At 54.5% G+C, this 69398-nt stretch overlaps 1 protein-coding gene across 5 annotated transcripts; it reads left to right on the forward strand.

Annotated features, from left to right (window-relative positions):
* The first annotated feature begins 4536 nt into the window (after positions 1–4536).
* On the forward strand, positions 4537–53388 carry CTNNBIP1 (catenin beta interacting protein 1). 5 transcript variants are annotated; one of them, XM_039235015.1, is made up of 7 exons: positions 4537–4722; positions 24466–24514; positions 25060–25140; positions 28166–28250; positions 33062–33180; positions 33753–33843; positions 52721–53388. In XM_039235015.1, the coding sequence occupies exons 5-7, from the start codon at positions 33085–33087 to the stop codon at positions 52777–52779; spliced, it is 246 nt and encodes an 81-aa protein (XP_039090946.1). In that variant the 5' UTR covers positions 4537–4722; positions 24466–24514; positions 25060–25140; positions 28166–28250; positions 33062–33084; the 3' UTR covers positions 52780–53388. The 5 variants fall into 5 exon arrangements, with proteins under 5 accessions (XP_039090946.1, XP_039090949.1, XP_039090947.1 ...); XM_039235018.1 differs by lacking the exon at positions 25060–25140; XM_039235016.1 differs by lacking the exons at positions 24466–24514; positions 25060–25140.
* The last annotated feature ends 16010 nt before the right edge of the window (positions 53389–69398 follow it).

A 69398-nucleotide genomic window follows, 5' to 3' on the forward strand; every position in this document is an offset into this window, starting at 1 on the left:
GTGCTGTTTTATTGTTTATTCCCAGACAGAGAAGCCAGTTGCTTTTAGGAATGGTAATTTTTTATACTTAATTGGAGGATAAACAGCAGGAAAAAAATAAAAGGTGATCAACAGATCACCTTTAAGTTAGATGCTTAAAGGCTAACACGCTGAGTATTTGGATCCAAACTGAAGTTTATTTGTTGGTTTGACTTGACTAGGTGATTAGAATGTTTCTGCACAGACAAAATACACTTGCGAGACAGGTCGGCCCACCAAAGCGCTCAGCCAAAGAAATGAATAATGATTTCTTTCTGTTGTTCCCAAGTGAGGTACAAACAGGGTTGAGTGACCAGAGGATCTATTCAAGCCGAAGCCAGCACCCTGGGGACAGGTTAGCAGCCAGCCAGGTGTTCACAGCTGCACAGAGCCCACTCGTGACCCAAAGTATGTATAGTCACTGATCTACAAAATGCTTTCATCATTGTGTTTAATAATTCCTTATTATCTCCAAAGTAAAATCAGATGACAGGTTATCTGGCAACGTGAAACACAGGAGGAACGGTGCGTGACTGGGACCCTCTTTGTCTGCTGTGGGCTTAGCGTCCCTGTCACTCCCGGTGCCCAGAAAAGTCTGAGCTGCACCAGATGTAAACGGGATGAAAAATGTTGGGACCAAAGCAAAAGACGAATGATTTTACCTTCCATCTTGGAATTTATGACCGTGCCGTAATGTATGGTCCCATAACCGGGGCCAGTGTAGGTCAAGCAAAGCCTCTTTAAGGAAGACCAAAGTCAGGTGAAGAAGGGGGAAGTGGAGAAGGGCCACTGAGGCAAGGAAGAACTGCACACTCAGAAGTACCCTATGATCAAGGAACAGGGAGAAGGCCTAGGGGTGGCAGGAGCCCCTTTAGCAAAAGGGGTTCAAGATCAGGCTGGAGCCAGATCATGCAGGGCCTTGTCGCCATGCTAAAGATTCTGAACTTCATCATGAAGATAAAGAGAAATTCTAGAGTGGCAGAGAACTGACTGGCAAGAACGGTACATTTGAAGAAGGACAATGGATTGGGGATGGTAGGGAAAGCCTGAATGTGAGAGTACTTGGAAGTTATTGTTGGAGTCACGTTGAGAGCTGATGGTGGGTTAAACTGGGCTGAAGAAATAGAGATGGTGGCAGGTAGGGAGATTCAAGACATGGTTTGGGGGTGGAAACAACATGGACTGGATACGAGGGACAAAGGGGAAAGTGTGTCAAGGATACTTGGGAGCTTCTGGTGCAAGCAACTGGGTGAAATGGTGCCAGTTACTCAAGGGGGGCGCTCTGGAGGACAGGCTGATTGGGGGACCGACTGAGTGTGAGATGGTGTGCGTAGAGCTGGTCAAGTGCAGTGAAATCGTGGAACACTGTGTTACAGATCTCTCTTCTCTCACCCCTTCCTCTTCCCTCCTTCCAAATATTGGTCCCTTTCTCTCTTGTAACATTGCCTCATTCTTTCAGAATTTTCTACATGGTGCGTGGAAGGTGATACTAACATTGTTGAGGTCATATCCTTATAGCTCTTGATCCAATAGGAAAGAGAGCTTCCCTTCATTACCAATTTGGAAGGTTTTGGGGAAGGACTCCAACTGGCTCGGCTTGGGACACATCCTGCTTCATGGCCAGTAGTCAAGAGAATGTAGTACTTGACTATTCCAGCTTGGATTCCCCTGGTTTTTTGTTATTGTTGTTTTTTGTTTTTTGTGGGGTTTTTTTTGTTTGTTTGTTTGTTTTTGTTTTTGGAGGAGAGGGTAGAATACTGTAATTGATAGCCTCATCAACACCTCTGGGGGTATAGGGTAGGGAAGGGAGGCTCCCCAAGGGCAAGAGATAGTGCTGGGCTGTCAGAACCAATAGATGTTCCCCTACATCCTAAACCTTCAGTGTTTCATTCTAAGACCCTACAGATGGGTGAAGCCTGAGTTAACCCTGAAGTAATATAATACTCTTATCTAGAAAGGCAGAATTTTCTAACTCTGAGCTGATAGAGTAATTGAGGGACTGTGCTGATGACCTTATTGTAATTTTGAACTATGAAGACAATGGGTTTGGGGGGCCTGGGTGGCTCAGTCGGTTAGGAGTCGGACTCTCGATCTCAGCTTAGATCTTGATCGCAGAGTCGTGGGTTCAAGCCCTGCATTGGGCTCAGCACTGGGCATGAAGCCTACTTAAAAACGAATAAACAAACAAAAAACAAAAACCACAATAGATTTATGAAAAATTTGAAAAAAGGAAAAAGCGTCCATTATTTCGCAGGGACACATTTTCATTTTATGCATTCCTTTCCTCCTTCAGTCTTAAGCATGTCTCTTTGTTTTTTGGGATTTTTTTAAAGTTTTTTTAATTTGGGGCGCCTGGGTGGCTTAGTCGGTTAAGCGTCTGACTTTCGCTTAGGTCATGATCTCGCGGTTCGTGGGTTCGAGCCCCGCGTCGGGCTCTGTGCTGACTGCCAGCTCAGAGCCTGGAGCCTGTTTCAGAGTCTGTGACTCCCTCTCTCTCTGACCCTCCCCTGCTCACGCTGTCTCTCTCTCTCTCTCCTAGAAATAAATAAAACATTTAAAAAAAAAAAGGTTTAAAGTTTTTTTAATTTATCTGGTGGGGAGGGGCAGAGAGAGGGAGAGAGAAGCCCACACGCTCTGCTCTGTCAGCTCGAAGCCTGATGCAGGGCTCGAACTCATGAGCTGTGAGATCATGACCTGAGTCAGATGCTTAACCAACAGAGCCACCCAGGTGCCCCCTTAAGCATGTCTCTTAAAGAAAAAAAAAAAGTAACATTTATACATTGTGTCTTGAATACCAAGCAATTTGTTCAGTTTTAATTCATTTGTTGAAACATCAATATTTATGATAAAAATAAGTTGAGTGTGCACTTCCCCCCCATTGGTGTGCTCTGGGAAACTTGAAGGATCAGGTGGTACACTGTATTGGCAAATATTGGTTGAACCCTTGCCACGGGCATGGTGGCTGGGACACTAAAGGGGACACAGACATGACTAAGACCTATTTCTGGCTTTTGAGTTCATAATCTCATGACTTTTGATAAAATTAAAATATTCCTCAACTGTAACTAAAATAGTTATTAAGTCAAAAGAGTAATATGGACATTACAGAATATAGATACACTAGAGAAAACAAAATATTATCGCATATCCCTCTCGCATAGGGCCGGGAAAGAAATGTGTGGGGCACAGCAGAAGATGGGAATTCTCTTTTCTAAAAGGCGAAAGGAAAAGCTGGGAAAGCAAGGCTTCTAAAGTGGGGTTAGTGCCACACTATGTAACTGTTAAAAATGTTGAAAATCAGGGGCGCCTGGGTGTCTCAGTCGGTTAAGCACCTGACAGGCTCAGGTCGTGATCTCAGGGTTTTGGAATCAGAGTCCTGCTGACAGCACAGCTCAGAGCCTGGAGCCTGCTTCCGATTCTGTGTCCTCCTCTCTCTCTGCCCCCTTCCCCAAATAAAATAAGCCTTAAAAAAAAAGTGAAAATGTTCAAAACGAGAACACTCTTAAAGACACGCGCCCCTTTAAAAGGAAAGTGGGCGTTCAAAGCAATTTGCATTTTGCCTAAAAATGGGCTGTTGTTCCCTGTACTCTTCTCCAGGCTGAGCCATCTAGCAGCTAGAGTCAGACTTTCTAATAGAAACATTTTCATCACGGACCCTTTCTCCCCAGAAAAATGTACTCCCTGCCAAGACACATGATATTTTAAGTTTAACGGACTCACGGAGGCCCATTCCTGGGCCTTCCGGGCTCCGTAGATCCCAGGTTAGACAGGCCTCCAATTCAAGAGCGGGCCTAGCTTCCTCCAAGGTAGCAAGCAATGTTCCCAGTTCCACAGCGCAGGAAGACCACGCCTCTGAATGTTTTGCAACCTCGTCCGTTTCAGATTTTTCAGGGGTCCTGAAGAAACCAGCCTCCCCGAGGATTCAGCCCCGTCCGACCGCTCCCATTTTTAAACACAGACTCGTGTGTGGGAGAGGCCATTATTTTTACGGGATCACTGTGCTCCCGGAGCGGCCAGGGACAGACACAGCGGCTTTACCGCAGAGCCAGCTCCATCCTTAACCCGGGCTCCGCCCCTCAGGCCACCTCCTCCTCCGAGTCCCCGCCCCCCACCCTTGCCCAGCCTCCCCGCCCCCGCTCGGCTCCACCCCTTTGCTCTGAGAGGAGCTCGGCCACTACCCTAGACCCAGTTCCACCCGCCCACCCCGTGGCCCCGCCCCAGAATCCCTGGCCCCACCCTCCTCCCGAGAAGCCCAATGAGCGTCCCCGCGCGCGCCCCCCCTCGTCCCCGTACGCGGGAGGTCCCGCCCCACGGGCCGATTTAACCACTGAGCGTGTTCGCACACCCCGGAGCCCCGCCCCGCCTCCGGCCCCGCCCCCGGCGCCCGGCCCTGCCCCCTCCCCCCCCCCGGGGCGTTGCGGTGGCCGCGCCTCTGCTGCCCGTGAGGAGCCAGATGCCGCCCCCTCCGCCGGTCCCTCCCCCGGCGGCCTGGCGCCTCCCTCCCTCCCCGCCGCGGTGACTCACGGAGCGGGAGGCGGAGGCTCAGGCGGCCGCTCCCGCTGCTGCTGCTGCCGCTGCCGCTGCTCCTGCTGCTGCTGCTGCTGCCGCCGCGGCTGCTCCGGCTGAGCGCGCCCCGGAACAGGCCGCCGCGCGCCGTGCACGGACCCGCAGCCCCCGCCGGCCCGGCCGGGTCGGGCGGCCCAGGTAAGCGCCGAGGCCGGCCCGCGCCCGCAGCGCCCGGGCCCGCGCCGCGCCGGGGCTCGGGGGAGTCGCCGGCCCTTTGTCTCCCGGGGAGGGGCCGCGGAGGGCGCCCCCGACCCCTCTCGGACCCCACCGGCTGGCCCCCGGCGCGGCGCCCTGGTCTGGGCCCGGCCTCCTCGCCCCGCCGGGTCGCCGCTGCCTCCCCGCCGCTCGCCGCCCGCGACCCCGCCGCAGACCACCCTCCAGCCGTCGTCACCTCCGCCCAGGGGTCGCCTCCACAGGTGTCCGAGCCACCCACTCTGTCGTTCACCCCACCGCGACGGCGTGGTTTCTCACCGGCTGTCAGCACTCGGGTCCCGCGCCCTCCCGACCCTCCCCTTCTCTGCTCCCCACGCTCAGCATCCCGATCCCCTGTATAGAGAGCCCCTCCATATTTCCCCAAACTAAATGCTGCCGAGGTCTGGCCCCTGGGCCGCCCTTCCTGTCTCCCTCTCGTGTGACTGAGCCGGTTCCCGATTCCCCCTCTCCCGGGCAGTGTTTCTGGAAGGCGCACAGTGTAGGCGCACGCTTCACCTGTCTGGCGGGTGCCTGTACTTGAGCCCGCAAAATGAACCACTGGGAGCCCCAGACTGCACTTGTCACCTCCTTTTCATCACCCCCACCCAACCACCTTCCTTATTCTTGGACCCGGGTAACCGAGGCACCTAGGTAGATCTGGACACCCGACCTCTGTTAGGCCCCACACGCCTCCCTCTCTCTTGTGTGCTGAACTTGTCTGAGCAGTGCCCGCTGCGGGCTTAGCCCCTGGGAAGGCCGAGGAGGCTTGTGTTGGCAGCAAATCAAGTTGTATGAATAATGAGATCTGTGGCTTGCAGCACCTCCTATCTGAGAATCTAAGCATGCTCTGGCTGTTAATTATTTTGCCTCCTGTCACTCACAGAACTTAGGGAAGTGTGCCTGGCCGACGGCTGGGTAAATTGAGGCACAGGGTGTGTCAGGAAGGGACCTGGAGGCAAGTCAGAGTTTGTCCTGAGGTTTTGTTCCCAACTGCCTCGCCTCTTAGCTCCCTGCTACAACTACTGGGCTCTGGTTCCTGACTTTAGACCCTAAGCGATACTCATCTTTTGGGCCATTGAAGTGTCCAGAGATACCAGTTTTCTCTGACTTAAAGCAGGACTTTGAATCATTTAAAAAAAAAAAAAAGGTGCAAGCTGTTGAATGCCAGTGTGTCTTTCGTGGTTTCCCGATGGAGTTAGTGGGCCTTGTAAACACAAGTTGCCTCTGTAGGATGTGGATTCATCCGTTCAGTAGTGAGTGTTCCTATATAACAGGCATCATGACAATACATGGGGCTACAGGGGTGGAAATAGACATAGTCCCTGCCCTCCCATCGCCGACGTTCTAAAGAGGAGGGGGTAAACAAATCAACAGACAAAATAATTTCAGTGGTGTTAAGTGTAGAAGAACCAGTTTGGATTTTATTCCACGTGCAGTTAGAAGCTATTAGAGGATTCTAAGCAGAGAGGTGATACGATCTAAGTTTTCCAAGATCATTCTGGCTGCTATATGGCGATCGGATTGTGAGCTGCAGAGGTAGAAGCAGGCATACTGATTGGGAGGTAGGCTGCTGCAGCTTCCGGGCAGGAGATAATGGTGGCTGGGGGCGCCAGGATCGTAGCAGTAAAGGTGAAGGGTGGAACCAGTCTCCTCCCCGCCCCCTCCCCAGGAGAGCTGAGAGCTGTAAAGCAAAACTTCAGGGAACACCGATTCAGAATTACACATCTAGCAGATAATTTTTGGATTATACTCAGGTTTGGCTCGGCAAACCTTACTCAGCACCTGTTGTGAGCCAGCTACTGTGCTAGACTCCAGGGATACGGATGTGAACGAGGTGAGGAGGGAGCATTCTCCACATTATAACGGCATGCTCACAGAGGGATCGCCGCCTTCTTGACAGAAGAGGGTTTGTGGGTTTAAAACCCAGTTAGAGGTGGAGGAGGCTGTACCACCGGGCTTCGTTCCCAATTCGGCTGCATTATTTAAATGGGAGCATTATCATTACCTTGCCGATGCTCTAAGAGGTCGCTCAGGGAGATTGGGACTGTTCTCGTGGTAGATGAGAGCAACTCAGTGGCCATGCACTTGAACTATTAACCAGAATAAAACCTGATCTCTCTGCTGCTCCAAATCTGTGCTGTCAGAACATGTCCGAGCCAGAGGACCGTGGGAGCTGTGTAAGCCAGCCCCGCTCCTTTCCTGCTTGGGTACCTATAGCCCCTAGAGGCTAGGTAACTCTTGAAATCCCATAGCAGTTTGTACATTTTTTAATGGCGACCGTCACTGTCCACCTCTATTTCAGTCCCAAGTGTCCTGCAGGACTCTAAGCTTTCTGAGGCTAGGATCGCTGCTGGATTCGTCTTTGCATCCCTCACAACGTCAAAATCAGTGCCCCACACGAAAAGTAAACTCATCCAAGATTGGTTGACTTGCCTGGGTGTCTCAGCACCTAAAACCAGGACCCGGAAATCCGGTCCCTGTCTTGACATCAGACCGCACTTCCCTGCAGATCCCTCCTCATCCAGGGTGCAGGAAAGGGGCAGCCAGCAGTGCCCGTCTCACTGAGCTCACAGAACAGGGCAGCCCTTAACTGATGAATCTGCTCTCTCTCCAGCCCTGCCTACAGGGAACAGCTGTGGAGGGTGCTGACCAAGTAGTTATTCGACACTCAGCAAATATGAAGTGTAGCTCTTAATTAGAGCATGGACTTCGTACCGAGACCATCTGGGTTTGGATCCTGGCTTCTTTCGCTATGAACTGCGCGATCTGCAGCAAGCCATGTAACCGCTCTGTGCCTCAGTTTCCCCATCTGTAAAATAACAATACTTCAGGGAGTTGTTGGGAGGATTAAATCAGGTGATATCTATTGTGTTTTTTTAAATTTTTTTATTATATTTTATTAACAACTTTTTTTAATGTTTATTTTTTAGAGAGACAGTGTGTGAGCGGGGAGGGGCAGAGAGAGAGAGGGAGACACCTAATCAGAAGCAGGCTCCAGGCTCTGAGCTGTCAGCACAGAGGCCAGCGCAGGGTTTGAACTCACAAACCGTGAGATCATGACCTGTGCCAAACTCAGCTCAAATGACTGAGCCACCCAGGTGCCCCCCCCATGTTTTTTTTTTTTAAGAGTTTATTTATTTATTTTTTGAGAGAGAGGGAGAGCACGAGTGGGGGAGAGGCACGGAGAGAAGGAGAGAGAGGATCCCAAACAGGCTTCGCACCGCTAATGTAGGACTTGAACGCGGGACACGGGACTTGAATGCGGGACACGGGACTTGAACCCCTGAACCGTGAGATCATGACCTGAGCTGAAATCAAGAGTCAAACGCTTAACCAAGTAAGTCACCCAGCTGCCCCAGGGCACGATACCTATAGAACAGCACTGAGCACTTCGTATGTGCTTGATTGAAGTAGTGGTTACCATTTCACTGTTACTGATTTATCTGTTTCTTCTCTGCCACCAGAATTTAAGCTCTTTGAGGGCAGAGATTTTGTCCCTTTTTTTTTTTTTTTTGGTCTACTATTGTAGTCCAGTACATAAACTTGCCAGGCACTCAGTAAATATCTGTTAAATTGAATGACTTATTGAACAGCTGTTATGTCCGGGCACCATTGCAGGTGCTGGGGATATAGCCAAGAACAAGATGGCCAAGGTGCATGGTCCAGTGGAGTGTGTATTCTGGCGGGAGAGACAGTACGAGGTGGACAAGATAGTGCACGATGGTGAAAAGAGATACAGGGAGAATGAAACAGGACACTAAGATGGAGATGACCGGGAGCAGGGTCAGGACCAGAACTCGAGCTGGCTCTCCGGAAGTGACTTTGAATGGCGACCCAGATGACAGGCAGCAAGGACAGCAGGAGTGATAAACCCAGTGGGACCAGAGCGTGGTGAGCGAGGAGTTGACGGGGTCGCATCTGTGACCACGGTGAGGAGTTTGGATTTTACTCATCAGTTCTGAACAGTGGGAAGTCACTGCCTGAGAGCCCTTCCATGTCAGGAGAAAGCACAGGATGCTAGGAGAGCAGTGAATGGGCTCTCCTTGTCCTGGGAAGGCTTTTAGAAACCAGCAGGCTCGCAGTGTTGAACTTATTCCCATTAAGTTCCTCATTTCTCTGGCCTAGACGCCCAGGGGACGTGGGAGCCATCAGCGAGGTTAACAGAGGGCCCGGCGTGCGTGTCTGTGGGTCTTGCAGATTCCCTCTGAGAATGAGGGTGCTCAGTTCCTTGAATTGAATGAATGAGCATTGCCAGCCATTAGCATCTCGCCCTGCACAGTGGCATGGCCCATGTCCTCTGCTCCTCTCTGCATGAGTTAAAGCTTCTTATCTTGGGGGCGCCTGGGTGGCTTAATCGGTTAAGCGTCTGACTTTCGCTTGGGTCGTGATCTCACGGTTCGTGGGTTCGAGCCCCGCGTCGGGCTCTGTGCTGACTGCCAGCTCAGAGCCTGGAGCCTATTTCAGAGTCTGTGTCTCCCTCTCTCTCTGACCCTCCCCTGCTCGCTCTGTCTCTCTCTCCTAGAAATAAATAAAAATATTAAAAAAAAAAAAAACTTCTTATCTTGGCAGTGTCCCTGAAGTAACACTGGAGTGTTGCCACACGCATATCTGTCACAGTGTCTTTGTTGGGGGTGTCCTGAGATTGACCGGGTAGCTTTCCTCCCCCCCTCCATCTCCACCCCTTCTCTTCCAGTCCCTACTGAGTATCACCAGGCCCCCTAGAGAGGCTCAGGCCACACTGTCACCTCTAAACACCTCCTGTTTGATCGCTTGATCAGGAAGGCGGTGGTACCTAGAAAGCATTGGCTGTCTTTGGTCTGGGCCGAGCGGAGTTGGGAAGCTTAGAGGAGCACTCAGAAATGGCATTTAAAACCCAGGGCCTCAGCTCGCCAGGAATCCGGAGTTGGCCTCTGCAGCCTGGGTGCTGTGGCAGCTTTTCAGAGCCTCGCGCGGGCATCCCCCTGGCCGGTTGGCGTTCGCAATGCCGCTTGCCCTGCTAACCTTGGGAGGCCACCACGAGGTGGTATGGGAATCCAAACTTGGGGTTGCAAGTCACTTTCAGGCTCCTGGGACATTTTATTGGCAGAATCCAAAATGCCTGTCGGTCACACGTCATCTGTAGCCTTGTAAAAACTAAACCCAGCGTGAGTACAACCGTCTTCTCAAGTAACTTTTTTTTTTCAACAAGAGTGACGTGTGCTTATTTAGAAAATGGACAGAAATGTCACCTTACGTGCATTGTCTCACCCTCAGCCTGCTTTCTGAGATAGCACCCTTAGTACCATTTTACATACTCAGGAGGGGAGGCCCGGAAAGGTTAAGTAACTTGCTGGAGATCAAGCTAGTCCAGAACAGAGTCGGGATTCAAACCCAGGCAGTGCGTCTGTCTCCTGAGCACAAGCTCAGAGCCCCGTGTTGGATCCTGCTTCTCAGCAGAAACAACAGAGAAGAAGGAAAAAAAAAAAATCTCTCTTCAGCCCAGCGTGGGTGACTGTTAGTTAGGGTGACCAGAGTTAGCTCACTGGCTGCTGCAAAGGGTTTGAATCCTATGCCCCTTCTGTCTCATCTGACCTTGGGCAAGGTAATTAACCTCCCTTTGCCTTACTTTCCCCAACTGTAAATGGGGATAATGATACTTATACCTTCATAGCTCCCAGGGGCATTGTGATGTTTGAGCCAAAGTGCTTTTGAACTTCTTTTATGAAAGGGCACCGAGCACCAATTGCTGTTACACTTGGTTATTAAAGACCTATTATGTCCCGGTCCTCCATGAAGCCTCGTTAAAAGGTGGATGGCAACAGTCCACAGAGGGAAAGGGGCCCTTCCGTGGTGGGCACAGCGGGGCCAAAGCCTTGGTGCTGAAGTATCTTAAGGATTGAGGGTCATGAACATTTCTCCGTTTTTCCTGGTTGTGCTGTACTGCAGGAGCTTCTGTAAGCAGGTCTGTACACAGCGCCTCATGGCACAATCGAGGACACTGGTGGCACCGCAGAGAAGGGGGTTAAAGGGCGTGGTTTCTAATCCTGGCTATGCTATCTTTATAAGATGAGCCAAGAACACAGAGATACCAAGAAATGATGGCTGTCTTTCATTCGTCCTTCCTTCCTTCCCTCCTTCCTTCTAATGATTCACTGATTCAATTAATAAATATTTATTGAGCTTTTTTTATGATCTTGGCCCCATGGTAGATACTGGGAATATTGTGGAAGGCAGGGTAGAAATCGCTGTCTTCCCCATCAAAGCTTAGAGTCTAGGGCCAAGAGGCTTATTATCTAGTTGGAGTCTTGTGAATCAAGAAAGAACATGTTGGGGGCGCCTGGGTGGCTCAGTCGGTGAAGCGTCTGACTTCAGCTCAGGTCGAGATCCCACAGCTCGTGGGCTCGAGCCCCGCATCGGGCTTCATGCTGACAGCTCAGGGCGTGGGGCCTGCTTCAGATTCTGTGTCTCCCTCGCTCTCTGCCCCTCCCCCACTCCTGCTCTGTCTTTCTTTCTCAAATATAAATAAACCCTTAAAAGTTTTTATTTTTATTTTTTAATGTTTTATTTATTTCTGAGAGAGAGAAACAGTGTGAGTAGGGGAGGGTCAGAGAGAGAGGGAGACACAGAATCTGAAACAGGCTCCAGGCTCTGAGCTGGCAGTCAGCACAGAGCCCGATGCGGGGCTCGAACCCACGAACCGTGAGATCATGACCTGAGCCAAAGCCAGACACTTAACGGGCTGAGCCACCCAGGCGCCCCTAAACACTTAAAATCTAAAAAAAAAAGAAAGAAAGAAAAGAAAGAACGTGTTGGTGAGTGTTTTGAACTCTCAAGGGAGAGTCAGGATGTAATTTCCGGGTGTACACATTGGCTCCCCTGGGTACCTGCCCTGGTGGGCATTTGGGTAGAGGACTGCGTTTGGCTTCCCAGAAGAGCCAGAGAAGAGTTGGTAGAACAGAGCCCTTCTATGTCGTACTTCACAAAAGGTCAGTAAGAACCCACTTCCACGTAAAGCCATAACCCTTTGTTACTTGAGTTCAAGTCAGGGAGGAAGGATCATGGGTTCTTCCCAAACGTTTTGAATTCATGCCACCTTTCTTGAGAAAGACCAGCAGACCTTGTGTCTCCTCCAGAATTCTCCCCCTGCCTGTCAGGTCTCCTCCTGCCGCCTTCGGAGAGCAGGCGTGCGACAGCAGGTGGGCTCTGGGGCTGCTTGGCGGTTTCCAGCATGCCCGCGGGGCTCCCGAGGGAACTGAAGCCTGTGGACCCCTGCGTGGGGCCAGTATATGCAGAGCGGAGCCAGAGGCTTATTTCTTCCCTAAGTCTTCCCAGCTTCGGGCCTCAGGATCCCTTCAAAGCGCGAGGTCAGGGAGGCCCCGCAGGTCATGGGAAAGCACACAGTGTTCTTCCCCTGTCCCTCCAGCAGGGCTGGGGTGGAGAGGGCAAAGGGCTGACAGAGGCATCTGCCCACATGCAGAGTGGGACGAAGACCCAGGACGGCCTGCTCCGGGGTGATGGGACCTGCCCCCGGCCCCTGGCCTGCCCCTGCCTTCCTGGAGCTAATCAGCCGCCACTTCGGTCCAGGGCTCCTAATCACGCCCTGTCGGATCAGGCCAGGCCACTCGACCCCCTCCCTGGACCTCTTTAAGTGTGCTTGGAGCCCGCGGTGACACCGGTCCAGCTGGGAGAATGTGACCCATTTCCTTGTCCCCTCCCACGTGGAGAGCTGGGTGGGAGGCTTTTGGAGACCAGCTCCAATTAAGGTTTTTCAGGCCCGAGGGTCTCCTGAGTAGCCCACCCACATGCTTCCTGCTGCCGGAATCCTGTGGTCCACGGCCCTGAGCTGAGTAACGGCTCCGAGACAGACGAAGTTGCTGCCTCATCAGCCCGCGGTCCTGGGTCTGCAAGCAGGGCTTCCTGTGGGGATCAGGATCCTCACGGCTTCAAACACCTTTCATGACGGGGACCCCGCTCTGCTTCTTCCTGCTAAATCATCAGGCAGCCCAGAGACCCCGTTTCCAAGGACATGGGTTAGCCCGGACACCGCCCACCCCCAGCCCCTGCCCAGGCCACCGCCTCACGGCGCCCTGCCCCAGGCTGCCCTGGCTTCCCACAGACCCCTCCCGACCCTCGTCCCGCACAGAATGTTCTTCTGCTGCAGGAATAGGAACTGAAACGTGTTTTGGACCTTCCAGGTCTCTTCTCTTCTCTTCAGGTAGAAAACCTTTGAATGATTTTCACTTTGTAATTTTGTTTCTCAGGTGGGGGTAGGGATGGGGGGGCAGAAGAAGGCAGATGTATAGCCATGAAGATGTGAATACTGCCACGGTGAGTGGGGGATTTTAAGTTGGTAATGTGGTAGTTCCGAACCCCTGAACGAGCCAATCTTTTTTTTTTTAAGTTTATTTATTTATTTTGAGAGAGAGAGAGAGTGAGCACGAGCAGGGGAGGGGCAGAGAGAGAGGGACAGAGGATCCAAAGCAGGCTCTTCACTGACAGCAGAGAGCCCGATGTGAGGATTGAACTCACAAACCACGAGATCATGACCTGAGCCAAAGCTGGACGCTTAACTGACTGAGCCCCCCAGGCGCCCCTCCAATCTTATTTACAAAGGTGGGAGCAAAAGGTAGAAGGGAATCTGGCCTGTGTAGCAACGTGGATGGAGCGTGAGGGTGTTATGCTGAGCGAAATCAGTCAGGCAGAGAAGGACAGATACCGTATGTTTGCACATATAGAAGGATTAGGAGACCGCTGTCAGCTAGTGTCCTGTGCGTCTTCCCCAGAGACCTTCTACACGTGTACAAACGTATTATGCACACGCATGATCACACATCTGCCTGACGGGCACTGGATTTCCCCCACTGTGACACACAGTATTCTGCACCTTACTCTTCCCTTCACGATCAATACTGCAACTGGAGCACCTGGCCAGCTCAGTCGGAAGAGCGTGCAACCTTTGATCTCTGGATCGTGAGTTCGAGCCCCACATTGGGTGTAGAGATTACTTAAATGAATAAATAAATAAAAACTTCAAAAAAAATACTGGAACTTATTCTATACCAACACCATCATCATTATCATCATTAAGCATCTCAAGCACTTTCTGTGTGCTGAATATTGATTTATCTATCTATCTATCTATCTGCCCAACCCTGAGATCAAGAGTTGCATGCTCTACCAGCTGAGCCAGCCAGGCGCCCCATGTGTGCTGCATATGGTTAAAAGGGCTTTACTTATATTACTCATTTACTCCTTACAGAAATCCTGTGAACTAAGTACTGTTATTGTCCACAGTTTTGCAGATGAGTAAACTGAGGCACAGAGGGATTATATTACTTGTCTAAGGTCATTGAGAACTATCTCACCCATTTTAATGGTTCCATGGCATTCTTCTGAATGGTTGTATTTTATCATTTTTTTAATTAAGTTTTTTTACTTATTTTAGAGAGAGAGAGAGACAGCGTGAGCAGGGGAGGGTCAGAGAGAGGGGGACACAGAATCTGAAGACAGGCTCCAGGCTCTGAGCTAGCTGTCAGCACAGAGCCTGACACGGGGCTCGAACACATGAACTGCGAGATCATGACTTGAGCCGAAGTCAGACACTCAACCGACTGAGCCACCCAGACGCCCCTGATGGGCTATATATATTTTTTTAATGTTTTATTCATTTCTGAGAGAGAGACACATGAGCAGGGGAGGGTCAGAGAGAGAAGACACAGAATCTGAAACAGGCCCCAAGCTCTGAGCTGACTGTCAGCAAAGAGCCCGACGCAGGGCTCGAACCCACGAACCATGAGATCATGACCTGAGCCGAAGTCAGATGCCTAACCGACTGAGCCATCTAGGCGCCCCTGTATTTTAATTTCTTAAAACCAGTCTCCTATTGGTGAGCATTTAAGTTTTCTGTCTTTTATTACTATTAACAAGGAATATCTTTTTTTTTTTTTTTAATATTTACTTACTCCTGGGAGAGTGCAAGTGCAGGGAGGGGCAAAGAGAGGGGGCAGAGGCTCCAAAGCAGGCTCTGTACTGACAGACTGACGGCAAGAACCTGATGTGGGGCTCAAACTCACGAACCGCGAGATCATGACCTGAGCCAAAGTCAGATGTTCAACCGACTGAGCCACCCAGGTGCCCCAACAAGGAATATTCTTTAAAAAAAAAAAAAAAAGTTTGTTTTTAATCTTTTTTTATTTCTGAGAGAGAGAGCGAGAGAGCGAGACAGAGTGCAAGTGGGGGGAGGAACAGAGAGAGGAGGAGACCAGGAATCCGAAGCAGGCTCCAGGCTCTGAGCCGTCAGCACAGCGCCCGACACGGGGCTCGAACCCAGGAACTGCGAGTTCGTGACCTGAGCTGAAGTTGGATGCTTAACCGACTGAACCACCCAGGCGACCTAAGGAATCTCTTATACACACATTTTTATGCGTTTGTTTAAGGGTATCTGTAGGACAAATTCTAGCTGAGCTCCTTGACCAAACAGTGCATCTGTTCAGATTTTCAGTATTGCCAAATGCCCTCCATGGAGATGGTAACATTCTATATGCCTGTTAAAATTGTACAAGGATCCCTGTTTCCCCCATCGCTTGGCAGAAGCTGTCAAACTTTTTGACTGTTGCTAACCTGATAGCTTAGAGGTGGAATATCATCATCATTTCCATTTGCATTTTCCTCATGAGGAAAGAAGGGAATTTTTCATTTCATAGCTTTAAGAGCCATTTATGAACAATGTGTTATATTGTTTGCCCATTTCTTTCTTGGCTTAGCAGTCTTTTATTATTGATCTACAGGTGTTCTTTATATATTAAAAGAGCTTGTCCTGTGGCTGGGCTAAACATTACACCGATTTCAACAATTTGTCATTCTTTTGATTATATCTTTCTTTCTATGCCGAGAGTTTTGATTTTTATATGATTGAATTGTTTAATCTTTTAGAATATTTAGGTTTCATTTAATATTATTTTCATCTCCCACCGTTTTCTTTTCTAGTGTTTTCACGCAATATGCCTACTCTCTATTTTAGATATTTAAAGCTTTGTTCCGTAACCAGTGGCTCAATCCCAGAGACACCAGAAACGGGACAAACCGGCCTGTGTGCTTCCAGTCAGGCACTGGCAACGTCAGCTATGATAGTGTCTTGCCAAACGGTTAGCTTTATTCTGATTCTAGGGAACAGTTGGGCAAATCCAGATTGTGGGACGTCCTACAGACATTTCCTGGACTCTAAAAAACGTTCATGTCATGATAGACAGAGAAAAGCTGGTGAGCCATTCCAGGCTAAGCGAGGTGAAGAGCAGGGGATTGAATGCACTTGTGATTCCTCCTTTGGATCCTGGATGGAAAACCAGTGCCAGCCAGGGCACCTGGCCAGCTCAGTTGGTGGGGCATGTGTCTCTTGGTCTTGAAATTGTGGGTTCGATCCCCACATTGGGTGTAGAGATTAGTTAAAATAAAGTCTTGAGGGGTGCTTGGGTAGCTCAGTCAGTTGAGCATCCAACTTTGATTTCAGCTCAGCTCATGATCTCGCGGCAGTTCGTGAGTTCAAGCCCCACAATGGGTTCTGCACTGGCAGTGAGGAGCCTGCTTTGTATTCTCTCTCTCTTTCTCTCTCTCTCCCTCTCTGCCCCTCCCATGCTCTCTCTCTCAAAATAAATAAACTTTAAAAATAAGTGAGTAAATAATAAAATAAAATCTTGGAAGGAAGGAAGGAAGGAAGAAAGAAAATGAGCAATGGCCAAAGTGAGGGTCAGGGGGGCTGAGGAAACTGGGACATGGGTGTCCATGAGAGAATATTGGGTCATTATTATATTCCTTGGGGGGTGCAAATAATGTCCTGGTTATATGCAGGGGGATGGCCTTAGGAGACAGCGATGAGACATTTAGCCAAGTATCGCAGTATCTGCAGCTGGCTTTCGGAGGGCTCTGGAAGAGCAGCGTCCACATCCCTATACGCCCTCAACACGGAGAAGCATGAGGCAGACGTGACAAATGTTAACGAGCAGCGCCTCTAGGGACAGGGTATTGGGACAACTCCCCTGTACTATTCTTTCAGCTTTTCCGTGACTTTGAAATGTTTCACCAAAAAAAGGTGAGGAGAAAATAAACCCCAGCTTTGTTCCATCTGGAATCTATTTTAGTTTGGTCCCTTGGCTTTGCCCGGCTCACCCGAGTTACCGTCCTGGATTTCTGCTTCTTCCCCCTTCTTTTCCAGCATGCACACTTGTCTATTTCCTTTTCTCTTAGGAACCTCTTTTTTAGGTGCGTTATTCTTTTCTGGACTTGGAAATTTTTATGACCTAGTATCTTTCTGGCAGGCTTACGGGACTTTTCTAGAAGCAGGTAAGAACCAGTGTGCACTGGTGCCCATATTCTTGTTTCATCTCTGCATTGCGCTCTGTGCTCTAAGGAAGATTGCAAGGAAGTTTCGTTCTCTGAGACTGAAGGCCTTGATCCTTGGAAATACAGTCAACCGAGTGCATAGCATCATTAACCTCTCTCTCAGCGAAACTTCATAGAAGCTTTTTCTTCTCAGCTGAGAATTTTTGCAAGAGGTCAGCTTCTGCTTGCGTTATGTGGCTACGGGCTTGTAAAAGAGTCCTGCATTTCATTTTATGAAACGTGACAGTCTTGGGTGAGTAAGCCGGCTGGTAAAACCAGGAGCCTTTTTGCCAGGGGAGTGGTAACAAGCCAGTTTTGCTGGGAGCTTCTGCTTCTCCTCCATGGCCTGGTGACTAATGGTTTTGTGGCTTTGGGAATGAAGGATGTCATTACAGATGGATGATGGGGATTTGGCTGCTAAACCGGATTATCTGGGTGTGCCCAGTCTGGCTTTTATGCATACACCCATTGGGAATGGTGACGGTTTCTTTTTCAGAGCCCTCACATGGACCCTAGTAGCCTCCAATCCATTTCGGTCCACTCTTCCGAGCTTCTCCGTGGTGGCCTTGGCCCTGAGCAAACCCTCTAGGTGACTGTGGGCGGATCCCTGTTGCGCTAGGTGGTATGTCTTCCTGCCTCCTAGGGAGCGCGTGTGTTTTCCCTGGAAATCCCTCGCCTCCCCATGGTTGCACTCAGGCTGGAGTTTTGTGGCGCATTGGGAGTTCTTCATATTCTCCCCCCTCCCCAAACACACTCCCCCAGCAGGCTAATGGAATAAACGCATGTGGATTCTGGAGTTGTCTTTGTTTCAAATGGTTTTGCTTTTTTGAGTATCAGCTTGTCAAACATTTCGAGAGGGAGGAAACAGAGTGTACAGCAGCCTCTCATGGGGAGGCTTCCTCCTTCCTTAGATTATTTTATTGTCCTGAGGTAGCCGGAGGGAAAGGAGAGGGAAGGCCTCCGCCTGTGGAATAGAGCAGCAGTTATCCAAACAAACAGTGTGGCTCATGGGACGTGTGGGCATCATGAACCCTGGCATTTGTAGCAATGGTATGTGTATGGTTTTGAGGCAAACAAACATACCTATATTTTATGCAGATGAGCACACACCTGTATGTTGAAGGCTGACAGGAAAGAGGAGGCACTGAGCCTCAACCTTATTTTCTGGAGAGTTTATAGGAAGAATGTCCACCCAGGAGCCCATGCCTAGAGCCTCCCAGCTAGACCCTGAGGATTGTCCTCTCCAGAGCTGGGTGGTGAGGAGGGGGGCGGCTCTGGGAGGCCAGAAGGCTGCCAGCCTGCTGCCTCTGGGGGCACAACTAGGGGACTGAGCCCTCGCCCCGTAGGCAACCCCATTCATTTAATGACCTAAGTCTCCCAACAGGAAGTTGGAGGCCTTCCTGGCCCTGGGATTCTGAGGGGATGCAGTGAACTCATTCAGGAAGCTGATTTATTTGAACCAATTATAAGAGACTTTAATGGAGGGAAGGGATTGAGAGAGAGCACGGAGGCAAAGGGAGCATAGTGGGAGAGGGTGGCCGGGGCCATGCTCAGGCCTGCCTCTGAGAACAAGGTTTGTCCCTGCCCTGACGAGGATGGCATAAACGTGCCCATATGTTTCCGGGCAAAGGGACCCTGTGCAGCTCCTGATAAGTAAGTAGCACTGTCAGTTTTTCCCTTCCTATTCAAAACAAACAAACAAAACACTTTACAATTTAAAAGTTTAAAATTTATCAACTTGGGGTAGCTCAGTCGGTTAAGTGTCCGACTTCGGCTCAGGTCATGTTCTCGCAGTTTGTGGGTTTGAGACCCGTGTCGGGCTCTGTGCTGACAGCTCAGAGCCTGGAGCCTGCTTCGGACTCTGTGTCTAGGGAGACAGACAGGCTCTCTCTGCCCCTCCTCTGATCATGCTCTGTCTGTCTAAGATAAATAAATGTAAAAAAAATTTTTTTTAATAACTAAAATAAAATTTCCCAACTTAATTAAACATTTAAAATGGCAGCTCTGCAAGAACTGACCTAGCTGCGAGTGGTGAGGTTGACGGGGCTTCCGTGGGTCAAAACCCTGGACTCTTCTCTGGTGGTGACACACGGGCCCTGAAACCTCCCGGCCAGGTCCCAGCTCTGTCCCTCAGGAGACTGACCGGCCAGGCAAAGTGAGCTTTCCCCAGGTGAAGGGGGTCAGTGTTGTCAGCAAGCGGGGGGCGCCTCCGATGTTGATCAGGGTCACAGGAGAGAACAACGGTCCTGTCTTCCATCAGCGGCTTGCAGGGGGGCAGCCTCGGACACTGCTGGGTGCTGGGCCCGCGGTGAGGGTCCCCCTCGCCCCGTGCGAGGAGTGGGGCGAAGACCGAAGCTTCCAGCTCCTACGTTCGCTTATAAATAGCCATTACCCACCCCCTGGAACCTGCCAGAGGCCGAGGGTCACGTATCTGACTGAATTAGAGGAAGATCCGGAGCCGGGGTTTGTAGGCGCACTGGTTCCTGACTTCAGGTCTCCGGCTCTGGCTTGGCCACGTTTCAGGGCTCCCGCTGTCCTCTGGGGAAGAAAAAAGAATCTTTTAAAATTAGGTCAAAAGATGCCTTTTTCCTTCTGTCCTCATTCCCCTATTGTGTGGAGAGAAAACCACCGCCACCTGCATATCCCTGGGTCGGAACCACAGCCCAGTGACTGAAGAGCGTCCCCCCTGCAGCTGCAGAAACTTCCTCCGCGCTGGGCCCGCATTCCCTTCCTGTTCGCATTGTTCTCAGCGGAGCCTCCGGCTGTCAGGGCAGGCCTGCCAGGTACTCGCTCTTAGCCGTAAAAAGGGGGGGTTTCACCCAGTGATGGACTTGAAGAGACAGCAATATCTGGGTAACTTCTTTTTCTATTCTTTTTTTTTTTTTAATAAATCAGGCCAAAATATAGGAGACATTTCTTTTTTAAAACTTTTTTAAGCTTATTTATTTTTGAGAGAGAGAGACACAGTGAGAGAAGGGGAGGGGCAGAGAGAGAGAGGGAGACCCAGAATCAGAAGCAGGCTCCAGGCTCCAAGCTGTCAGCACAGAGCCCGACGCGGGGCTTGAACCCACAAACCGTGAGATCATGACCTGAGCCGCAGTCGGAGGCCTAACCTACTGAGTCCCCCAGGCGCCCTTATAGGAGACATTTCTTAAGCCAGGAATTCTAAACAGATGCCTCATATCAGTGCAGTCACACCAGCACTCTATAGCATTTACATAGAGGCCCTTCCATTCCTCCATGTCTCGGGTTCTCTGCGGGGAGGGCCCGGAGGCTGGTGGGGGGGGGGCCCTTTGTGGTTCCCAAGTGAATCCCAAGCCACACTGTTTCATCAGTCCGGATTCTTCAGCACACAGCCTACAGCCTGCAGGCTCTTCGAGGGTCCCCAGAAATATTGGAGACCGAAGAAAATGTATCAGCTCCCTCCGTGAGTTAGAGAAGATTTCTATTTAATGCGAGGTGTGGGTTCATTTTAATGTCTCAGAATAAGGCGGCCTGGGGTCCGCCTGCAGACAGCTCCTAGTTTGGAGGTGGGAAGAGAGGCTCAGACGCCCCGGGGGTGGCGACAGGTGGCGCTGTGAGCGGGAAGCCTGGGCAGGTGTGCAAACACGGCCTCGGGGCAGCCCAGAGCAGAGACCAGCATACTTCCTGGAAGGGCGTTCTAGGCCAAGGGCCCTGCGGCTGCTGAGGCCCAGAGGGTGAAGGAGCCTGGTGCGGCTGCGAACTCCGCGGTGGCGGCCGAGTGGACGTGGGGCTCCTGTGGGGGGGCTGCCACCGGCACCCCAGGGTGTTCGGCGTCACCCCTGGCCCCCACCCACTAGTAGGGCCCGTCACCAGTGGTCACAATCAGAACCATCTCCAGACGTTGCCAGATGGCTCCCGACTAAGGACCCCCCGCTGCACAGGGATGTGGTCCACCGCCTGCCCCGGCCCAAGGGCGGAGTGGAGGGGGCCGTTTCTTCTCACCTCCTGTCCAGCGTGCAGGTCCCCCGGGGGGTGGGGGCTCTCTCTGGGCAGGTCTGGGCCAGGCCCAAAGTCCTTCGGTTTATACGGACATGTGTGAGTAGGCTGCGGGCCGAGCTCTGAGGGGGCGTCATATCATGGAAGGGAGGACGTCCCCCCCCCCGCCTCCCCCCCAGGCCCTCCTGGTGCCTCCAGGTGCTGCCTTCCCAGCCTAACAGTGCTTTTCTGTGTTTGGTGCCTTCAGCGGGTCCTCAGGACAGCTGGGCGGGGCGGCTGCGCTCTGTTTGTTGTTGGATCAGGTCACATGGATTTGATTTTAATCCCTCAGGAACCTTCACCGAAGGGCCTTCATCAGAGTGGGTGCGCCTGGGACGGAATGAGACAGCCGCATTGGCTGAGGGATGGGTTACAGCTCTAAGGTGGGAGGTGTTTGGAGGGTGAACTTCAAGAGTTCAGAATCACTCCAGCGCCCAGAGGAGCCGGCCATGTGTACTGGGGCCTCAGAGCCGCTCCCCACAGCTGGGGGGGGGGGCACACAGCTCCCCGCACACCAGGGGGCCTTCGGAGGGCACTGCGGGGCGGGGGGCTCCTACCACCTTGCCCTACCATTTCCTCCTGGCTTTCCAGTGCTTTCCCCAACTTGTAATTTTGATTTCCAATGTGGAGAGAAATTGAAAGAGTAGTGAACTATGCCCTTTACCTAGTTTAACCAGTGTTAGCCTTTTGCCATATTTGCTCACGCACTGTCTCTGGGCACACGCACTCACACTCACACCTCTTTTTTCTGACCGATTTCGGAGTAAGCCGCGAGCACGGAGACATTTCACCCTTAAACACCAGCCCGTATCGCTTAAGGACCAGAATATTTTCCAGCGTAACCAAGAGACATTGATGCAATACCATTATCTAATCAATACCCCTTAGTAAATTTTCCCTAATTGCCCAATAATGGCCTTGATGACTCCATCCCCTCCTCTCTCCTGGATCCCATCAAGGACCATTCACCACTGCCTTTAGTTGTTAGGCTGCATTATCTTCTTTCCTGATCGGCAGGAATTGGGGGTGGGGAGGGGCGGCTGCCTTTCTTTTTTTCTGTAAAGTGGATTTTCATTTTCATTTCAGTTAAAATGGCTGATGCTTCTCTCAACTCCTGAGCCAGAAGGGGCCGAGAGGATGCAAGGGACTCATGCATGCACTCAAATCCAGGTCCTTAATTAGCTCGGTGGCCTTGGGCAGGTTACTTAACCATCCCTGAGTCACAGTTGTCTTTATCTATAAAATGGGAATAATTCTTACCTCGCAGGCTTGTTGCAAGGACTAAAACAAGACAGTGTAATGAATGTGACTGACCTTATGCCTGGCTCTTAGAGAATGTTCCAGCAATAGCAATAGTTACCATCATTGTTCTGTCACATACCCTGGCTGCACAGAGCAGGAAGGAGCTTTGGATCAGGTGTGAACTTGGGGTGGCGACCTCAGGACGAATTCCTTATCCCAAGATCATCCCCTAAGAATGATGCCGCGTCCTACAAACTCCCTGACTCGCCAGAGCTGCCATTAGACCTCTGTTGCTCAGGCTGGCGGAACAGGGTTCGGGAATGCCGAGCCCAGCTCTGGATGGAGGAGGCCGAAACGTGGAATTTATTAATTAAGGCCATTGCTAATGAGGCCCCAGAGCCCGGGAGGTTGCAGTTTAATTACTGAGAGCAGAGCTTGTGGAAATCATCTCTGGTGCCCCAGTTTTGATGTCGCTGAGGGTCTGAGCCGCTGCCCTGTGTGCAGCTACAGGCCAGGCTCAGCCCTGCCTCCCTCTCCTGGGCCCTGTGTGCTTTTTACCCACTTACTCAGATCCTGCACAGCAGTGGAGTGGAGTGGTTCAGAGCTCGGGTGATCCAGGTTCGAATCCCGTCCCAGCACGGAGTAGGCCCAGCTGAGAGAGCACTGGGCAATCCCTGCATCCCCACGGCCTCATTTGTGAAAACTTACAGGGATGTGTGTTGTGAAGGCTGAATGTTTCATGCACAGGATGGGGTGAGCACCGTGCTTGGCCAATACGTGGAGTGTGTGTTAACTATTTCTTTAAAGGAATTCTCAGCCAGGGGTGTTTTGCCTCCCAGGGAACTCGTAGCAGCGTCTGGAGACACCTTTGTTTGTCACAACCGAGGAGGAAGTGCGGCTGGCATCTGGCGGATAGAGCCCAGAGAGGCTGCTAGGTGCCCCACGATGCACAGCACAGGCCTCACAGCAAAGAATCCCAGAATCTTGATAGGCCAAGGTTGGGAAACTCTGCTCTAAAGCATCCGCAGTGATTCAAGGCAGCATGTGGGACGTGGAGGTGGGGTCTTGCACCCCAGCCCTTCATACCTTATCGTTCCTTTGAGCCAGCTGGGGGCCGATGGGTGAACTGGGAGGGAAGGGAGAGGAAAGGAAGCCAGGTATTTGAAGCTTTTGAATTCTTACTGTTTAGTCTTGTTCCCACCCCACCCCCATCCTGTAACAAAAATATCACTTGCTAGGATGCCTGGTGGCTCAGTTGGTTGAGTGTCTGACTCTGGGTTTTTGGCTTAGGTCATGATCTCACAGTTCATGGGGTCGAGCCCCGAGTCGGGTTCTACATTGACGGTGCCCAGCCTGCTTGGGGCTCTCTCTCTCTCCCTCTCTGCCGCTCCCATGCTCACTCTCTTTTTCTCTTTCTCTCAAAATAAATAAATTTAAGAAAATCACTTACTTACATTGTGTATGTCACCTTAACGTGTTTATTGAGTATCTGCCGTGCACTAGGTATTATGCCTCGCGCTCTATACGTTCTCTCATTTTCACAGCCAGCCTTTGAGGCAGGTACCATTGTCATCCCCGTTCTACAGATGAGGAAACAGTCGTATTGATAGGAAGGCTCTAAGCTATCTGAAATTCAGCCCCTGGTCCTTTCCCAAAACCGCTCCACTTGTGCTCCCCCCCTTCCCCTGACTGGACAGGATCGCCATCTTCAGCTGCTCAGCCCCCAGGCCTGGGAGTCCCCCCCCCCGTCCCTGCCCCCACTGCATGCCTGGCCCCCTGGCCCTCCCGATGTCCTGCCCATGTCTATTGCCTCCATCCCCACCACGGCCTCCCCCTGCTTCCGCTCTCACCCCTCAGCCTCTCCTCCGTGTCTGAGTTGGACCCAAGTCAGACGGGGCCACCCCACGCTCCTGGTCCCCTCACCCAGCTCCGTTTTTTAAAATCCATTTTAGCACCTGTCAGTCATCTTCCATCCGCACTATATTATTTCCCACTGATTGATTTCTATTTTTGTTTTGTCTGCTCTCTTTTCTCACCAGACTACGTAGGGATTTTTTACAATTTTTGTCCTTCCCACTGATCTATCCCTACTAGGTGCTCAGTGCATTGTGGATTGAATGACTTCCCCGGAGGCCATCGGCAGGTGAGTGCAGTCAGCGGGACACTAATTCTTCCCCTTCAGGCACGATGCACATCCGTCTGGTGCGCAGTGTCCCCCAGACCTAGTCGGTCACCACCGTGCTGTGACTGTCTGTGCAGAACACTCTGCAGATGGCCACTGCGGGAACGGCTTTCTCTGAAGGACGGCCTGCTCTCCTTGGCAGCGCCCGAGGGCTTCTCCGCGGCCCCTGGGCTCCGGGGCCAGCTGCCCGGCCGGCCCCCGGCGCCTTCCTGCGCTCTCACCCCAGCTCCCATCCTGCAGCCCCGCCAGCCAGCGTGCCCAAGCCGTCCCGTCCTCACTGTCCCTTCTCCGTCACCCCCCCAGCCCAGCGCCGGCTGCCTCCGGGTCCGGCGCCGGCTTCCCCTCCAGCGCGGCCCGGCATCTCTCCCAGCAGCCGCACGGTCCCGTGACGCTCAGACTTGACCCGGGGCCCCCCTGCTCGGACGCCTCTCCTCCCCCTCATGGGACCCACGTGGTCCAGTCCCAGCCCACTTGACACCTCTCACCCTGACACCTTCTTTCTCCAGGTTTTTCGAAGACCAAAGCCTTTCCTGCTTCAGGACCTTTACCTGTGTGTGCCCCCCACCCAGCTGCTCCTCACGCTTCAGGTGACAGCTTGGCAGTCACTTCCTGTGGTTGCCTCCCCTCAGGCCTAGGCCAGGCTCCCAGCTGCGGGTCCTCAGGGCGCCTTGCACTGACCCTTTGTGTCATTTGCCTGGGTGTGACTTGATTAAGGGCTGTCTCGCTCGCTCACTCCGAGCCCCTCGTCACAAGCAGATCATAGCTCTTTTGCTCACCTGTGTCTCCTCAGGCCTAGCCCAGGGCCTGGCATATAACAGATGGTCGAGAACATCCTGTGCCTTCAGTGCCCTTCTCCTTCCTCTCTAGCAGCAAACTCCTACTCATCCATCAAGACCCAGCTCCAGTGTCCTCTCCCTGGAGACTTGGCAGCCGGCCCCCCCTCCTCTGTGTCATCACAGAGCTTTGCACCTCCCTTATTCTGCACTTAGTCCACTGGGTCAGAGCCCTGGGTCTTTCCTGCTGCTTCCGAGCTGCTCGGGGGCGGTGCTGGGCACAGCGCCTTACAGGCAGTTGGCACTCTGGAAGTGTTTGTGTCTTACCTGATGTACCTCTTGGGCTCATTGTTACTTACCATTTATGTTGTTTTCTGTCTGCTTTGTGTAGTGTGATTTCCTCAGCTGCTTGGTCACTTCCTGGAAGGCGGGCTCAGTGTCACAGCCCCACTTTTGCACCCCTATTCCAGAAGCCTGACACGGGGCTGTGTACGCCTAGAAGGACTTCAGTAAAGCCTCCTTTTAATTTAATTTAATTAATTATTTTTCTTTTATTAAAAAAATTTTTAATGTTTATTTTTGTGAGGGAGAGAGAGAGAGAGAGAGCGAGAGCGCGCACGCGCAAGTGGGGGAGGGGCAGAGAGAGAGAGAGGGAGACACAGAAGCCGAAACAGGCTCCAGGTTCTGAGCTCTCTCAGCAGAGCCTGACACAGGGCTTGAACCTGAGCTGAAGTCTGACACTTTACCGACTGAGCCACCCAGGCGCCCTTTATTTTTTATTTTAGAGGGAAAAAGCAGGGGAGGGGGCAGAGGGAGACAGAGAGAGAATCTGAAGCAGAGCATGGAGCCCATCACGGGGCTCCATCCCACGACCCTGGGATCGTGACCTGAGCCAAAATCAGGAGTTGGACACTCGATGGACTGAGCTACCCAGGTGCCCCAGTAAATCCTTCTTGAGTCTATGTCATATCTACATTTATTTTATTATTTTATGATGTCATACCTACTTAAGGTTACAGGGGCCGTGGCAATTTTGAGAGACACTTTGACATCTTTTTTCTCATTCTGGACCAGCTTTATAATTTGTGGGACCCAGTGCAGGGCCTCGTGTTCAAAAAGTAGTGAGCATTTCAGGACTGTGATAGCAGAGCTTTAACCCAAGGGTGAGGCTTCTAGGCTTCAGCCCATGAAGCCAGCCCTGATCTCCCTGTACCCAGCAAGGGACAATACGGTAGAGACCATGATTTCTTTTTTACCGATGGCAAAATGAAGGGCCCAAAGGGCAGTGACCAACCTCAGCCGCACCAGTGACCGGCAGCAGCAGGGAGCCGGAAACAGTCCCGCTCCTGGAGCACGCTACTGTCTTATACTGGCTGAGCGGCCCCCACAACTTTGAGCCTCAGTTTCCTCCTCTGTAAAATGGGGACATTGGCCTGATCATAAAATGGCAAATAGAACAGCTGGCAGTGAACCCCTGAACGGTCCCATCAGGAACACCACCCGAGCCTTTGGATGCCTTCCCCTTAAAGTCACAAAGTTCTTCTCTGCTTCTGGGAAGGGCCTGAGTCCTATAGACGGTAGGAGGCTAATTGGCTTTTGTGGCAGTTGAAGAAATTAAAGCCCCTCGGAAGTGAGAGAAGGCTATCTCTTCTCATCTCTTTTTGAAGGAATGTGAGGACTGGGGTGGAAGGTTCCCCGGGAAGCCTTGGTATTTCGGTATTTTGATATCTAGGGGAATGAAAGAGCAATTAATCACTATAGATGCCCGTTCCCGTAGGGGTAGTCTGAGGGTGAGGGAGTGGCAGGGGTGGGCCATGGCTCCTCATCCGAGGGCCATTGCTGGTTGAAGAGAGACCCAGACCAGAGACTGGAGGTTCGAGTTAGTAGCTACCTGTAGGGGAGGCTTTTGAAATCTCTCTTTCTCTGGAAAACACGTTTTCTTCAGCCCCTTGGGTTAGTGAGCGTCTTTCTTGGCTGATAGACAGTGGAAGAGGGCTCTGAGTGCTCCCCGACATCCTGCACCTCCCGGTTTCTCCAAGTGTTAGTCTCGGATCTCTGTCCTCACGGCAGGCCTGAGAGCTGGGAGTCTGCCCGTAACCAAGGACTCCAAGGTGAGTGCGCACAGCACAGGAGGTGACCGGGCTGGAGCGGCCGGGCGCCACTCCTCCGTGCTCCCACCTGCCTCTGGCTGTGCTCCTGCCCGAGGAACCTGCGAAGGACCTGAACGATGAAGTTGTGTGTCAAGGGGCAGAAGAGGAGAAGGCAGTGCTGATTCCTGCCTGAGGCGTGTTTGGGGCCAGTGGACCTGTGGCCAGGCCCGTAGGTTGTCAGTGACCCGCAACTGTGTTTTACGTGTGTGGGGGGTGAGTTTATGTTTACGCATGCAGCCACAGGTGTGCGCCAAGCACAGGACAGACGTGAACGCGAGTCTGAGCACAGAGCGGGCGGAGCCTGGCCCGGGCTATGTTTGGTGGGTGGGACACCTTCCCGTGCAGGTGCGGGACTTGCTCATCAGCTGCCCTGGGGTGACTCACTTCGGTGACAACGTCTCTGAGCGCAGCTCTCAGTTGGACTTGGTGCCTAATGCAAGGCAGGAGGGTGTGTGGTGACCTGCTTCAGCCGGAAATGACAGGCAGGCATTAGCTGCACTCAGCACCTTATCCCAGAGCTGCCGGTGCGGGTTCCCTGGGCTGGCCAGACACACAGGTATTTCTGGACCGCGCCAGAGCCCGTTGCCATGTGCTGCCCGCCGGTGCTGGGTGGCCATCAGCGTGGGGCGTGGGCGCGGGCTCCAGGCCCGCCCGGCTCCGCCCATGACCTGGGTTCTGTGTTTCCACAGGGCCGCACCTTCCTATTTCTGCCCAGCCACAGCCCTCCCAGCACAGTTGAGCAGCTGTTCGCCTGAAGTTAATTTCCAGAAGCAGGTAAGGACCCCCGGGGGAAGGGCTTTGGGTAACGGGCCTCAGAGCAGTGCTGGGAGTGGGCCTCGGGTCCGGGCTGTGGGGCCCAGCGCCCAGGGAGCGCGCCTCGCTTCCCTCCCCATCGTGCCTGATCCTGGCCCATTTCTGCAGCCCGTCTGGGTTCTCCCAGCCAGGGCTGCACTGCCACCGCTCTGTGGCTTCGGCTAAGATGTGTCCGGTCTCCGAATTACCGTTGTGTGTAAGTTCTGCGAATCACACAATGATACGTTGTCGTTTCATGCAATATAAATGTTGTACAAATGTAAATGTACATTATTGTAAGCACTCAAAATGTATCACAACTCTTTCTTTAAGTTTATTTGTTTTGAGACAGAGAGAGCAAGTGGGGGGGAAGGGGCAGAGAGAGAGAGAGACAGAGACAGAGAATCTCAAGCAGGTTCCGCCCTGTCCGTGCAGAGCCCGCTGTGGGGCTCGAACTCATGAAACCGTGAGATCGTGACCTGGGCTGAAACCAAGAGTTAACCCACCGAGCCACCTGGGCACCCCAAATATATCATGACTTTAAAAAAAAGTGGGGTAGAACAAAAGGCAAGTGCTGGGGCCCGTGGAACAGAGGCGGCCCGTGTGTGTCGGGGATGCTCCAGCTGTGCGGCCCAGCCTCAGGTTGCTCCCTCTTCTCCAAGCAGGTGTCACACCACCCGGGTATATGTGTCTATTCCAGTTTTATAAATGTGGGTATTCAAACAGCACGAGCTTCAAGTTTATACATAAAAAAGAGTGCAGGTGGCCGTGTTTGTATTGAGGGCCACTGACACTTGTCAAAGGGAGGCCCGCTCTCGAAGCCGCATCTCAGAACGGGTCTGACTGCACGGAACTCCCCCTGCACCGCGACTCTTCTCAATGCTGGCGACCGCTGCACGGCTGGGGACCGTGCGCCGCTAGAAGTTAGGTCCCTGCAGAACAGGGCCGGGGGCTGCTGTCTTATGTGTGACCTCCATGTCTCCCACGGAATGCGGTGTGGCCCCTTGGGCCACGGGCCACATTTGTCACTTGGTATGGATCCTTCCCAGTGGTTGGGAGCCCCTGCCCCACTGTCTCTTCCCTGTCAGCCTCCTTTCAACAGAGATGCGGGCTGGGAACCTGCAGGAGCGTGCGGGCTGTGGTGGGAATACGTCTGTGTGTCTGCACTGAACGCACGTCCCTCTGTGTCTCTGAATTGCATTTGTCCCCATCAGATGTGATTTCTGCATCTGTACCTGCTTTTTTGCATACCCGTGGATACCTGCAGCATGACCTACGGCCACGGGCCTCTGCCCTCACCATTCATTTGGGGGAGTTGATGGTTTCCTGTCTCCATTTTCCACTTTCTGGCTCCTTTATGCTTTTCCCTAGTTAGCTTCCATAACAGCAACATCTTAGGAGAGGGAGCAGGTCTGTCTCTGACTTGGGCGGTTGACACTGAGACGTTTTCTCAGGATCTAGAATGGAAGTACCGGCATGATAGACGATGGATGGGATGCTTACAGAGCTAGCGGGAAGACCGTGAAGGAGAAGCATCAGTACTTCCGCCTTTCACCGCGGAGGACTGAGTAACTACTGTGTCTAAATTAGTTGCAGTTTGGACTCATGTAATTCAAACACATTTTAATGGAGCTCTTTAATGGAGTCCTTCATCCCTACAGGGGAGCATCAGAAGTTTCAAAGGAAGTTAATCTGATATTTGTGAGATTTGTGATGAAAATTTAATAGCATGTTTGCTTGGACAGGCACCAAACCCAAACATACTCTGATATACTTGTCACATATCAGCGACTGAAATGGATGTGTCATTTGGACTGATTACAATTTACTGTCTTCAGTGATTAATTTTCTTTACATCAACACCCCTGATGCAGATTCTGTTTAGGACGGAACCACATAAACCAGTCATGATGTTCCAGTCTGTTAGGATTGCAGTGTGCTCGTGGCCACGTTCTGCCCCAGATCCGGCCCTGGGTGTGTTCCCCTTGTCCAGGGGCCTGGCAGAATCAGCTCAAAGTAGAGCTCAAAGAATACTAGAAAACCAGAATTAGGGGAAACGACAAGGGCCTTCCTCAAAGCAAGAAGAGGCAGTTTAAGAAACTGTCTCTGCCAGGGAATCATGCGGAATTGGGAGTAGCCTGGCCCCAAAGACCCCTTCAGGCCCCCTGACGCTCCAGGCCCATAACTGGAGTTATGGTGTAACCCCACCACCACCAGTAATCACAGTATGAGTGGGGGAGGTGCCCCGGAAAGCAGGGCTACAATGGCGGAAGACCATGGCATGACATCGATCTGTACAAGATGCCGGAGGTGGTAGGATTGTTGGACACGGCAAAACTCTGTAAAAACTGTGTAAATTGACTCACACACACACTCAGGCTCATGGTCACACTCACACTCACACACTCCTGTTGGTTCTGAGCCCACGTCTCTGTTGGGAAGCTTGGCCCCGTCCGGAAAGGACATTGAAAAAGGGGTTCCCAGTCGCTGGGAAGCCAGGACCCCTAGGTCCTGGGATGGTCAGCAAAACCAGATCCATATCCTTCCTTGCCTGAGCAGAGCCGCCCCCGAGTCATGACTACGCCTTGCTCTGGGACCTGGGACAGGGGTGTGGTTTGTGACCTAGGATCGGAATAAGGGCTCGAACCAGATGGGCCTGTTGGGGAGTTGGGGAGGGGGGAGGCACGGAACCGCAATGGAATTCTGCTTCTTTTGTGTGTGGGGACACCTAGTGGCTGCTCCCTGGTCTTCAAAGCTGTCTTTGACAAGGGGAGAGCACACTGACCACTAGCCCTTGGACACAGGATGGAGGTGGAAGACTTTTACTCCCCAAAGCCCTGACTCCCAGTTTGAAAGCTCTGTGGAGTGTTTCACACGTCCTCTGGAGAGCTCCATAGCCCAAGGCACTCCAGCCGCTCAAATGGGGGTCCTTTGTCAAGGCTCAGTTCGGTTGTGGAGACTGGATGGGGTACTCTGGTCTGTTTCAACATGGTGACATTTGGTCCTAAATCAGCATGGATATTGTAGAGAGAGGGAAGCTGCCACACCACAGGCTGTCTCGATTTTTCCATTCAGCCAACTGGGCGGTTGGCTGCTAGGTTAAGTGCCTGCTAGGCACGGTGCTGGGCGGTGGAGGACGGGGTGAGCCAGGCGGGCCCTGGCCTTCAAGCCTGGCAGGGGAGAGACAATCAGCAAGTACTCCAGCAAGGGACTTCCAGAAGATTCCTGAGCCTGGGCTATGTGACTGAGTGGGTGTAGGGGCTGTGCTGTCAGGAAAGGTTCCCCGGGGAAGGCGTCTTTAAGCAAGTTGAAGGGTGAAAATAAACCAGTCCAGGCTCAGGGGACACCCAGTGCAAAGGCTGCTGGGGAAAAGAGCTTCTTGGCATGTTCTAGAAATAGACTGGGGTCAGGAAGGCAGAGTGTGAGGAGAGGCGTGAGGAGAAGGAGGCCTCGTGGGGTAGTGCAGTGGAAGGAAGTGAGAAGTGATGTCCCAGAACCGGGCTCCCGTCAGAGACCCTCTTGACGTGGCTTACCCCTCTTTCCTGGTTATCAGCAGTCACTGGGGTTTTTTCCCCAAGCCCAGAGGGGGCAGCAGATGAGTAGACTGTACAATAGGGAGTCTGGGGCTCGAGTGGGTTTGAAAGGAAGGCCCCAGAAGGACACCTACTACATCAAGTATGCAGCCTCTCCTTCAGCCCCAGCTTGCTGGCTTTTTAGCCTGTTGTGCGGACTTTTAGGGCCAGAGCCCCTGTTAGCTTAGCGGACGGAGCACTTGACTGGGACCCCCAGGCAGGCTGCTGCCCAGGGCTCTGGTGCCTTTCCGAGCCTGCTCTTTGCCCAGAGAGCGGGCCCGCCTGGGACAGCCTGCTGGTCCAGGGCTTGCTGGCCCCTGAGGATGGACGGAGTGAGGAGTGTCCTTGGCTTGCAAGCCAGGCTCCCTGGGTCCCCCAAGCGCAGCTCCTTGGCAGCAGGGCTGGTGAGGCTCCACCCCCGCCAGCTGCCGCGTTATTTCTGACTCATCCAGGAGTTACAAGCCTGTAACCCAAACCCCTCCACGCCCGGCTTCCTCTCCGCCGGCTCCTCCTTGAGTGGGCAGACCCTGGGACGGCTCTCCCGGGACCTTTCTGCAGGTTGGGTCCCTGCTGTACCCGGACACAGGAGCTGCCCTCTGACAGGTGGGGCCGGGCGTGTGTGCGTGACGGCAGTGAGCTCAGGGGTGGGCGTCTGTGCCCCGCAGCCCGGGCCTGCCTGTTCCCGTCGAGGGACTCCTTGGAGCCCAGCCCAAGAGCTGGCCTCTTGAGTTCGTCAGGGGCTTGTGCGGAGGGGCTGCCCTGGCCTTCGGGGCTCAGTACTGAGCTCGTGGTTTCTCCTGCCAGAGGCGCCTGCTGGCTGCTTCTGGCCATGTCACTTTTGCCCCTTCTGGAAGTCGCGTGCTTGGAAACCCTGGGACTCTGGGCTTCGTTCAGCACATCTGCGGCGCAGAGCAGGGCTCTCGCTGAGGGGTGGCTGGAAGGTCGAGCTGGCCCGAAGTCGGGGTCAGCTCAGACTCCTGGGCCTGACCGCTCCTTGCAGAGGGTGCTGGCCGCCGGCGCCCGCTGCAGATCTAGCTGCTCGGAATGCCGCCTGGGGCCCGTGGGGGCGTGGGAGGAACGGGCAACTCACCCCCTGCTCTGGGCTCTCAGACGCGAGACCCTGCGGCGCCGCGGGCTGCCCGACGACTCCCGCCGAGCACCCAGTCTGGGTCTGGGGTGTCTCCTCCCGACGCCGCTTCAGCGCTTCTCCTCGCTCCGCAGGAGTCCCCAGGGCTGGCCAGGGAATGAACCGCGAGGGGGCGCCCGGGAAGAGTCCGGAGGACATGTACATTCAGCAGAAGGTCCGGGTGCTGCTCATGCTGAGGAAGATGGGATCAAATGTGAGTGCCTTCGGGGTGCCGAGCAGCGGGGCGCCCAGGGAGGGTGCTGCTGGGGGCGGAGCAGAGGGCTGTGGCCACGTCCTGTAGCAGCTGTGGTCTGGGGAGGGGGGTGCTGGGCTTGGGGTTCGGCTCCGTGGCTGACTCGTGCCCGTCCAGCTGCGGGGGCACCGCTGGGACAGTCTTCCCATCCCCATGCTGAGCTTGGGCCAGCTGGATGTGAGCCCTCAGGGTCTGACCTCCCTGCCCTCCCGTCTCCCCGGGAGGTGCCCCCTTAAGGGATGCTGGGCAAGACGGGCACCGAGAGGGCAGCATTGTTCAGAAAGAAAAGGATGGGCTTCCCGGGAAGGGCCTGGGCTTCCTCCTGGCCCCGTGCTGCTCTGGAACTCAGTCTCAGATCTGATCCGAGGGGCAGGGCCTGCGGGCCCGTGGACCAAGTTTCAGGTGGGGTTAGGGGCTGCTCGCTCAGGAACTGAAGGGTCAGGAGTCAGGAACAGCGGGCCCAGCGATTGGAGGAGGAGGGACCTTCTGGGGCCGGTGCGCTGCCCCTCACCGTGGCTGTCTCACCCTCGCAGCTGACGGCCAGCGAGGAGGAGTTTCTGCGCACCTACGCGGGGGTCGTCAACACCCAGCTCAGCCAGCTGCCCCAGCACCCCATCGACCAGGGTGAGTCCCCGCCGGGGCGCCCAGCCACGCACCTCCCGGAGGCGCCTCATTGTGTTCCCTGGAGAAAACGTAGCTCCCGGGGCAGACGAGGGGGCCCGCTGCCTCCTAGCCACAGGGCTGAGGCCCAGGCCTGGGCCCGTCTCCTTCCCCAGGGGCGCGCCGAGGACCCAATCAGGTAATGGTGGGAGCCCTTTCTAGGCCTGGGGAAGGTAAGAAATGAAGGTGTCCGGGGCTCCGGTTTTTGCATTTCCTCAGCCTTTGGCTTGACCTCGGCCCACCCAGTACCCTCACATGCCAGGACCGGCCCTGGGCACCGGTTATGTGCAGGAAGCTGGTGTGCTCCTGGCTGTGCCCAGGCAGGAGGCCCCGATGGCTCTGAGTGCCCAAGGTGCCCATCTGCCTGAGGGAGTGATTTCCTTTCCGGGTGCCCTCGCTTGATCATAATAATGGGAGTGGGAAACATGTAAGTATTTATTGTGAATGCTCGATATACGTAATTTCATTTAATCGTAGAGAGCTACTGGGTGTATTACTTGCACTCAAGGGGCAAGGAAATGGGTTCAGAAGCACCAAGTGGTTACCCTGGTCCCACGGCCAGTCACCAGAGGGCTCAGGATGCAAACTTGCTGCCCGGCTCGGGGCAGGCCCCTCCCGGAGCCGCAGGAGGCTGTCAAGTGCTTACAGGCTCCATACTTCTGGAAGGCTTGCCCTGACCCCATAGCCCACGACGTCCTGACCAGCACTTCCATCTAGGCCTGTCCTTTTATTTATCTTTTTGTTTAGTTAGAATTGTTGGCCATAAAATCGTGTGGCCCGTGGGGGGGTCAGATGTGAGCCGGCTCCCCGCAGCAGCGCGGCGAGGGGCGTGTGCTGATCCGCGGGCCGAGGAGCAGAGCCGGTGTAGCCCGCAGGGCCGCCTGTCTTGCAGCAGTCCCTGCTCTCCTGGGTATCACAGGCCTCAGCTCTGGCGCAGGGCCCAGCTCCCAGCTCTGACGCCGGGTGTCACCTGGCCCCCGTGCACCCAACTCAGCAGAAACGTACAGGGTGTCCCGGTGGCTTGGGCAGCAAGTCGGGACAGCCGCTCGCTGAGCACAACCTGCCTGGGCCACGCTCATGCCACAGCCTGCTTGCTGTATGCCGGCTGTTGGGGGCGGGGTCTGCCCTTCCTGGGGCTTGGTTTCTGGGAGAGAGCCTTTCTTTTTTTCTTTCATCATAAAATATACATAACATATATTTTATTATTTATTTATGTATTTAATTAATTTATTTAAGTAGTGTATAATCTCTACACCCATCGTGGGGCTCAAACTCATGACCCCAGGACGAGAGTCACACACCCTTCTGACCAGGCCAGCCAGGTGCCCCTGGGAGACAGCCTTTCTCATCCACAGCTGATCTGGGTTTCTAGCTGATCTGGGTTCTCCCTTCCCCCCCCAAGCTCCTGAACCATATCTCCCTGAGGCCCTCAGGCTTCTGGGTTCTCCCACCCCATTGTTAGGTCACTGAATCAACCAGAATTTGGGCTGGTGATAAGAAAGCCTCTGGTAGAATGCTTTTAATGGAAAAAATCATAATAAGTTGTAGAACCAAATGTCAGTATAGAACAGCCCTCTCCCCCCACACTCACACGTGTGTGTGTGTGTGTGTGTGTGTGTGTGTGTGTGTATAGGAAAAAAAGCTGAAAGAATATAAACCAAGCTGTTAATAGGGAGTTTTGATGTGGCTGGAACTATATAAGGGACCTTAACTTTCCAAGTCACACATTTTTGTGAGACTAATTTTTTCACATTGCACATACATTTCTTCTGTAAAACAGGCCAGTTTTTATTTTATTTTTATTTTTTTAACTATTTATTTTTGAGAGGCAGCGTAAGCAAGGGAGGGGCAGAGAGAGAGGGAGACACAGAATCTGAAGCAGGCTCCAGGTTCTGAGCTGTCAGCACAGAGCCCGACATGGGTTTCCAACTCACAGCCTGAGAGATCATGACCTGAGCTGAAGTCGGTCACTCAACCAACTGAACCACCCAGGCGCCCCAAAACAGGGCAGTTTTTTTTTTTAATGTTTTATTTATTTCTGAGAGAGAGAGAGGCAGGGTGAGCAGGGGAGGGTCAGAGAGAGAGGGAAACACAGAATCTGAAGCAGGCTCCAGGCTCTGAGCTGTCGGCACAGAGCCTGACGCGGAGTTCGAACCCATGAACTGTGAGATCATGACCTGAGCTGAAGTCAGACACTTAGCTGACTGAGCCACCCGGGTGCCCCAAAATAGGGCAGTTTTAAAAAGCACTAAGAGAACCCTCTATCTTGCCTAGCTAAGCCAGCAGTGGAGAATAAAAATGAAGTCTGCTGAGTTAAGCTCATGGTGACCTCCCCTGGCCTGAAGCGGTTAGGCAGTCAGGAGTGAGCTGTGGGCACATGAGTGTGGCCCCAGAATCTGGGCCCTCCTGGGGGAAGGGGATGTCCATGGGACAGACAGGCGGGCCTCACATACATCTCCTGGGGAAACAGGCTTCAGAAGCTGCAGCGGAACCCAGGGGAGGGTCTTTGGGGGTGCTGCTGGCTGGGGTGGTTCTCTGCTCTTGGGGTTCCCTGCACACTGCCCGGGCCCCCACAGTTACTTCTGAGCTGAACCACATAGGAAGTTGCACACTGCAGAAAGTCCTAAGGCCTCTTGCGGCCCAAGCAGGAGGCGGGTAGGCAGCCATGCCCGGAAGAGCTTTATAAGCATAGCGTCGTGCATTTTGTGTCCCTATGGCGTCTGCAGACAAATGCACAACAAAGCAGCACTCAGCACGATCTCTCTCGTCATGGGGACACAACCCTGAGGGCAGGACGCTGCCTTTCTGCCCACACCGTGGGGCCAAATGAGTCTTGGCTAAGATTCTGGCCTGCCCACCGCATCTGCTGGCAGGGCCAACCTCAGCTGACGCCGCAGGGGTGCCGCTGGCAGGGGCTCAGGTGCTGGCCAAGTTGTAAAACCCTGGAACATTGCTTCCAGTGCCTGGGGTCCCAGCATCAAAGGCCCCTCAAAGGCCTAGGAACAGGCAGAGTGGTGGAGAGGACAGTCCGGTCGGACCTCTGGTGTGAGCACCTCCGGCCACGAGGTGGCGCTGTGTCTCAGCAAATGCCCAGGGCTCTCCGCTGCGAGAGAGCAAAGACTCCAGCTCCCCTCTGTGGGGGCCTCCGAACAAGCCACCAGCCAACCAGACAGAGCTCGGCGTCCGTCTACAATCTTTACGCTCGCACAGGCTTCGCCTCTGGGGCTGGAAGGCTCTGGTCCTGGGGGCACTGCTTGCCCTCCCTACCCCCGGGGAGGAGGGTGGACTGGGCGTCCCTAGCCCCGTGCCGGGGCCTCCCGCCCCCCTGGTCTTCCCCTGGTGAACACGTGTGCAGTGTCTGCCGGGTCCTCGCTGGTGCCAGAGACCGTGCTATGCGGGGCCTGCGCCGGTGGGGCTCACCGACCAGTGCTAAGTGGTGGGCCTGCCTGGCCTCTGCTGTCTGAGACCACCCACAACAGCCTCCTCCCGGAAGCCCTCCTTCCTTTCCCCCATCCTCTGTGATAACACCTGTGTGTCTTACTGTCTCTTGGTCTCCCCAGACCCCACCTTCTGCCCCTCTGTTCACCGCCCGTGAGCGCTCCTTTTCCTGCACCACCCTGGTGCCCTCCACATTCTACCCGCTGTGTCACACCTCCCCCTGCCGGTCTCCCTCGATCTGGGCAACGCCCTCCAGACACACACCTTCCGGCCAGACCCTCTCCTGACCCCTCAGAACTTGACGCGCAGCTCCCTACTGACCATCTTGCCACAGGCAACCCACACTCAGCTTCACTCGACCCACCGAATCCGTTCTTCCGCCTGTATTCTCAGGTGGGACGGATGTGTCACCAAACACCCAGGGCCCCGGGGACCCCGCTTCGAAGACCCAAGTGTCTAGCAGATCACCAAGTCTTTGTGCTTCACTTGCCCTAATGCTCCTCAGATCTACTCCGTCTTCGCCATCTTGGTTTGAACCCTCATTTTGTTCAGAGCACGTGTTCATTTTTGTCTTGATCACTGCCCGGCACCTTGACTCTTCTCCTTGCCCCGACTTAAAGTCTTCCAGTGGCTCCCTGCTGCCTTGTGGATGACATCCAGCCCCCTGGTATGATGGACAGGACTCCCCGACGCTGTGACCTCACGCACTCTAAACAGCCAGGGCCAGTGGCTTCCAGCTTCTGTCTCAGGCTCCCTTTGTGCCTCTGCACTTGCCTCCGGGCTGCCAGGAGCCCAGCTCTGACCCCCAGCCTTCCCCTGCCTGTTGCAGGCCCAGCCGGGCCGGGCCCTCGTGATTCCCACCCCGCGCGCGAGCTACTCCCGCACTGTCTCCTGATCGTCTCTTGGGCAACCCGAGACCCTTGAGTTTGGGGCTGTGGCTTCCCACTTTGTATTTCTGGGGCTGCCCACCCCTACGCGCCCCGCCCACGGAGGCCCAGTGCACACACAGACAAATGAACGGGCCAGGCTCTCTCTGGGTCTGAGAGCCCACTGTCCCCCAAAAAGGCAGGAACACGGAGCCAATCTGAGTGCTGTCTCCTGCTCCCCGAGGGCGGCCGAGCAGACCCTACAGCCAGGCAGGACTGATTCTGAGCCAGAGATCAATACTCCTCTGGAGAGGTCACCTTGCTGAGGAAGGCTGGCGGTGGGTGTGGGGGCCGGGAGCTGTGGCCTAGAAGAACAGGCTGGACAGAATGCTGAGCTCATTGCCTTCTTCTTGCCAGTGGTCTCTCCATAATGCAGACCGATCCCTTTTCCTGCTTATAGAATAATGCATAGTCATCGTGGAAGACTGGGGAAAGGGAGGGGCAGCAGAGAAGCCGAATCGATCGGATCCTACCGCACAGCTGCAATCACTGTTACCTTCTGCTCAATTTCCCATCAGCCTTTAAAAAATATGTTTATCGGGTTGCCCGGGGGAGCCCAGTAGGTTAAGCGTTCGACTCTTGATTTCGGCTCAAGTCATGATCTCACGGTTCATGAGTTCAAGCCCTACATCGGGCTCTGCGCTGACTGCAGGGAGCCTGCTTGGGGTTCTCTCTCTCCTTCTCTCCCTGCCCCTCCTCCACTCTCTCTCAATAAATAAATAAACTTTAAAAAAATTACAATATGCTTGTAATCACATCACATATTTGGGACCATAAGGTATAAACATCTTAATATCCATTTTAACATCCATGTTTTACTTATGACAGTCTTTTAAAGTTTATGTATTTATTTGGAGAGAGAGTGAGAGAGTGAGAGTGCAAGTCGAGGGGCACAGAGAGAGAGAGAGAGAGAGAGAGAGAGAGAATCCCAAGCAGGCTCTGGGATATCAGCGTAGAACCCGATGTGGGCTCAAACCCACAGACCGTAGGATCTTGACCTGAGCCACCCAGGCACCCCTACTTACAATAATTTTAAAGTATTTTCAAAAAAACATTTTAGCGATTGCATAATAAGCAGCCGCGTGGCAGCCTATAATTCATTGCCCAGTGCTTCCTCGTGGGACATCTGTTTCTCATTTTTGCCGTTAATTACAATAGCAGCAAACATTTATTGAGCCCCTATTGTGTGCCAGCTTCCGCATCAAGTAGCCTATAAGGGTTATCCTGGTGAATCCCGGCCACCATCCCGCAAGGCAGGTGAGAAAACAGGCCTGGAGAGGTTCAGGGAGTCGGTCAAGGCCTTAGAGCTGCTGGTAAGGGCGTGGCGAGCGTCAAACACCCATCCTTGCCTGTAAATCTTCATTTTCATCATTGACTTTAAAATAAATTCTAGGAGAGACTTCAAGGCCAAGTGCATTCTTCAGCAGGACTGCGTCTTATCTGAGGTATATGTGTGATTTAGGCAACCAACGTATTTCAGGAAGGTGCAGGAAAAAATTAGAGTTTTCTGCTGCCTCTTTATTCTGGGGGCTTCGCCCGAAGGTGCCTGTGAATGTGCTGGATCTCTGAGAACCCTCCCCCCCCACCCCCCCCCCCCCCCCCCCCGCCCCCGTCTCTTCCTGCCTCGGTGCTGCCTAGGGAATGGGGCTGACTGTAAGAACTCTCACCCTCATGTGGTGCTTTGGACAGGCTCTCTGGGAGTCCTGGGGCACCGGTCTGGACATGGCCCATTTTGTCAAGGAAGCTTTTGTCCCTTCTCTGCCCAGGGGCCTCCCGGGACATCCCTGATCTGCCACTGCCCCTCTTGTTGGCCCCGGAGTCACAGTGCTGGCATGTCACTGCTCAGGCCAGTTCCAGCCTGATCACATTTTCTCCAAGAGACTTTCCAGGGAAGGTCCCCAGCCTGCAGCCAGCTGGGCTGTCCCAGGGCTCTTCTGACTTTCCCCTCAGAAGCCAAGGCTGCTGTTCAGGGTACGCTGCCAGAGAGCCTAAAATAGATCATTTGGTCTCAGGGTTACGCTGGGAACCTTGTTAAAATAGTTGTGGTCCCAGGCAGACCAGCAGGAAACCAGTGGCCCCCGGGGAAGGGCCCGCCCCTGACAAGGGCCTCCCGTTTGACCAGTTGACCGAGTGAGCGCCCTCCTCCGCTCACACACACACCCCCCCCTTGGCACTCTCCACGCCCCGGCGAGGTGCTGGCACTACCTGCCCCATTCTACCACCAGCCTTCTTCCCAGAGCCCTCTCCCACCGCCTCCAGCTTCTGCTCTCTAGCTTCCTCCATGCAGCCCTCTCTGACTCCTTCTGGGGTCAGCCTGTGCCCCTCCTCTGGCTCTGGAGCTCCTATGACCTTTCCTGCTGTGTAGCTGCTGTCACACATTGTCAGGAGCCCTCTGGGACCAGGATCTGCGCTATGTTCCCAGTCACACATTCAGCTCGTGTCCGGCTTCTGGCACAGAGCTGGGGTTTGCTGGATCCTTGTGTAGACCGAGCCTCCGGGAGGCAGGTCTTGCAAGAGTGTAGACTGTGTCCTTTCCTTTCCCACGTGGGACTCCAAGGCTTCTCCCAGAGGCTCTCAGTGGTAACAAACTCTGGACTGAAATTCTAGTCAGGCCCCTGGAGAATTCCAGCCTAAGGGATGGAAAGCTAATTCTTTTTTTTTTTTTTTTAACTTTAATCAACACTTGCATGAGAATTATGTGTAACCTGGTAATAATGAAATTGAACAAAGAAGATCCCGTATACTTTGAATCAAACTGAAAACTCAACTACAAGGATTTTGCACGTGATAATCCATGTCACAGAAAAAGAAAAAATCATCCCAAGAAAGCGTGAGGAATGTGCTGAAAGGCAGGGCTACTTTGACCCTTCTTTAACCAGCCTCATGGGTTCTATTGTTTAGAACCAGGACAGGGGGCGCTTGGGTGGCTCGTTGGTTGAGAGTCTGACTCAGGCTCAGGTTCATGATCTCACAGTTCACGCAAATCCCACTTCATGCAGAGCCCACTTTGGATCCTCTGTCTCCCTCTCTCTCTGCCCCTTCCCCACTTACGCGTGCGTGCTCTCTCTCTCTCTCTCTCTCTCTCTCTCCCTCCTTCCCTCCCTCAAAAATAAATAAATATGTATGACTAATCCTGAGGGAAGGGAAACCCACCCAGAGAGCCACGGAGAAAAGGTGCTGTTTGCTGAGCCTTGATGGATGTGTGGGAATGTGTGTAGGGGGTAGAAATTGGAGGGAGCCCCTGGAGCCTGCCCAGCAGGAGCACTGGGTGACGTCGTGTCCCCCTAAGAGACCGTGGGTGGTGGTTGCCCCGTGGGCGGTAAGTGGGGGGGAAAGGCAAACAGACCCTGGAAAGTTTTATGCTGAAGACTGCAAGGGGTCACCATGGACCTGAAGGGGAGGGATGGCCAGCTCAGATTGGCAGCCGTTAGCAGTGAGCACTGGGGAGAGGTCGCAGGACAGAGGGTAAGGCAGGGAGATGGCTGGAAGGTCACAGGGACACCCACGTGTTTGATGTAGATCTTTTTCAGAGGAGGAGCATTGAGGACCAAGAACCTGCAGGCAGGGTGAACAGGTGGGGATGGGGTTTGAGCCCCACGGCCAAGTTCAGGACACACCTGGTCTGAATAGCTGCTGGAAGCAGAGCTCTGAGTGGGAGGTGCTTGGAAGTGTCCAGGAGGGGCAGGAGCCAGGTCCGAGCTCAGGTGCAAGGTGGGATCAGGTACAGGGCTGTGTGTGGACCGGGGTGAGGCGTGGAATCAAGGGAGGTTCCGCAGGGAGAGCAGGCGGAGTGAGGGGAGGAGGGAGCCCGGTGGGCACAGCACTGAGGATGGCAGGGGATACCGGGCTGCTCTGAAGGAGGGGACAGTCCACAGGGTCACTGTCAGGTCCCCGGGGCTTGTAATTGAGAAGTCAGTGGCAACTTTTCCCTAACCAGTTTCTTTTTTTTTTTTTTTATTTTTATTTATTTCTAGGAGACAGAGAGAGAGACAGCATGAGTAGGGGAGGGTCAGAGAGAGAGGGAGATACAGACTTTGAAATAGGCTCCAGGCTCTGAGCTGGCAGTCAGCACAGAGCCCGACGCGGGGCTCGAACCCACGAACCTCGAGATCATGACCTAAGCAAAAGTCGGACGCTCAACCGACTAAGCCACCCAGGCGCCCCATTCCCTAACCAGTTTCTGCAGAGCCCTGGCCGGAAGCCAGAATGCCACAGGCATGGGGCTCAGCGAGGAAGCGGAAGTGGCAGTACAGAGGTCTCGTTAAGAATGTTGGCGGGGCGGGGATGTCAGCTTGGGGGTGGGGTGGGGCTCCAGGGGCAGTCTGGAGCAGTGAGTTCTCGGAGTATGGGCTGGGGACCACCACACCTGAATTACCGAGGATTCTTGTTAAAAATGCAGGCTCCTGGGCCCCACCCGGGCTCTAGGGAATCAGAATGCCTGCCAGGGGGGCCTGGGAATCTGTATTTGAAATAAGCCCCCGAGGTGATTCCGATGCCCACTAGAATTGAGAATATACCAGGGCTTTTGACGAAGACCTGGTCAGTCCTGACCCCTCGCACCCACTCCTCCCAGAGCGACAGCTTTTGTCCCTTCTGCACATAGCCAAGCCTTCGGTCCAGGTGCGCTTACATTCTGGAGGACCAAAGGATTTGAGGAAAACAAGTTCCTCACCTGGGGAAACAGCCTCGGAAGTAGGGGTGTGTGTGTGTTGGGCTCCGTAGGGGTGTGGGAGGGTGGGAGGGGGTGAGGTGGGCTTGAGGGTGCCAGACCTCCAAGTAGTGACCCTACAAGATGCCGTTCATGGTGCTCTCTGCCGCAGACATTGTCCTTGCTGGTCGGACGGATGGGATAGGTACAGTTTATCACATTTCGCAGATGAGAGAACAAAGGTAGGTGTTTAGGCATGTTGCCCAGGTGGGGAGGGCCAGACCTGGGCCCAGGTCCTGGGGTGCCAGGGTCCACCGAGGGAGCCCGAGCCTGGGGGGACCCTCCCTGGCTGGTCGGAGCCTCTGCTCCTCTGCTGTGAGCCAGTCCCACATCCGGTGCCATGCGCTTGCCTTCTGGAAGCCTGAGTGCCCGGTGATGAGGTTGTCAGCCCCAGAGCCCCGTAGGCGCCACCAAGCCTGGAGCCTGCTTTGGCTGCTGAGACCTCGGTGGATCTGTGGCCGCTGTCCCCATGGCAACCAGTATCCTGCTGTCTCTAGGTGAAAGCCATCCTCTGGGAACTTGAGGCATCATAGCCGAGATGTGTAGGGCCCCTGGGCTGCGAGGCTGCGGCTGCTAAAAAACAGCGACTGCCACCCAGCGGGTTTGTCTGGGAGCAGAGGGGGTGGTGCTGGAGCCCCATCCTGTGGAAACTCTCCCCCCTGGAGAAGGGTCTGGGGCCTGTTTTTCCAGAAGCTTTGCTGCCTGGCTCGGAGCTGGTAGCTGAGGCACCGCAGTGTTGGGTAGCTAGGTAGCAGACCCTGGTTAGTACTGACGGCAAGTACCGCAGCCCCAAACCCCAGGTCAGGGGAGGGGCAGACAGGGGAGGTGGGAGTCGCCCTGGACAAGTGGCCTGGTGCTCGGGTTTCCTCTCTAGCCCCTCAGCCGGCTGCCTGGAGGTTGGCCATCCGGGTGCCTGGAGGACAGCTCGGGCTCGGTGGGTCAGATCCTCTGGACTGTTGTGAAGACTTAGCTCAGTGAGTTTCCTGCGCTGTCTCTTGCTCCCGGCAGCCTTGGCATTGGGAGCCTCTGGGGTTTCAGGCTTGCGTTTCAGAGTTTTCCAGTTCCTAGTCATTCACTCTCATGAGGAAGGTGTCTGGCCCCTCAGGAGGTCAGGGGCGCCCCCGACCCCAGAACACCTGAACCTGAGTAGTCCTAGGAAGCTCCTGCCGGAGAGAGGGATACAGGGGTGCAGCAGAGCCCCACCCCGCAGTTGTGGGAGGCTGGGCTCACAAGAGCTCATGGCTCCGGATGCTGTGTCCCCCTTTTTATCCGGGGACATCTGAGCAGGGCTGTGTCCTGGACTGTAGGGGCCCAGGACCGGCAACCTTGGGGAGCTGAGCCTGGCTTTTCATGCCATGTGCCAGCATCTAGGCGGGGTCTGCCCTGGGAGCGGATTTTCCTCCCTGTCCACCTTGGAGTCCTGGTTCTGAGGCGGACCTTGCAGGACCTGGATCTAAGAGAGCTGTGGGCTCAGCACGCCCCCTGCAGCCGGGTGCTGTGGCGGGACGCAGGCAGGAACCACATGGTCAGCGCACCAGAGCTGTCCAGGCCCGGCCCTTCCTTCCCCACTGCCTGTCTCTCCGGGCAGGGTCCCTCCTGGCGAGGGAGGCTGCGGGTTGTGTGCATCTCCAAGACGAAGCTCCGCCTTCCCTGGAAAAGGGGGAGGGGTTTCACCCCAGGCATGGGGGGCAGAAGGGGGGAGCCCCAGGCATGTTTGTGAAACAGGCCACAGCCACCCTGCACATCAGGGCCGTGGCGACCTCTAGGCTCCTCTCTCCTGTTCTTTGTCACCCATTGTCACCGACCAGGCTGGAAACACACGGCTGATGGGAGTGTGTGCTGGCAATTCAGGAAACAGACGAGGCGCTTGCGTCCTGCTGAAAAGACCTTTTGAAAGACTTTATGTGAGAGCCTCAGCTAGCAAGAGTGACCCTCCAGCCGCCGGGGGCTGTCCGTGTAACCCTGGTGCTTTCTCCATACCACCCCGGCCCCGGCCCCTGCCCCCTGGCTTGATGGCAGATGCCCTTCAGTAAGCCGGCACTTGGCCGAGGCTGGTGCTGGTGCGGGTGTGTCGAGCCTGTTCTGGGCTTTTGATTCTGCTGGTGTGAATTCATCCTGAGCTTGCAACCAGACCAGTGAGCCCATTGTCTGTCTCCCGCCCCCAGCGAGGGGCCAGCTTCCCTTTTCTAAGCTCCTGCATAGTTGTCATTTTTCTCTGCCCAGTCACTTGACTGGACTCTGTCGAAGAGGCAGAGCTGGCAACGGACGTGGGTTAGGCGCCCTGCCCTGGTTCGGAGAGCTGTGTTCTCACCAGTGCCGTGGCCCTGCTTTCCACAGCAGGTGGGCCATGGGCCCAGGGAGACATCAGGCTGAGCCCTAGGCCAGCGAGGGGAGTTGGGGGACAGGAGACACGGGTCTGGGCTCAGGGCTCCTCCCGGATTGGTGTTTTGGGTCCCATGGTGAATTCTGTCCAACTATCCCAGAGCTCTTTTGGTGGTGGTTTTTAAATCCTGGGTCTTGGTTCCACTCTGATGGGGACAGACGGACGGTCCCATCTCTGGCAGGAAGCCTGAGCCGCCACAGCGTTCTGACTGGAGCAAGTCAGTTATTCCCTGCTCCAGAGAGGCAATGGCAGTGGGCGGTAGTGGCGAAGCGAATATTTCAGGGTCTAGGTCTGGGTGCTCCCTGGGCCTCTGATTCCCTGAGTTGCTATTGAGCTTCGGCTTCTCGTCTATAAAATAAGGATTCCTCCTGTGTCCCAGGAGCACTCCCAGGTGCTGTGAATATGTGAGTGAAGAAGATAAAGTCCCTGACTACATGGAATGTGCTTCCCACTGGGGAATCAAAGATCACATCAATATACAACTCTGTAGGTGGTGCTGAGGGTCTTGAAGGAGGCTACTCTCCCCTCAGGGACTGAGATAGGGCACTGTTTTAGAAACTGTGGTCAGGGAGGGTCAGGCAGACGATTTTGCCCAGACTCTGGCACAAAGGGCAAGAGCTGTGTGTGACATGGACTTGGGGAAGAACACTGAGGCAAAGGCAACAGCGAGTGCAAAGGTCCTGAGGTACAAGTTACTCCTTCCTGAAGGACAGCCCAGGAGGCCCACAGGGCTGGACTGGAGTAAGGAGATGGGTGTGTATGAAAGGAGGTGAAGAGACAGAGGCCAGAGCACGGTGGCTCTTGCAGACCAGTGTGGAGTTTGGAGTTTACTTGGAGTATGATGAGAAATCTTGCAATAAGAAGCCTCTGGAGAGTTTTGAGCAGAGAAGTGGCAGGGTCTGACTTATGTTTTTAAGAACTTCCTTCTGGCTGCTGTATGGAGAATGGACAGTCTGGGGGCCAGAGAGGAGAGATCCAAGAAAAAGGGTATAGGAGGCTAGTAATGGGCAGTGGTAGCCTGGACCGGGTGGTGGTTGGGGAAGTAGTGACGTATTCAGGAGATACGTTAAAAGTAGAGCCAACATGAGGCACCTAGCTGGCTGAGATGGAAGTTCTTATTCTCTTTTTTAAAATAAATGTTTATTCATTTTTTGAGAGAGCAAGAGTGTGAGCAGTGGAGGGGCAGAGAGAGCTGGAAAGAGAGAATCCCAACAGGCCCCTCACTGCCAGCACAGAGCCCAGTGCGGGGCTTGAACTCATGAACCATGAGATCATGACCTGAACTGAAGTCAGACACCCAACCAACTAACCCACCCAGGCGCCCCCAGACTATGACTCTTAATCTTAGAGTTGTGAGTTTGAGCCACGTTGGGTATAGAGATGACTTTAAAAAAAACCAAACCCCCCCCCCAAAAAAAAACAAACTAAAAAATAATAAAAGTAGAGCTAACAAGATTTGCTGGTGTGCTGGACATGGAGTGTGTGCGTGTGTGCATGTGTGTGTGTGTGCGTGCGTGCACGGGATGATGAGTGGGGGGACTGGGAAGACCCCTTCCAGGATTTTTGAGCAACGGGAAGATGGCAGTGCCCTTGCCAAGGTGGAGAAGTCTGAGGGTGGAGTGGGCTGCGAGCCCACCGTTTGACACTCCACCAGCGGGTATGAGGGTCCTAATTTCTCACCTCCTTGCTGACTCCTGTTCTTGTCACTGTTTGATTCCCCGCCATCCTGGTGGGTGCGAAGTGCTGTCTCATTGTATCTTTGATTTGCATTTCCATAGTGACTAATGATGTTGAGCATCTTTTCATGTGCTTGTGGACCATTCTTACATCTTCTTTGGGAAAATCTAAATCTCTATTTGAGTTCTTTGCCCATTTTAAAAATTGAGTTGACTTTTTTATTATTATCGAATTGTGTTTATTTTTATATTCCAGGTACTGGTCCCTTACCAGATATGTGACTTGCGAATATATTCTCGCATTCTATTGGTTGCCTTTCCACTTTTTTTTTTTAATGTATATTTACTTATTTTGAGAGAGGGTGAGAGAGAGTGCACGCACGCGTGCGTGTGTGCAAGCAGGGGAGGGGCAGAGAGAGAGAGTCCCAGGCAGGCTCCCTGCTGTCAGGCACAGAGCCCAACGTGGGGCTCGATCCCACAACCCCAAACCATGAGATCATGACCTGAATTGCACCCAAGAGCTGCTTAACCGACTGAGCCACCCAGACGCCCCTCCACTTTGTTTTTTCATGTAAGTCTTCACATTGTAATCTTTTTAAAGCTTTTTTCTCTCTCTTTGTTTTAAGTTTATCTATTTAAGTAATCTCTGCACCAAACGTGGGGCTTGAACTCACAACTCGGAGATCAAGAGTCACAGGCTCTTCCAACTGAGCCAGCCAGGCGCCCCAGCGGTTCACCCTTTTGGTAGCATCCTTTGAAACATAAATGTGTTTAAGATTGATAAAGCCCAATTTCTCTATTTTTTCTTTTATTTGGGTGTGCTTTGGGTGTCCTCGCTAAGACATCGCTTCCTGACCCAAGGCTATGAAGATTCACTTCCGTGTTTTCTTCTAAGAGTTTTATAGTTTTAAATTTTTGTAATTTTGGCACTTACATTTAGGTTGTTGGTCCCTTTTGGGTTAATTTCTGTATGTGGTGCCGGGTAACGGTCCGGCTTCATCCTGTTCCCTTCTTCCCAACTCAGTTGCCAGCTCTCGTCAGAACTCAAGTGACCCTAAGTGGGAGGGTTTATTTCTGAACGTTTAGTTCGGTTCTGTTGATCAGCCTGTCTGCCCTTACTCCAGACCCACCCTGTCCTGTCTGCTGTCGCTTTGGCATAAGTTATAAAATCCCAAAGTGTGAGTCCAACTCTGTTCATCTTTCTCAAGATCATTTTGGCTGTTCCGGATCGTCTGCATTTCCATATGAAGTTACGAGCAGCTTGTCAATTTCTACAAAAAGCGCAGCTGGGATTTTGATGGGAGTTATTGACAGTCTTTCTAGGCTGTTTTTGAAGAGTGATGTTTTGTACTTTTCCCAGGACAAATTCTACAGTCCATTTGTTGAATTTATTCCTAAGTAGTTTATTATTTTTGATGCTATGGTAAATGAAATTTTCTTTTTTTTTTAATTTTTAGTGTTTATTTATTTTTGAGAGAGAGAGGCAGACATGACCAGGGGAGGACAGAGAGAGAGAGGAGACAGAATTTGAAGTAGGCTCCAGGCTCTGAGCTATTCACATAGAGCCTGACATGGGACTCGAACTCACAAACCATGAGATCATGACCTGAGCTGAAGTCGGACGCTTAACCAACTGAGCCACCCGATGCCCTATGAATGAAATTTTCTTAATTTCATGTTCAGATTCTTCATTGCTAGTGTACAGAAATACACACAATGTTTATATATTGATCTTGTATCCTGCAACTTTAAATTATTTATTAGTCCTAATAGTTTTCAGTGGATTCCTTAGGGTTTTCTGTATACAAGAACCATGTCATCTACAAATGTGGTTTTACTTCTTCCTTTCCAAGTTGGTTGCCTTTTGTTTCTTTTTCTTGCCTAGTTGCCCTAGATACAACCTTCAACACAACACCGAATAGAAGTGACAGGAGTTCGGGGCGCCTGGGTGGGTCAGTCTAAGTGTCCGATTTCGGCTCAGGGCGTGATCTCACAGCCATGAGTTCGAGCCCCAAGTCGGGCTCTGTGCTGACAGCTCAGAGTGTGGAGCCTACTTTGGATTCTGTGTCTCCCTCTCTCTCTGTTTCTCCCCTGCTTGCTCTCTCTCTCTCTCTCTTTCTCTCAAAAGTAAATAAACATTTAAAAAAATTTTTTAAAAGTGACAGGAGTGGACATCCTTGAAATGGGGGGAGCTTTCAGTTTTTCACCATCAAGGATGTTAACAGCTGTGGGATTTTAGTAAATGCCCTTTATCAGATTGAGGAAGCTCCCTTCTACGCCCAGTGTGTTGAATGAGGGTGCTCCCATGAAAGGGTGCTGAATTTTGTCAGACGTTTCTTCTGTGCCTCTTCAGACCATTATATGGTTTTCATCCCTTTTTTTTCTGTTGATGGGCTGTAATACATTCGCTGATTTTCAGGTGTGAAAAACTCCCTTGCATTTCTGGGGCTAAATCTCACCTGTTCAGGGTATATAATCCATTTTCTATGTTGCTGTATGGTTTGCTAGTACGTTGTTGAGACTGTTTGCATACCACTGGTGTAATGATTATCTATATTCATAAGAGATACTGGTGTGTGTGCTCTTTTCCCACAATGCTTTCATCTGCTTTTGGCCATCTTTTTTTTTTTAATGTTTATTTATTTTGAGAGGGGGGGAGAGCAGAGGAGGGGGAGAGAGAAAGAGAGAGAGAGAGAGAGAGAGAGAGAATCCCAAGCAGGCTCCACCCTGTCAGCACAGAGCCCAACGCGGGGCTTGATCCCATGAACTGTAAGATTGTGACCCAAGCTGAAATCAAGATGCTTAACCAACTGAGCCACCCAGACACCCCTGGTTTGGGCCACTTTTATCTTTCAGTGAGGCATAGTGTTGAACAGGAGAGGCTGGTCACCTTCTCCCCTCCCGTGCTTGCCTGCATCTAGCAGGAAGCGGGGCACAAAAGCTGAGGCCCGAGTCCAGACAGTGTCAGCAGAGGTCACAATGGGGTGGATGCAGCCTCATCTGTAAAATGGTGTAGGAAACCTAGCCGACAGCCTGGAGGCGGCGGGCTGGGCCTTCCTGTTCTGAGCCTTGTGATTGCCAGCAACGACTGCACCCAAGGGAGCTGCCATATACTGGACCTTAAAGAAGGAAGGACAGTGGGGGAAAACCTGAGGCCCTCCCCGGCTCTGAAGCTCTAGGAGCTCGATTCTGACAGCTAACTGAGCGGCTCGCCCTCCCTGGTAGGTGGCTGGCCCCGATCTTGCCTGGAGGCCTGTGTGGTTCCTGGTCAGGCCCTTGTCGTGGGGGCCAGCCACTCATAAGGAGAGGTCGGCCGATGCTCTGGAAGGCCTGCCCCCGCTGGGGGAGGCCCAGAAAATGGCAAGTCCCTTAGGAGCAGAGCTGGGCAGCAGCCCTGTGGGCCCTTTCCGCACCCGGCTCCCGCAGCAGAGTGGGAGGCTCTAAAAATGAAAGCTGCTGATTTCCCCGCCCCAGCCAGGGACGGGCGACCAGCTGGCACTGTGGCACCAGTGGGACTCTGGCAGATCCTCTTCTACCGTCAGGTGTCGTGCTAAATAGTCACCGGAGTCCCTGCGTGACCTTGAGGGGGTCACTCCCTCCCCAACTCAGAGCCTTGCCCAGGTGCGCACACCAGGCGGGCTGCGGGGTTGGGAGCCCAGGGTCCTCCCCTCTGCAGCCTCGCCGATCCCTCCTGGGGTGGCCAGGGCTGTTTTTGTGCCCGCAGCTCCATTCGGAGGCCCAAGGTCCCTGTGCGAAAGCCCACGAGGCAGGCAAGGGCGCTGTCACTGCTCGCTGCGGCCGAGGGTCTCTCCTCTCCTCTCTCAGCGCCCACCCGCCCCTCCCCATCAGCGGTCAGGCGGGCGGCGCAGGGGGAGAGTAGCATCTGGTGGGCAACCAGCCACCAGCTCAGCTGCCCCTCAGGGTATGGTGTCGTCTTGGATCCCGTGGTTGCTAGGAAAATTCTGCCTGCAGTGATATTTCGTGGTCCTCGCACTGAGGCGAGAACAGAATGTTCCCGAGAAGACAGGGGAAGGATTTGTAGGGCTTCCCGAGCAAAGGAGCCCCCATCCCAAGAGGTCAGATGATTTGAGCTTCTTTCTAGAAGCCTGTCCCCCTTTTCGGGAAGAGAAGTTGTGCTGGTCACGACAGAAGCACATCAGGGCAAGTTGGGGTGCGAGGGGCAGGGTCGGCTCCCTTGACAGCTCCAGGGTGACCTGGTGGCCAAAGGCACATCTCTGTGATGTTACCTCCTTGTGTGAGGGCCCTCCCCCTGCAGCGCCCCAGCGGGGTGCCTCCCCCACCCCTTGGTTTCGGGGGGCAGTTAGGAAGGAGGAGCCGGTGTGGGGGAAGGCCACCAGCACCATATGGGGTGGGGGGGCGGCGAAGCTCAGCCACAAACCACACACGTCGGCCCCCCTCTTCTGTGGCCTTTCCTGCGTCTGCTCTCCCCACCCTCCCTCCTGGGGAGAACCCCTCAGGCAGCACAGAGGAGAAGCCTGTCACAGAGGCCACAGCAGCTGATTATGGTTCCAGGCGTGACCAAGAATTGCCCTTTAGGAAAAGGGGAGGGGCGCCTGGCTGCCTCAGTCAGTAAATGTGCTGACTCCTGATCTTGGGGTCTTAAGTTCGGGCCCCAAGTGGAGTGTAGAGATTTTTTTTTATCTTAAGGGGCACCTGGGTGGCTCAGTCAGTTAAGCACCCAACGTTGGCTCAGATCATGATCTCAAGGGTTGTGGGTTTGAGCCCTGTGTCGGGCTCTGCACTGACCTTGCTTGGGATTCTCTCTCTCCTCTCCCTGCCCCGCCCCCCCTCACTCTCTCTCAAAATAAATAAATAAACTTTAAAAAATCTAAAAACAAATACTGTGAAGGAAGAAAGGGAGGGAGAAAGGAAGGAAAGAAAGAAGAAAGGAAAAGGGGGGAAGGCCAGGGCCCAGGGGGGGTCAGCACCTGCCAGGCAGCTCACCTTGCCCTGAGGCCTCCTCCCCTGCCCGAGCTGCTCTGGGACGCGGAGGCAGGTCAGTGTTTTGAACACCTTCCCCCCTCCCCCCTGCCTTTCCTGGCTGCATGTCAGAGCCTGTCTTATGGAAAACAAGACAAAGGAAGTGATTTCATGAGTGCCTGGACCAGAATCTCAAATCCATGATTAAAAATAACAGTAATAAAGGTTATGGCCATTATCTATCTCTGTAGGAGCTAGGCCGACTGCAGGCCAGAAATGGGCCTGGCTGTGCCCTTTTGAGCAGGTGCTGGGTTTGGGCAAAGAGGAATGGCTACTGGGAATCCTAATGAGCCTCCAAAGGATCAAGACATAGGTTGTAAGAAGAAAGAGGGAGGTTCCCAGAGGCCCGTGGCTTTGGTGACCTGGGAGGAAGGGATGTGAGCAGAGCTCTGCTCTAGGACCCGCAGCCCTGGGTTCTTGTCACCCAGGCTTCTCAGTGGCATAGCCTTGAGCAATGCCTCCTCCCTGCCACCCTAGGGCAGGGCTGCTGGCGCGTCCCCTGGCCAGGCAGGCTGTAGGGAAGGCCCAGAGAGGGGGTGGGCTGCTTCGGAAGCAGTTTGCACTGGGGGGGGGGGGGCACCGCATTGTGGGGGACTAACCGGTAAGGGGCGCTGGAGCTGCGTCCCCTCGTCCCTAGTGCAGCCTGACGCCAGAGGCCCAGGCCCGTCCAGCAGCCCTTTCCCCCCCCCCCCCGCCCCCCGATCTGCAGGTGCAGAGGACGTGGTGATGGCGTTTTCCAGGTCGGAGACGGAGGACCGGAGGCAGTAGCTGTGAACCCCTTGGAACACCCTGGAAGCTGGCAAGGGCCAAGAGATCTGTGTGGACCTCAGCCAGCCGAGTGGCAGCAGATCGCCTTCCCGCTTCCCCCTGCCCCCTACACCCCACCCCACCCCGCTCCAGGGTCACTCCGCAGGGCTGGCATCTGAAGGCGTCACCGGCGGTGCAGTTACAATTGGCTTAAAAGGACGGACTCATGATTGGCTGCAGGAAGAAACCCTTTTATTTTTAAATCTTGACCAACAGAAACCTTTTATTTTTATTTCTGACTTTTTTTTTTTTTTTTTTTCCAATTTGCTCCTCGGTAGATGGCTTCCCAGGAAGCTCTCCGAGATCTGGTGCTTTATTTAGGTCACTTTTTAGGAATGTGAAGAGGCCCGATTGGCTGCTTAAACTGGAAAAGGATTTTGATTGGCCGGCTCGTGGGAAACGGTTTTTTTTTTCTTTGATTGGCTGCAGGTGTTCTGCTGATAGCAACAGCTTCTCTCTCGTGAATGCTGAAAACAGGGTTTGGGACATTGGTTGTTATATTTGACTTGAAAAGAAAAAAAAAAAAAAGAAAGAAACCAAGTGCGCTTTGCAATATTTATTACACAAAGAGCTTGCTGCTGCTTTCACGTGTCTTGTTTGTGTTTGCATTTGATTTGCTGTCGGTATGTGCGTTTGGTTTCCCGTTGGCTCCTCCGTGGCCCCCGTTTCCGGGGGCGTCCCCCACTCCGCTGCGTCGGCGATGCCTCTCCAGTCCCGGGGTCCACCCGGAGAGTGCATTTGCTCTAATGCCCACACCCAGCCCCCCTGGCGGGGGGGATCCTCCAAGACCCCACGCAGGGTCTACAGCTGGAAGAGAGGGTACCCGAGGTTTGTGCTGTCCTGCGGGAGCAGACCGGAGCTTAGGGGTGACCGTTAGCCAGGATTTATGTTAGTCACTTCCGTGGGTTGGCACCCAGCCAGCTCCCCTTGGGGAGGTGGGAGGAGGTGGATGGCTCCTCGTGGGGATGGGCCGCTCCAGCCTGTCCCTGCTGCGCAGAGGAGCGCGGGGGGGGGGGGGGGGGGCTCTGACCTTTCAGCCATTCCCTCCGTATCTACTTCCTGACGCCTCATCTGGGACTCGTGCTGTAAAGGGCAGGAGCCACTCCCGGCTGTGAGACCCCACAGTGGAGCAGAGGTCTCTGCCTGGGGGCCCAAAACCCCCACACAGGCCCCAGCTTGGCTCACAAGGCCTGGGAGGCCTTCGGCCCCCCACACCCGGCCCCCCACACCCAGCCCCGACCTCCGCCAGCCAGGCTCCCCGGGGCCCTGCCGACCCGCGGTAGGCCTTGGGCCAGGCTCGGGGTCCTCGTGTCCGACGGAAGGGTCCCTCCCTCCCCATGTCAGCCTGGAACGGACATTGTCTGCTTATGAAGTGCTGGCGGAGCCGGCTGGCCGGGCCTTCACTGAGCCCACCGGCCGGCCCCCAACCCAGGTCCCCAGAGACACCGCAGAGCAGCTGGATTTGAAGGGCCGAGAGCCCCAGGTCTCCCCACCGGCCCTCCCGGTTCCCTGGGGGTGGCCTGCCCTTCTCCCGGTGTCTCTCACCAGAGTGGAATCCGGGTGGGGAGGCGGAGAAAAGCGTAGACCTCAGGGACAGGGGCGCCTGGACCCTCCCCCCGACGTGCTAAATGGCTGAGCCCCCCCCCCCACCCCCATGTTGCCTCGGGGAACCCAGAGCCAGGAGAAGATTCTCAGAGCTAAACTGCCCCCTTCTCGGGCCTGGGGCTGTCACGGATCAGGGAGCAGCACTGGGACCACGTGGGCGATTCCTGCTGTGCCCGGAGCCTTGCCCCAGAAAGACCCGCGGGTCACAGCTCGGACAGCCCTGACACGTGGGCCTGGTTAGCTGGCCTGGTTAGGTTAACCTTCAAAGAGCATTGATCCCCAGGGACCGGGCGCTATGGAGACCCCCGCAGGGGCCTGAGAGCATCTTCCTCCAGGAGAGGCAGTCGGTGCGCGCGTGCGCACACAAGCCCAGTCACTCTGAATGTCCTGCCTCCCCTCCAGCTGAGCCCCTGGGGAAAGGTCAGCTTTTCCAAGCCCCTTCCCCCCCGGTCATGACATCTGTCACCAGGCGCCAGTACCATGTTGCCGTTTGCCCTCTCTGTGTACCCGTAGCTCCCACAAAGCCTCCGTGTCCGGGCCAGTGGTGTGTGCTCTGCCCCAGCCTGTCCTTGTCAAGGCCTTGGGGCCTCCCTCTTGTAACAGCAATGGCCTCGATCTGTCTTGTCAACTGAACAAGAAAAGTGAAGGTGTTTCTGTGGCTCCATATTTCGACTAAAACTATATCTGTTGGAGAAAAAAAAATTCACAATAAAGATTTTTAATAGCTTGGTGTGTGAGCTGAGTGGTCTCCCTCAGAGTTGGGTGTGTTCCCTGATTGTCCCGTGTCACGTGGGCTCTGCTTCGAGGCCCTCCGTCCCCAAGGAGGCACCACAGGGAGGGTCGAAAACACCACGTTTGCTAGTTTAATTGTCTGTGACCTGGAGGGGAGCTCGGGGCTTGGACGATTTCCGAGATCTGCCCAGCCCAGCTGACAGGTCCATAGAAGGCTGAGCCCTGGAGATTCTAAATACCGTCTTAGATTGGACTGAGGTCAGTAGTCTTCCGAGGCGACCTCACCCCTCCGTGCTCTCGAGCAGACTCGGAGCATCCTGAAAGGCTGTGGGGACCCTTTCATCCTGGACACCCCAGCCCCCCGTGTGATGGCAGGGGTCTTGGGCTGCTTGTAACAAAAATCCAAACAGAATATCCAGCCCTTCCGTCATCCCAGAAATGGGAGATTGCTTGGTGTTCAGCTGTATATTCAAGTTTAGAAGCTGAAATCATTTCTGCTTTAGGAAATTTTGCTTTGGAAGCATTTTCTAGAATGTTTCATTTCCACCCTTCGTCATCCCATTTTAGGTCTTCATCTTTTTTTTTTTTTTCCCCTGCTTACATGGATTCGCTGCTTCTATTTCCTTTTCAAAGAGTTTCATCTGCGTGCTGAACACTGGGATTTATAGACTCAGGATGGACGGCACAATCATCATCATTTACTCTTAGCTCCGGGAGAGATGTTAAAGGCTGCCTCACAGCCCACACAGTGACCAGATGCGTGCGTCATCCCTGAAGCATCTCTCAAAAGGGCTTGTCTAGGCTTTGCTTGAATACCCTCTAGGATGGGGGACTCACTATCTTACAAGACAGCCCATTGCATCTTCAGGTAACTTACATTCATTTTACATGGAGTCGGCCTGCCTTTCTCTGTAACTTCCTTTTCCAGGAAGGACTTTAAGTTATTCAGGAAAAGATTTTCATTTGATTTTTATTTATCTTAATGTTTGTTTATTTTTTGAGAGAGAGAGAATCAGAGCATGAGCAGGGGAAGGGCAGAGAGCAAAGAAGACACAGAATCGGAAGCAGGCTCCAGGCTCTGAGCTGTCAGCACAGAGCCGGACACAGGTCTTGAACCCACAAACCACAAGATCACCACCTGAGCCAAAGTCGGACGCTTAACTGACTGAGCCCCCCAGGCGCCCCAAGGAAGTGATTTTTAAAAAGACACCTATGTTAGCCAAACATTACAGAGACCCATCAAGGGCTCACGTTAGGTGAACTACTGGTGCTCTGATTTGCACTGTAGAGAGTTAACTTTGGAATTAATCTGCTCTTCTGAACTGAGCAGGTGAGCAGGGGGAGGCGCTGGCGGGCCCTGGCGCCGCTGCACAGCACCAGGCAGACAGCCTGGAAGTGGACCCGGGAGGGAGGCGCCCTCACAGGCTTGTCTAACTCAGTTGTGTCTCTTGTGGGAATTAGGCCACCAAGAAAGAGGAGTCGGGACACCACAGTGTGGAATCCTTCAGGGTCCCTCAGTCTACACCGCAGGCAAGCTTCTGGGCTCACCTTCCTGAGTACAGGTGCAAGCAGCCAGAAATGATGACAGCCACCGGGACCGGGTCTGCTGAGGCCCGAGGCAGCTGGAGGCCGGGCTGAGTTTCCGGGAGGCCGGATGGGCTGAGAAGGAAGGGGGGCGGGGTGGTTGAGTACAAAGTGCTTTTCCCTGACCCTGCAGGTGACTAGCAGCTTCGAGACTCCAGACTATTGCAGCCTTTGAACAGCGCCCTTTGGAGCAGGGAGCCGATCTCCCCCTACCCCCCCACCCCCACCCCCACCCCGTGGCATCTGGTTCAGGGATGGGGACAGGTGCCAGCTTCCGGAGCCGGGAGCCCTGTGGGTCGCGGGGGACCCTACCGCCCCCCACCTGCCGCACCTGCACAGGCGCGTCACCACTCTTTCAATGTCCCTGTTGCCCTCGGCACCCCTTTCCCGGAATTAGACTGACCTGAGGCTGCGTTTAGAAAAAACGCTTCCCTCTCTGATGAAGGAACTCACTTTTCTCGAGCGATAACCGGTGTGTAGGAGATTTGGGAGGCTTGTGGGGGCCGTCACTGCCAGTCCTGATTTAAACAAAGGCCTCCTTAAAGGATAACGGCAGTGAGGGGCGCCTGGGTGGCTTAGTCGGTTAAGCGTCCGACTTTCGCTTGGGTCATGATCTCGCCGTTCGTGGGTTCGAGCCCTGCGTCGGGCTCTGTGCTGACTGCCAGCTCAGAGCCTGGAGCCTGTTTCAGTCTGTGACTCCCTCTCTCTCTGACCCTCCCCTGCTCACGCTGTCTCTCTCTCTCTCCCTCCTAGAAATAAATAAAAAAAATTTTTTTTAAAATTTAAAAAAAAAAAAGGTTAACGGCAGTGAAATGCTTTTTGAGTATCAGCCGGTGCCCGACCCTCGCTTTTCTCCTTGATGTTGAGGCTACCCCCTCACCCCCCAGGGACAGTTTCCCAGAGGGATCAGGCCATCCTGCCAGGCAAGGGGCTCAGGAGAGCCGTGGACCGGGGCTGAGCCTCTTCCCGTCCCCAGGGCAGCGGCAGAGTTCACACCTGGGGAAGGCTGACCCCGACCCCACACATGCAGCCCCAGGAGGTGGCTTCAGACCCAGAATTTCTGAGAGTTTCCACCTCCTGGCCTTCGGCCTCGGCCCTTGAAGGAGGTGGGTTTTTTGCACACCCCTTGTATACGGGTAACTCCCTCATTCTGGTCTCAAGAACACAGGGAGTGTGTATCGGGTGCTACTGCGTGCGGGCGCGCAGCCCTGTATTTCCACCATCTTCAGTCGTGGGTGAGGTGAGTATGGTACTGTCCCCATTTTACAGATGAGGAAATACCATAATTTGCAAAAGGTCAGCGTGGTACAGCCAGAACTTGGAGCTAAGTTATCTGACCCCAGACTCCATGCTTGTAGCCACACTACGCGGGCAGGGGGTAGGGGTGGAGAGTAAACCCTGCATCACTGGATGCCCAGAGCCCTCTCTGTGAGTCCAGGACCAGCCTGGGGTTCGCCCTGTTCTCCAAGTCCCGTGGCGCCCAGCGCTAGCAGGCTGTCCCATATTTGCCAGGTGCTGGGTCCCCAGGTCAGCTGTCCCCTCTGGGGTGAAGCTGGCCTCCCCCCCAACTCAGTGCCCCGGAAGCTACCCCAATCTGGCCTTTGCAACTCCTGCTCTCCACCCTTCACCCACTCTGACACCTCATGAGTGGACCTGGCAGTTCTCCTCTAGGCTAAGCTGGTTTTTCTAGATCAGGTTCCTCTTCTGCTTTTCCCTGTCTCTTCCTGTCCACAGCCCGTGGCAGGCATCTGGCCGTCCAGCCCGAAGACACCTGTCTCCACGTGAGGTCAGCGAAAGAGCTCAGAGATGGGAGACTGCAGGCTAGGATGGGCCCCCACCCCCCTACCGTGGCCTCTGTACTCCGGGGCAGGCCTCCGCCTCAATTTGCTCATCTGTAAAATGGGAGTAATAATAAAAGCAATTGTACCTTCGACACAAAGATGCTTAGAATCCAGCCGCTGACAAAGAGAATTCTCTTTTGCCCTCTGAACTATACTGTTTACTCCCACAGTATAAATCCCATAGTCTAAGTCCCGGAAGACAGGGAGGGCTCTGGAGGCCGGCTGGTGGGATTGAGTATGAGATCTGCCACTTGGCAGCTGTGTGACTTGGAGCAAATTGTCCAACTTATTGGAAAAAAATGAAAAGAAAAAAAAAAACACAAGAGCATCTATCCCTTATGGGCATGAGGCTGTTGTTGAGAATTATGAGATGATGCAAATGACAAGTTTAGCAGAGACCTGCCCACAGTGGGTGGTCAGCACATATGGTCGTCACTAAGTCACCAGGATGCCGTCTCCCGCCCCCCAGCCTCTCTGCTTAGAAGTCATTCAGCACGAGGCCTGTGTGAGTGTGGCCCCAGGTCCAGTCAGGTGCTGGTTAAAGGCTTTTTTGATGAGGAAGGAAGGGCTGAGATGATCCCTTGATAGAGAAGGAGCTGCCTCCTGCTTCCCGACCCCCCCCCCCAAAGGCCTCTCCCTCTGCTAAGCAGCTTTGCCGGGAGGGGGAAGGGCATTATTGAAGCATCCCTCAGCCTCCCTGACCCTGCAGACCCGAGGGGGACCCCCCAGAGGGGCCTTGCTGAGTCTGGGGGCGGGCGTCCTGTCTTCCAGGGACCCTCCTGCTCACTAGCTCGTGCTTGAACTCCAAATAGAATCAGAACCAGCCAGAGAAGGGGATAAAATTAAATCCTTGATCATGATCAAGTGGTTTAAAAAAAAACCCATCACAGCCAGAGGCTCCTTCCCACTGCACACGGCTCTGCTTTGGAGCAAACAGGAGGAGGAGGAATGAGGGGGGGGCTGCGGAGCCCTGAGCCCCGAGCCCCCAGCACCCCTCCCTCCCTGCCCTCCTGTGGGCCCTCCCAGGTCACAGATCTCAGCCACCCCAGGGCCTGAGGGTACCTCGCACTGAACCCCAAGGAGTGGGATGAAGCCCCTGTAGACCTCAGGCGGCGGCGGCTGTCGGGGAGGCCCTCCTGGGCTCGGGCTCAGCTGCACGGACCTGGGTTCCAATCCAGGCTCTGCCAGTGACGAGCTGTTTGATGGGGGCAAGTCACGCGATGTTGTCAAGCTGCCGCCCGATGTGGGGACACGGGAGTAGCAACGGCGCTACCCCATGGCTGCCGCCGGGGGTGGGCGAGCGAGCTGCCCCAGGGCCCCCTGCCCCCCCCCCCGGCAGTCGGGGCGCACCGGCTGGGGAGAATCTCAAAGCTACAAGGCTGACTAAAGGCCAGACCCCTCTCGTGCGTCTCCACGAACCGGCACCCCTGACCCTGGGGCTGAGGGGGGTGCCCCCAACGTCCACCAACAGCTCTAGGGCTTTCTTCTGAACAGGCCGCAGGTCGATACAGCCAGGTGTTGGGGAGGCGGAGACAGGCTGGGACCCCGAGGCGGTCATGGGGCTCCGGGGCCTGGCTCTGGCGCCCTCTGTGTCCCTTCCCCGCCTCTCGGCCACCATCTGCGGACCGGCTCCGAGGCTGTCCCCGAGGGACAGCGTGGTGGCCTCACCCCTGGCACCTGGCAGCCCAGAGCCTGTGGCTGAGGCAGGCGGGTGTGAGTGAGGAGGACCGAGGTGTCCCTGGCCTGGCAGCCAGGATGCTGAGCGCGGAAACAATGAGGCGATAAAAATAGCTCTTTGTTTTCCCTCCCGCGCGTCCTCCTGAGTCCTTGTGTCAAAGAAAAACACCGACCACCCTGGGGAGCCAGAGTCAGCACAGCCCGGCCCAGGCCAGCCCGCTGGGGGGCTCAGCTGTGAGTGGAGCCGGGGCCTGGCTGAGGGGGGGGGGGGACAGGTCCCAGGTGGGCAGGCCTCCCCCTCGCCGCCCCGCACACCCACCCACCCACCACCGTGGCGCCCGAAGCCGTCTCTCTGGCCTCGGCGAGCTCCCTCAGAAATAGACTGACCCACCCACCCTCCTCAGCCCTGCTCCTGCGGGCCGCCCTTTGGAAACTGGTTTGGGGGGGGGGGTCCAGCAGCCCAGGGGGACATGGTCTGTGGCCGTTTCTCTGGCTGAATCCCCCCCACGCTCCACGTGGAACTGCCTAGGCTTCAGAGAAGCCAAACCGTGGCGGTGGGGGTGGGCGAGGGCATCCTGGACTCTGATCCCTCAAGGTTTTTATCCAGAACCTTCCTCCATTGCTCTCGCAGCTTACTCCAGAGGTGGGGGAGTCCCGAACCACCTGGATGACCCCCCCAGACTTCTCCAGACTCCCAGAGAGTTAACCCAGCCAGCTGCCCCTCTGAGCCCCGACCAGGCACGTGGCCAGGCCGGAACTGCGGTCCCAGGACCTGCCGTGTGCGAGCTGAGGAGGCAGAGATGAGAGATGGAGCCTTGCCCTGAGGTCTCCCTCCGAGGCTGCTGGGGCAGAATGACCTGGAAAGAGGCTGCAACCGAGCAGCTCCCAGTGAAGGAACCCCGCCCCCACGCAGGTCACTGAGGAGGCAGAGCAGGGCCGGCGCACCCGGGCTTGTCCTCGGGGAGCCCAGGGGACCGGGAGGGCCCCTTAGCGCCCCTGCACCTGCCTGTGGCTGTCCTGCTCACGGTGGGGTCTGGCCCGGGTAGCAGGGGCCCGTGGGTGCCCTGGCTGGTCCCTGGCTCCTCCCCGGTAACCAGACTGACAGAGGCAGCCGAGCAGCCCGGGAAGCTGCTTCAGGAGCAGAAAACACACGGGGAGACGTGTCGGGGCAAGTCCCGGGGCTCCGGCGGGCGCCTGGTACGTGCCCGAACCCAGGGGCCACCATTCCCTACGCGGCCTGGTGGCTTCCTGCTGGTGACCCGTTCCTGCCACCCGCTCCCCAGGCTGTGTGGCCCACCCAGGGCCCCCAGCATTTATCCCTGGGGAGAGGAAAGACACAGGGGGTGTGCCAGCACCCTGTTTCCCCTCTGAGAACCGGGACAAGCTCACCCTCAGTGTGGAGGACCGAGAGGCTTAGAGGATTAAGCTCCTCAAGGTCATGAGGCAGGAGGGAGGCTGGGAGGGTGAGGAGGGGGTGGGGCATCGCCGGGAGAGCCCGGGCCCACCACCAGTCCGCGAACCCTGGCTGGTTCTATTCCGTGTGTCTGAGCCTCAGTTTCCAACCTGTAAACCAGGCTTGGGGGAGTCAGGGCGGCTCCTCAGATCCTCTGGGCCCTCTACCCTCCACACACGTGGAAACACTGTGTCCCCCTCTCCCCCCGCTTAGTCGTGGTGGCCCTGGCTTGCTCTAGCCCACAAAGTATGGGTAGAAGTTGTGGGTCATTGCAGGTGGAAGCCTTTTGTTTGTTTATTTTCAAAGAAAGAGAGGGTGGCTCAGTCAGGTACGCATCCGACTTCAGCTCAGGTCATGATCTCATGGTTTGTGGGTTCGAGCCTCACGTTGGGCTCTGTGCTGGCACCTCAGAGCCTGGAGCCTGTTTCAGATTCTGTATCTCCCCCTCTCTCTGCCCCTCCCCTGTTCACACTGTCTCTATCTGTCTCTCAAAAATAAATAAAACATGGGGCGCCTGGGTGGCTTAGTCGGTTAAGCGTCCGACTTTCGCTTAGGTCATGATCTCACGTTTCGTGGGTTCGAGCCCCGCGTCAGGCTCTGTGCTGACTGCCAGCTCAGAGCCTGGAGCCTGTTTCAGTCTGTGACTCCCTCTCGCTGACCCTCCCCTGGTCACGCTGTCTCTCTCTCTCTCCTAGAAATAAATAAAACATTAAAAAAANAAAAAATAAAAAAAAAAAAAAAAACAGACATTTAAAAAAAAATAAATAAATAAAACATTAAAAATTAAAAAAAAAAAACAAAGAAAGAGAGAGCCTATGAGTGGAGGGAGGAGGAGAGAGAATTTTAAGCAGACTCTACGCCCAGAGCAGAGTCCAAGGCGGGGCTTGATCTCAAGAACCGTGGAGATCGTGATCTGAGCCGAAATCATGAGAGTCAGACGCTTAGCTGACTGAGCCACCTGGCGCCCTCAAGGTGGAGGCTTTAAGGGCCTCCTGGTGACGTTCCGGGGGTGGCTGCCCCTTCAGCCCGTGTCCAGGCAAAGCCCCAGCCAGTCCACAGGTGAGGAAGGACGCATGTGGTTTGATGCCTTGGGGGGGGTCTTGAACCGGTTTGTTTCTGCAGCGTCGGCTGGCCTCTCCTGACCACTACGTTACCTCGGGGATCTGGAGCCTTCGAAGCTGGGTGGCGTCGGACTCTTGCTGTACCTGGGAATGTTCTGTTCCACGCCCAGCTCAAGGGCTTCGCTGGAAGGCTGGGTCTGGGAGCTGCTCTGTTTTCCCGGGGCCTGAGAAAACAGCAGGGACCGCCCCGGTCCCCACCCTGGACTCTACAAGGCAGGGGCTGCCCTTTGCACTCAGGATCAGAATCCCCCCTCCCTCCCTCTTGTGGGCACTCCGGGCAGGGACCTGGCTCCTGGTAACTCTGATCTCATCTCCCCGCGCCGTCCCCTGCTCTTCCTCTCCGACGTCTGCCCCACCTTGTTCCCTCCGGTAGTGTTCTTCCCACACGGCTGAATCCTCAGTTGTCAGCTTAAATGTCACCCCCCCCACCCCACCCCCCCGGCTTAGTCTCCTCCGGCTGCTGTAACAAAATCCCACACGCTGGGTGGCTTATAAACAGAAATGCATTTCTCGCAGCCCAAGATTAGGGTGCCAGCGTGCTCGGGATCTGGAGACAGCCTCTCCCCAGCGTCTGTCTTCTCTGTGTCCTCATGTGACGGGAGGCCCGAGGGGGCTCTGTGGGCTCTTTTACAAGGGCGCTAACCCCGCTCGTGGGAGCTCCATCCTCATGACCTAATCCCCTCCCCAAGACCCCACCTCCTAACGTCACCACATTGGGTGTTAGGATTTCAACACAGGATTCTGGGGGAGCGCAAACATTCAGACCACAACACCCCCTCAGAGGGTCATTTTGTTTGTTTTAATTTTATTTTTGAGAGAGAGAGACAGAGCATTAAGCAGGGGAGAGGCAGAGAGAGAGGGAGACACAGAGTCCAAAGACAAGCTCCAGGCTCTGAGCTGTCAGCACAGAGCCCGACAAGGGACTTGAACCCATAAAGTGCAAGATAGGGGCACCTAGGTGGCTCAGTCAGTTAAGTGTCCGACTTCAGCTCAGGTCATGATCTCATGGTTTGTGAGTTCAAGCCCCACATCTGGCTCTGTACTGACAGCTCAGAGCCTGGAACCTGCTTCGGATTCTGTGTCTCCCTCTCTCTCTGACCTTCCTCTGCTCATGCTCTCGCTCTCTCTCTCTCTCTCTCTCTCTCAGAAAACAAAACAAAACAAAACAAAAAAACATAAAGTGCAAGATCATGACCTGAGCTGAAGCCAGATGCTTAACTGACTGAGCCACCCAGGCACCCCCCCATTTTTAAAAAAATTTGTCATGTTTATTTATTTTTGAGACAGAGAGAGACAGAGCATGAGCAGGGGAGGGACAGAGAGAGAGGGAGACACAGAATCTGAAACAGGCTCCAGGCTCTGAGCTGCCTGCATAGAACCCGATGCAGGGCTTGAACCCACGAACCGTGAGATCATGACCCAAGCCAAAGTTGGATGCCCCACTGACTGAGCCACCCAGGTGCCCTGGTCTTTTTTTTTTTTTTAATGTTTATTTATTTATTTTGAAAGAGAGAGAGCACCAGCGGGGTAGGGGGAGGGCATAGAGAGAGAAGAGAGAAAATCCCAAGCAGGCTCCACACTGTCAGCACAGAGCCTGACGTGGGGCTTGATCCCGTGAACCAGGAGATCATGACCTGAGCCGAAATTACAAGTCAGATGCTTACCCAGCTGACCCGCCCAGGTGCCCCCCTCTCTCAGAGGTTCTTAACCGACCTCCTTACTTTGCTTTCTTCTCTCTGATGTGCTCGATTTCCTTTATCTGAAGTACCTGCTTGTCTATCTGTTGCTCCACCGGAAGGTAAGCTTAGGGGAGCAGGACCCTTGTCCAACCTCTTCACTGCCGTGCCCCCAGTACCTGACACATTGTGGGCTCTCAGTGAAATTTTGTTAGATGAATGAATAACCTTGACCTTGAGATGGCTCCTCTGCTCAGCCTTCTGTGACCCACAAGTACAGTGACACCATTTTTCTGAACTAAAATTGCCCAGACAACAAGGAAATGTAAGACCTACGGAGAGGAGGGCATCCCCTCTGTTTCCCTGGCTGAGGCCTCAGGGCACCTTTCGGCGGGGCTGGGCCCTGGCCCCCGGGCACAATTCCGGGCTACTGATGGGGGAAGGGTGACTGGCATTGCTCAGGACTTGTTGGTTTGCAGGCAACAGAAACCCAACTCCAACTGGCTAGATTAAGGCCATTGCTGCGGGAACCAGGGCCTCAGGGATTGGAACTGGGGACTCGATGCTTCCAGAACCTTCTCTGCCTCTAAATCCATGTCCGCTTGTTTCTGCTTTACTGCATTATGGCCCCATCACCTCCTTTCAGACTGAGCTCCTCTGATAACAGAACCCAGCTCCTGGCAGCTTCCGTGAAAGGAAAGATGCTTTCTCTCAATCCCAAGGCAGTCTTTGGTTGGCCCTCCTTGGGTAGTGTGCCAACCCACTGGGCCAGCCCACAGTTGCCGTGGTGGGGGTGGGGTAGTGAGGGTACGACCGTCACCGGAACCACATGCAGGGGGCGGTGCTGGTCCCTAAAGGGAAGAATGCCATCTGGGCAGGGACAAACTGTCCACCACTAGCCTCTGGTGCTGGCTGAAGTCCCACAGTGACACAACCCCTGGTGCTCAGCCAGGCTGTCATGGGGGTGATAAGGAGCGGGGCAGGAAGGGACACTCCCACTGAGCTCTGAGATCAGAAGTTTCTTCTCCCCAATTTGGACCTAGTTTTGCCATCCTAGAGCAGTACTGTGATGCCATGAAGCCCCATCTGAGACAGCAGGCGTCCCATGAAAGTCAAAAAAGGCTCGAAAACATCGCATGTTCTACCATTCTTTGGATGGTCTGAAGGTTCTGAGAAGTCCTGCAATGAAGACATCTATTTCATTAACTTCTCCCTCATCTATCTGACCACCGAACTCTTGTTTTTTAAGTTTTTATTTATTTATCTTTTCATGTTTATTTATTTTTGAGAGAGAGCAAAAAAAAAAGAGAGAGAGAGAGAGTTGGGAGGGGCAGAGAGAGAAGGGGACAAAGGATCCGAAGCGAGCTCTGCACTGACAGCAGTGAGCCCGTTAAGGTGCTTCAAACCCATGAACCGTGAGGTCATGACCTGAGCTGAAGTTGGCCGCTCAATTGACTGAGCCACCCAGGGGCCCCAGAACTCTTAAGTTTCTTGAGTATTCCATAGAACATTCCGTAAGAACTTCTGCTGCGGAGGAAGAGCACAAGGTAAGATCAGAGCTCAGGATCTGAATCCTGCTACTCATTACTTATGGGTTGCCTGTGACTTCTCCAAGCCTCAGTTTCCCCATCGGTAAAATAGGGGGGAGCATCAATCCCCATAGGGTTGTTGGAAGTGTGGAATGAGAACGGGTCTTTGCTAAGTATCTTTGAAGCTGTAAAGCTCTGTGCAGATACCTGATCATTATAACTGGCTTAACCAGGAAAATACATACACTGTTTACCTTACAGGGCAAAGGGATGCCAAAGGCAAAGGAAGTGACTCACCCGGGAATGGCCAAGCCAGGTGACTAATTAGAGACGACGGGCACAGAGAGGAGGAGCCCCAGCAGCAGTACCATGAGGAATGAAGGCCCAGGGGCCAGGAGAACAGAGGGACAGCAACAGACACGCCCTGGGAAGAGGCGTCTGGGGGGAGGGGGGCGCTGTCCCTGCTGAGCCCCTTCTTGAGGCTTCTGAGCAGACAGCAGCGCCGGCGCTCTCTCTCCCCAGCCTTCCTTGTCTCCCGCCACACCTGGCGGGGAACTGGGGGGCTGGGGGTGGGGGGGGACTCTGCCTGGGACAGAGGTGGGTCTATAGTCTGCTCGGGCTGCCCTCTGAAACACCGTAGGCGGCTGAAACAACAGAAACAGACTGTCTCATGGTTCTGGAGTCCAGAAATCCCAAATCGAAAGTGTGAAGGAGGGTTGGCTCCTTCTGAAGGCTGTGTGCAGGGGAGGGGAGAGGGGGGTGCTCCAGGCCTCTCTCCCGGGCTTCTCCCTTGTCCCTTCATAGTATCGGCCCTCTGGGCAGCTACATTCTCCCTTTTCACAAGGCCCCCGGCATTTGGGATGAGGTCCACCAAGGCATTTGGAATTAGGTCAGTCCCAGCGACCTCATTTTAACCCAACTCACTTCTGTAAAGACCCTGTCCCCAGAGAAGTTCACATCCCAAGCTTCTGGGGGTTAAGACTTCAGCATCTGGTGTTTGGAGGGACCCAGCTCAACCCATAACAGTGGGCATTTTCCCCAGTGGGCGTCTCCTCCATCTCACCGGCCTGGTTCCTTGGCCAAAAGCATGTGGATTGTGGCCTGCCGGAAGAGAGGGCCCATAATTGTGTTAATTGCCACAATACTAGATCTGCAATTAATATGCCACGGGAACAAAGAGCAAATGCACTAATAGCACATAATTGGACTTAAACTACACCCTTGGCAGAGCAATGCCACCGAGCTCTACTGTTTATGCTCCTTTTCAAATTAGCAAAGATGAGCAAATTAACATCTGTTTCTCCTTCACCCTGCTCAGAGGGGCGTTATGCGGGGGAGCCTTGGGGATGCGGGAAGGGTGGCGGGGCGCCCAGGTCGGATCCTGTCCAGAGCCAAGCCCTCAGGCCTGACTTTTGTAGCCATAGGCAAGTGAGGGCACGGAAGGAGTGAGGAATCCAGACCTTTCCGCCTTGGCAGATGCCCGCCCCAGGGTGGCAGGGTTGCTTGTGATTGGGGCGTGGGGGGTGACTCACGCAGCACTGCCACTGTCTGGGGCCCCGGGGCAGGTTGGAGTCAATTTGGAGGCTTGAGGCTAAATGGGGCAACCTCCCCTCCTCCAAGCCTGGGGTGGGTGGCGGTCAAGGCCAGAGGCAGGGGCAGCCCCCCCTCAGAAGGGCAGATAAGTGCTCTTGGCCTCTCTTCCTTCTGCCCACTCAGCACGCAGGCCTCAGTGCCTTATGCCTCTGTGGCTCAGGGACAGGCTGTCTGGGCACTCCTCCTCCCCCCCCCCGCCCCCGGCCCGTGCCTGCCTCCTTCGGCAAGAAGGCGCCCTGTTCAGGCCTGGAGGCACTTACCATGAGCTTTAGTGCCAACTAATAGCCTTGCCCGCCCAGCTAGTGTCAGGCAGAGAGAGCCACCCCCCCCCCCCCCCCCCCGGGTCTGGGGCCCCTTGGCCTTGGCCTCCCCGGCTGCCTCTCCCCTCTCCCTCCAGTTCCCAGGCCTGCTGCGCGGAAGGACGGACGCAGGGAGGTCTGATGCCCTTCCCTTGTCCACCTGTCGCCGCAGCCAGCAGGGCCTGTGAAGCAGGGGCGGAGGTGAGGCAGCCGCTGGTCCCTTCCCCGCCCCTCCAGGCCGCTAGGTCGCCCCTGCCGCCCCGGCCCCCAGGGGGCTGAGAGCAAGAGGCCCTCCTTGCTCCGGCCTTTCCTGCACTTTCGTGGCTGCACCGGCCTCAGCGGGGCTCCTGCCACCGCAGGCCCGTGGAGATTTCTCGGAGACCTACCCGCCGTTCCTCACAAGACTGTCTTCCTCCAACAGCCCGGCCTCCTCATCTGCATCCCCTAAATCAACGTCCTCAGACCATCAAAGCCCGGCGCTGCAACCTCACTGAGGTTGGCCGGGGAGGGGAGAGGAGGCAGGGCTCCCCCCACTTTTCTTTTTTTTTTTAATGTTTTATTTATTTCTGAGAGAGAGAGAGACAGCATCAGCAGGAGAGGGTCAGAGAGAGAGGGAGACACAGGATCTGAAACAGGCTCCAGGCTCTGAGCTGTCCGCACAGAGCCCGACGCGGGGCTCGAACCCATGAACCGTGAGATCATGACCTGAGCCGGAGCCGGACGCCTAACCGACTGAGCCCCCCAGGCGCCCCCTTTTTTTTTCCTCCCACTCTTCTGCTCCCCCTTGAGGCCCAAGGGGCACTGGAAACGGGAGGCCCCAGCCGTGCAGGAAGGGGCTGGGGCAGGAGTCCCTCTGTAGGTAAGCATTACCTTCCCCTGCTTTCCTGCGGGCTGAACGGACGGTGGGACAGAGTCAGGTCTGTGTCAGGTGCTCCAGGCCCTGAAGACGCCTGGGGCCCTGGGTCAGGACCAGGGGGAAGGGAGGCTCTGGGAGGAAGCGATCTCGCTCAGACTTCCTGGTCAGACATGCAAGGCCTCGGGCCTCAGGGGTCTTCAAGAGCCAGCAGGACTTGGGGGGTGGACATGCCCCTCCCTGCCCACCTGTGTGACTCATAGTGTCCTCGCTGGAATGACAGCCCACATCTATGAGCACTCACAGTGTACCAGACACAGCTGCTGAGGGCTTTCCATGCGTTCTCACTTTTAAAACACACAGCATCCCTATAAGGCAAGAGTCATTATAATCCCCATTTTATAGATGACAAAATAGGGGAGAGGCCACAGAGCTAGGAAGTGGCAGACTCTGGGTTAAAGGAGAGAAGGTCCCAGAAAGACCGGGTAATCCAAAGAGGTTTGCATGCAGGCGAGAAGGCAGTGTCTGTATGTGTGGGGGTTGTGGGGGCAGCCTGGGGTGATCAGGACAGGCCTGTCCTTACATAGAGGGGACTTCTTGGCTGCCCTTTGGGATGG

The sequence above is a fragment of the Hyaena hyaena genome, unplaced genomic scaffold (genome assembly GCF_003009895.1).
Source record: "Hyaena hyaena isolate Hyena2069 unplaced genomic scaffold, ASM300989v1 scaffold_94, whole genome shotgun sequence".
In the NCBI taxonomy this organism is placed as follows: Eukaryota; Metazoa; Chordata; class Mammalia; order Carnivora; family Hyaenidae; genus Hyaena; species Hyaena hyaena.

Bases quoted from the DNA above. Each gene is read 5' to 3' on its own strand.
- CTNNBIP1 (XM_039235015.1), top strand. From the start codon at position 33,085: ATGAACCGCGAGGGGGCGCCCGGGAAGAGTCCGGAGGACATGTACATT. The intron at 33,181-33,752 runs GTGAGTGCCTTC...TCACCCTCGCAG, and splicing joins TGAGGAAGATGGGATCAAAT to CTGACGGCCAGCGAGGAGGA. The intron at 33,844-52,720 runs GTGAGTCCCCGC...CCCGATCTGCAG, and splicing joins CCAGCACCCCATCGACCAGG to GTGCAGAGGACGTGGTGATG.